The 72,089-nt window shown below is 35.5% G+C and overlaps 3 protein-coding genes across 3 annotated transcripts; all 3 read right to left on the bottom strand.

Moving 5' to 3' along the window:
* Positions 1–29,750: 29,750 nt before the first annotated feature.
* Positions 29,751–30,431, bottom strand: LOC132301732 (uncharacterized). Its single transcript, XM_059798961.1, has one exon. The coding sequence runs from the start codon at positions 30,429–30,431 to the stop codon at positions 29,751–29,753; it is 681 nt and encodes a 226-aa protein (XP_059654944.1).
* Positions 30,432–31,868: 1,437 nt separating this feature from the next.
* On the bottom strand, positions 31,869–38,214 carry LOC132300760 (WD-40 repeat-containing protein MSI2-like). The gene is made up of 6 exons (XM_059797992.1): positions 37,849–38,214; positions 36,889–37,212; positions 36,618–36,761; positions 34,434–34,558; positions 33,501–33,596; positions 31,869–32,234 (listed from the first exon to the last, which is right to left on the bottom strand). Exons 1-6 carry the CDS (start codon positions 38,158–38,160, stop codon positions 32,027–32,029), a joined length of 1,209 nt encoding a protein of 402 aa, XP_059653975.1. The 5' UTR covers positions 38,161–38,214; the 3' UTR covers positions 31,869–32,026.
* An 11,935-nt stretch (positions 38,215–50,149) lies between these two features.
* LOC132300759 (heavy metal-associated isoprenylated plant protein 26-like) lies at positions 50,150–53,539 on the bottom strand. The gene is made up of 2 exons (XM_059797991.1): positions 53,299–53,539; positions 50,150–50,736 (listed from the first exon to the last, which is right to left on the bottom strand). The coding sequence occupies exons 1-2, from the start codon at positions 53,383–53,385 to the stop codon at positions 50,353–50,355; spliced, it is 471 nt and encodes a 156-aa protein (XP_059653974.1). The 5' UTR covers positions 53,386–53,539; the 3' UTR covers positions 50,150–50,352.
* Between the last annotated feature and the right edge of the window lie 18,550 nt (positions 53,540–72,089).

Genomic DNA, 72,089 nt, shown 5'->3' with positions numbered 1-72,089 from the left:
TTTTTTTTTTTAAGTGGATAAAAGGGTCGTTTTACATGGCCTATATTTATAATTATTAATTTATTTAACTGAAGTGAGGGTATTATCATCATTTTGTACCACACAGGAACCTATTTGCACCAAATTGATAGTATAGGGGGGTTTTTTACCACACACGGACCGTTTTGCACTATATCGATAGTAGATGAGGTTTTTTGCACTTAACCTGAAAAAATATTTTGTTTCTTGTACATCATCTCCGCGCAAAATTTTCCAATGATGACCATCTCCCGAGAGATTTTGCTCAAGAGTATCACAATCAACTACTTGTGTTATCTTCACGGATTCTAAAGAAATCAATTTCAGTGACGGTTAATAGTTTCAGGCTTATGTGCTAGATATATCTTTATATTAATGTTGCAATTTGTGGAACATATTTGTTTTGATGACACAATATCCATGTGTGGACAATTAGCTAGAGCAATTGGTGCTATAGCAAAATTGATTGTAAAAGAGAAGAAATTCGCTACACGTGTATTTTAAATTATAATATTATATTAATTTTATTTCTTAAATACAATTTTAAAAGTAATTTTTGAAATAATAGTGTTGCATTTCTAATGTGTCCTTGTATCATTGTTTCTGCAAATACGTAACTTTGTTAATGGCCATAATTCAGTTGTCTTCACTTAGTCCCATTTGTATCAACCATCTACTATGAGAACATATATATCACACATCACATTGAACATTTTCAAAAAGTAAAAAAAGCAAAATGAGCATTAAAATATTATTTAACATTAAAACTTGTAAAATTAATTTAAGAGATATTTTTGCACATTTTTAAAATTTTAAAGAAAATAATACCACACATGAACGCGGTATGAGGACCTCACTACTATAACCAAACTGTGACGACCCTGGATTTTTTAACCTAGTGTGTCCTGTGATGACCCGAACTGGATCTATAATGCGAAAGCAAAAAATGAAACAATGGTCTCTAGAGATACAACATGTCTCTAAGACACCAATGTGACCCTCAATGAGGTCACGGAACCCAAAAGGAACAAATGCGGAAGCGGCGTTTAAAAAACGGACAAGAATGAACCTAGGGGAAAAATGGCCATTTCCAACATAAAAGTGGGTTCCACTGAGTAGACCATTTGAAAGACAATGAAAAATTAATTAAATTCAAAAAAAAGTTCACTTGATTTGGAGTCCGGATGAAGAAGATATGGCTAAATGAAGAAGAAGGGGCAAAAAGGTCAAAAGGAGCCAACCCCAGAACATCTAACCGGTTACCACACCCTTCTAACCGGTTAGAAGGCCAAAAATCACGACCACAACACTGGCCAAGCACATCTAACCATTTAGATGACCCCATCTAACCGGTTAGATAAGCAAAATCAGTAGGTTCAGCAAGGAAAACTGGCAGCAATGGGTTTTTCGTCAAAAATTGGATTTTTGAGGGCCAAGATGACATTGTTTGAAAAAACACAAAGAAGAAACCCCCCTCAAAATTGATTTTCTTATGTGAAACTATGAAAGGAATCAAAAAATACTCACTGTAAGATGCCCAAAATGCCCCTCTATGAAACAGGTCATAAGGGTCCAAAACGCTGCTAAATGCAAAATTTAAAAGCTGAACTTCGTGAACGATTTCCGGTACCAAGACGACATTTTCTGGAAACACACGAAGAAGAAACCCCCCCTAAAATCATGTTTTCTATTCAACCATATTGAAAGAAGAAAATAAAACCACTGTAAAAAGTCAAGAATGCCCCTAGATCAGATTATGCAATAAAGATGCGAAATGAGTCCATAAGAAGCTCATTTCACCAAAGAAGAAGTTTTTCTTGAAAACAATCATGCACGCAAACGTAACTTACCTATTTGGACACGCTACAATGATCCATGGCTTAAAAATATAGCTGATGCAAAATCCAACCCCCCTAACGGCTAAAATGATAAAAATGGAACTTAGAATGAAAACTCGGAATTCAAAACTATGAAATGGTTTCAAAATACCATTTGGCCCTTGGCCACACTTTATACATGAGTAATGAGACCATATGGAAGAATCAAAATAGAATTCCCACACCCGATGCAAACATGGTGAAACAATAATTCAACATTTTTCAATATATTCAAAATATTCCATGAAGTCAAAAACTTACATAGGATACAAATTACATGTCATTGGCCTCCGGCCTCATCTCATACATGTCAAATATATTGTAAAGAGTGTACTCATGTACACATTATATATATGGAATCAAATATGCACATGTTGACATATAAGGCTACAAGTGGCATTTCAAGCCAACCTTTACAAGAACTAAAAACCTTCAAGTCTACAATCATCCAAGCAATGATGAATATCACGAACCAAGTCTTCGTACCTGAAACAGCCCCCCAGTAACTTTGGGGTGAGTAAACAAGTTTACTCGTAGAGAATGAGCATGCATGACTCGATTTCTTTAGAGATTTTTTCATTGACTTAAAAAAATTCAAAAGGGTCATGCCACCTAACGTCTATGTCAAAGGTTAGACTCAGGGCACATCCTAAGCTACCTTAGAATATTTCTAGCATACATCACATCCTTCATGCAATTCCCACGACATAAGAGCATGCTATACAAGCAACAAGATAAAGATTCTCAAAGTTATCAACTTGAAATCTAAAATGCGAAAACAACTAAATATAACAATTTAGCATAGATGTACTTAACAACATCAAAATCGCCAATAACCAAAACCACAAGTCACAATTAAACATGATTGTCAACTTGAAATTGAATGTGAAATCAAATAGTGGAAGACTTGGACATCATGCCTTGGATAAAGCCAAGACCTAAATGGTTATTCCGGGCATTAACCCGCAAGGAAGACCACTCTAAGTGCGCACTATCTCAATTGGGGAGAACTCATACCTCCCGCACTAAAGCCAAACTCTAGCCATGTCATTTGTAACAACAATGTCCCAAGACTCCAAAATAAACCAAATAAGTTCACACCTGATACATAATTTATATCATGCATGACAACACCTTCCATTCGCAAGTAGGTTGAAACCACACAATCCATGCCTTAGAGTTTTAATTCTAAAATGGCATACATAATGTCAACTACAAAGTGTGCAATTCATTACACAAGACAACAATATATTCCATAAAGAAAACATATTCTCATAAATATAAATATAACAACAATGTTATCAATTGCTCAACACAAAACCAAGTGAATACACAACAAGTCCAAGTCCATAATTTGAATATAGAAACGACTTCTAAAACACAAATAGATCCATGAAGCCACTAGATAGAATTTAATTAAACAAAATAATTAAATTCTCTAAATTTCAAATCAAATTCAAACAACCTCTAATTAATATATGTTAAACAATATAGCATGCTCATTACATATATCAAATCAAAAGTGTAAAATGAGCAAGATATCATCAAATAGAATTTAATTAATTTAAATCAATTAAATCTCTAGATTTCAAAAGTTGTTCAAATGATCTCAAATTAATATATATCAAGCACTAAGTCATGGTCATACCATATATCAAGTCAAAAATAGAAAACAAGCAAAACACAATTAACTAGAATTTAAATCAAATTAAATTCATTTAATCTCTAGATTTGAAAACTTATTTAAATCATCCCAATTTAATATATAACAAAGATCATGTCATGGCCATGCCATATACCAAGACTAAAGTAAGTTATATGCAAGTTATGATACATCATTAATTTCTCAATTTAACAAAAGATATGCATACAACTTATATATCACTACAAAAGCAAAGAATACCCTTAGGTAATAAATTATAACACCCCCTACCTCACAAGAGGATTGTTCCTCTTGAATCCAAGGCAAATCAACACAAAATGGCAAACCCTTCAAGGGTTATGAAGAGGAGGATGAGGGGAACAAAAAGTATTCCCAAGGTTAAGCTTGGAAATCAATGGAAGGCTCTCAAAAATCAATGTCAAAGCTTAAGGCTTTAAGCTTCATCCATGAAGGCTAGGGTTTTTGGTGAAGAAGATAATGAAACAATGTGAAAAAGTGTGAGTGGAGGAAATAGAAATCCTCCACTCACTATGTGATACTACACTATGGTCAACACACACATCTATGGTCAATTGCACAAAAACCCTCCTTTAAAACCATAATCCCAAAGTAGCCCAAAAATAATATGCAAGACTTAATTGTGAACCTACACTTGTCACAAATCTAAGGCTCCTTCCTAGACTTAATCTCAAGCCTACACTTGTCAACCATCTAAGCCAACAAGTGCACCAATCCTAGGCCAACAAGTGGGAGAATCTCCACCTCCAAATGTCACAAGATGATGCATCCAAGTCATTCCACCTCAATGCCAACAAGTGGCAGCATGAAAATGTGACACTTATCATATTTTTCAAAAATTGCAAAAAAGTCCTTTTTAAAAATATCTTCCAAATTAAATTACAAAATGGTCCCCAAGATGAAAAATAATTACTTTATTTAATTACACTAAAACCCCACAAGTTAAGAATAATTACAATAAAGTTATGCATCCATACCCTTTACAAGAAAAATAAACACTTAACATACTTTTCTAAGAAAGTAAAAATACACATGATATGGAATTTAAATATCATGGATGCATACAAAACCAAAATCAAATTCAAACATAAAAAGTGAGATTGTGCAAGGAAAAATAATAAACGAGAAAAAGACGAAAAGTGAATAGTGTCTAGAAAAGGAAAAAATGTTGAAATGACACGATCCTCAAAACAAGTTATCAATCCAAGAAAAAGAGTCTCGGAAATCATTCCAGAGCACTCGTGACGACATCAAACGATGAGAAACCGAACACAGAAAAGAAAAGACAACGAAAAAAATATATCCATAAAAATCCGAGAAAAGGAAAGGAAAAAAATGACCGGGTCATTACACAATCTAACTCTACAAGTCAAAATTAGTTAAAAATCTTAATTCATTGTCTTAATTGAAATCTCTCTAAATTTTTATTTATTTTTTTTTTTTTGAGTATAAAATTTGAAATATATATATATTTCCCTCATAAACACTACAATTAGTTAGAATACCCATTTTCATATCAGATTCATAATGTATAGAGAATTGATATACATCATGAATTGAATTTCACTATCTTTATCTTAAAGGGCTATGTTTCTATATTTTATTTTGATTTTTATTTCCTTAAGTTGTATGGAAATTACTTATTTCCTATTTTATTCCATATGTATTCCACGAAGTTACACCATGGTATGACAACAACCCGACACTTGTTTGAGGAATGCTTTTTTACTACAATTTTGGATTTAAACCCATGTAAGTCCCGTGGACCCATCTCATTCCAAAGACAAAGCACATCTCTTATTAAATAGCTCTTCATAAGGTCATTTTAAGGAGCAAGTGTCATGTTGCTCGAGTGGTTGAGTTATTTCCGTGTTCGGGAGCCCGTGCTCGAGTTTTGCACTTTCTCTTCTCTAACCCCTAACATGTATTTTTATCATGAAAAAAAAAATAATAAATAAATAAATTATTTTAAGGACGAAAAGTCAATGTAACCAGCCATTAATTTCATGGGACGCATTGATGTCAATAGCTTAACCTCGGGATCAAGGCAGGATTATAAAAGTATTTCATTATTATTTGGAGGTCACAAATTAGAAATAAGAAATACTTTGCATGTCGACTACATACATTTAACACTCTTTAAATCCTAGTAACAAAAGCATCATGCACTAGGCTAGTCCTTTTTAGAAATAAAAAATATAAATATGCATAAGGAAGTGTAATGAGGATTGTAAAAATGATATGAAAGGATGGATATGATTTTCATCCAATACAAATCATAGTAGAATAAATATATATATATATATATATATATATATATATATATTGGATGTTAAAAGCAAACTCACAAATACGTACTTTCACTAAGGTTGGAACTCCTAACTTCTTCTTTGGAAAGACCAAGTTTATACACTATTACCCATTTGATGCATAACAAATATTGTTGTCAACAAGCTTGAGTACTACCAATAGAATTGAAATAAGTTAAATACAGATTCTTGACTCAAATAATTAACTTAAAGATACACTCATAGCTGTTAATAATGATAATATGATATTTTAGTTTATTTATTTTTCTTTTTTTTTTAGGACACCAATGGTTATTGAAGAAGGTGAGGATTTGGTAAAGAACACCACCTTAATTATATACTGTAACATAGAATTATTGAGTACAAAAGGGTCAGCAAGTTTTTTTTTTTAGAGCGCATGTATCAGCCCCATAACATATACACCATTTAAGTCAAGAATGTGATTCGAAAGCGAGACCTCAAGGACTTCTCTCCCGGATCCTTGCCAACACCGTTATGCGCATGCCCCTGGGGGCAAAAGGTCGGCAAGTTTAATTTTCAATTTTTGTGTGTGTGAAATTATAATAGAGCATGCAATCATGCTGAATTTAATTTTGTTTTACTAAATAAATAATAGCAATAAAAGGGGCTAACTTTATGTTACACAAATAGATTTGAAGAATTGATTTTAAAATTAATTTTTGTAGCTTTAATAATAGTAATGATTTTCATCTATGAAGCACGGACACGTGTGGTAGAGGTGACGTACCAATGTCGGACACGTGTCTGACACGGACACGCGTGTCCCAACCTCAGACACGTGTCCGACACCCTTCTACCGGTGTCCTATTTTCTTATTCATTTTTTCAAGTCAGACACGCCATAAGATATGGCCGGGACACACCGATGGACACGGCTGGTACATCGGAGGACACCGCAGTTAACCAAAAGCAACTCTAAAAAAAAAAAAAAATGGAGGGGATAAGAGAGAAACCGGAAGAGAGAGGGAAAATAACAAAGAGATGATGAAGAACCTCATGATCATGCTCTAGTTTGTGTGGATCAATCAAAGACAAAATGAAAGAAAAAATCTCTTTTAATTGTTTGAGGAAAATTTGTTTTCATATTCTCTAAAAATAAATCAATAGATGGAGAAGAAGGAAGATAGAGACTTAAAAGACGGAGGAGATGGCGTCTAGCCAAGAATTCCGGTTCTGCTAGGGTCTCTCTCGTCTCGGTGAGAAAAAAACTCAACCAAAGGCTTGATCGCCTTTTTCTTCCTCTGTCAGTGGTTAATAAAAGAGGAATTTTATCTTGAAGAGAAAGAATATGGTCAGTCAAAGATGGGAAGACCGAGGAGATAAGATTGTAATCTTATGTCTTATCTCTTGTCTCCTTTTCAATGTCGTATCGTACCCGTGTCCTATGTCGGTGTCCGTGCTTCATAACATCACTTTAATTTTGATTTTGATCCATTCTAAATCATTTTTGATAACTTTAATAATAGAGATGTACAATTTGTTCCGTAACTTTAATGATAGTGATGTACTTTCTGTACAATTTTGATGTTAACCTTTTAGAATTATACCGGTAAGATTGCTATAACAATTAAGTTCAGGGTAAAGTACAGACACACCCTCGAAGTTTGGCAAAAGGACAGATAGATGAAAGTTACTCATTTTTTAGACAATGACACACCCTCTTCTGAAATTTCATCCAAAGAAGGCCTTAAGTCATATGAAAAGACAAAATTACCCCTCAATATTAAATTCAAATATATTACAAAATATCAGACCTTGCAAAATGACGCTATAGCCCCTTATATATACATACATTCATACATACATAAAAAGAGAGAGGGAGAAATCGTTGGTACTCGGTGACTGTGAAAACGTTCTCGCCACTGACGACGGCGATGGTGGTGTACCCATAACCTGATAGTAACGGAGAATCGGCATTGAAACGTATGGCGACGAAACGTTCCAAGAATTGAATGGAAGGGGAAGCCTGGTAAAGCCGTGATATTGGTTATCGCTGCCGTTGTTAGTGGCGGCTGCGGTGGAGAAAGGTGGTTGGAGGTTGAGTTTCGTGGAGGTGGGTTATTGTTCTTGGAGAGACGACAATGCCTCACACATCCCACACAACGAAGAGATCCAGTCAGAGAGGGTTAGAAGGTGAATCGAAGAGATCGGGTGTTGGGAAGCGAATCGGAGAAGGTTGGGAGGTAGGCGAGTTGTGTGTCACCGCCTGCACCTCGTCGACTGAGTTGGTGTCGCCCCGTAGACACCATTGGGCTTCCATATGACAGCGGATAGACCACCATCCGTGAAGAGAGGGTTTGTGGGTCCTCCAACACGGACTGGGTCGTTGTCGACGGACTCGTTGGCGAAGGTTCTCCATTTAGACCGCACTCAGAGCTGACAATGTCTCCAGCTGAGTGATCGATTGACAGAAATGGCGAGAAAGAAGGTGGGTTGTGACCTTGCAACGCGGCACCGACGGGAAAAAAGAAGCTTGATTGTGAGCTTCTCGGTAGTTCGCAGCGTGATGACAGCAATGGCGATAGCGGACTCGGCTGTGATGAGGAACTGCGACAGTGAGCTCGGTTGTGAAGAAGACCATGTTTGTCTCCCCTGTTTTGTATGTGTGTGTATATATCTATATATATATATATGTGTGTGTAATTTTATGCGTATATATCTATACATATATATATATATATGCATGTGTGTGTGCATATCTATATATGTTTGGTTGTTTTATATATCTATATAGATATATATGGGTGTAATTTTAAGGAGTTGGGTATTGTGTGGTGGTGGTCGGTGAATTAATGGGGATGATTGATTAGCGCTGAAAAGTGCGTATTTAAACCCCTTAAGCTTAGGCATTCTAGTACCTTTATCTATCTTACTTTACCGTTTTAGATTGATTTCGTATTATTTCCATTTTCAGGCACTTATCCCGAAAATAAGATAACTTAGCCAAATAAGAGCTTAATTGAAGCAATTCTGGGATTAAACAAAGAAATGAGCAAACTGGAGAAAGAAGAAAGCAAATGAACCCAAAGGTGGGAAGCAGCAAAGTTCGATTAATCTAACTTCAAGGTTCAATCGATCGAACACTGATTGATCTCAGCACTTTAAGATAGATCTAAGCCTTGACCCAAAGCAAAAAGTCCAAAGTTTGATCGATCCAACACCACCCTTCGATCGATCAAACACTTTTGTCATTATTCAAATGATTGATCTTATCCACAGCTGTACCACCCACTAACCACTTTTGTCTTTTTCCCAAAAATATCTCCCAAAATATCTCGCATTTGTCTTTTCCCAAAAAGCTTAACCAGTTGGATCGATCCAGCCTCAGTTCGATGGATCTCAGCAAGTTCGATCAATCCAAGTCCAAGGTTTAATTGATCGAACTTCCTCCAGTGCGAAAAAGTTAAATTTCCAGCTTGTTCAATCCGTCCTCTATCCAATCATTAAAGAATATTCTTTGCACGACCCCAGCTCATTTTGTGTGCCACTTGACCTACCTATAAAAGGAATATGATGCACTTTTTGATACATATACAATTCTAGGGTTTATTCTCTTAGAGGGAAAGTTTAGAGGAGGAGGAGGCTAGAGACACCATTGAAGACTCTTCATCAACCAAGGAGCAAATCTCTTCCATGGAGTTAGCCCTTGAGGGTTGGAGCAACATCACCATGAGTGGCTAGACATCCTCTTGGGGCTAGAGTTAGCCCCAAGCATGTTTTCTATATCTTAATATTGTGTATTACTGAGGGATTAGTGTAATCATTAATGTTTTGACACTTTGATATGTATAGATCTTATTTATTCAATGATTTATGTGGTTTAATGCTTCCAATTGATCATTTCATTCTATCCATATGTCTATGTATGCTAGAATAGATGTTCATGTGCTTGTCTCTAGATTTTGTGTTATTGATGCATGTCTATGTGCATTAATGCTATAGATTTGGAGATTGTCAAAACATAGTGCTTAAAGGAATGTGATTCTCTTGATGGTTCATACTTATTCCTTGATGGATTGTGCCTCTCCCTTAGTTTATTTTCATGCTAGTAGTGTAGATGTAGTGTAGTTATAATGTACTGTTAAATGGGAGGACAATCCATGCTTGTTGTTTGATGATCCAAGCTTTTGAATGCAAGTAGCATATGTCTCTAACCTTGTGTTATATTTGGATTGTGAGCTTAATGAAATGATTAATGACTTGTTTTGATCTATTGTGCCTTTCACATGTTGTTTAGACAATATATGCTTCATTGCTTAGATATATTGTGCCTTTCACATGATGTTTAGACAATACATACTTAACTAGTCATCCTTACTTGTTGAATCAACCAAACACACACACACACCAATATTGCAACACACTATTTGCCCTCATTAGTCACTTGTCAATGGTATAGAAATGCATTGTTTGGTGGTGATCTCTAAACCCCAAGACTCTTCTCTCTCTTACTTACTCTTAATTGCATTCTTTTGTTATTACTTAATTCAATCTAGTTGCTCTCTAATCAATCAACCAACCAATTGTTTGATCACTCGACCTACTAGCCCTAATAGTGATTCCATGACATTGTTTGATCCTCACAATCCCTTGGGACGATCCCTACTCGCCCTAGCTATATTTTTAGTGAAGGTAGTAGTGGCTTCTATAAATGTAAAACTCTTAGCCCTCGCCTTAATGCACACTCTTAAGCTTAACGGTAGTGCAGCAGACCGGTCAGTTTTTGGCGCCGTTGCTGGGGATTGATTGATTTGATTAGGCAACGTCAGATTTGTGGAATCAATTAGGATTAGTACTCTTTTGATCGTGTCTTTACTTTATTTTTATTTTTCTTTTTGGTTACTTATTGTGTTGTGCTTACTTAACTAGGTGCATTGTTGGAGATGAAGCAAACAAAGGAGCATTCAAGCAAGCAAAGAAAGTAAAAAGCTAAAAATTCTAAAAAATTTGCTAAGCTAAGTTTTAAATTTGGAGTTGAAGTGGTAAAGGACCTTTGTGAAACTTTCTTTACTCAATCCCTTAGTTAAATCGTCGGTCCGCGTGGAGGCTTTTTTCTAATTGTTCTTCACATCATTGTTGTTAAAGCATGGGAGTATGAGTTAAGTGTTTGTGGAAGAAGTCTAATTGCATTATTGTGAAGGCATAGTGTTTGTCATTCTTTGTGCTTGTTGTGTTTTGTATTGTGTATGCATGGACGTCGTTCATTGAGACCCACTCTTGTCCCTCTTGATTTGAATCTTGAATCCATCGTTAGAAATCCTAGGGTAAGAGGAAGTTCAAATAGAACCAATCTATCAATGGATGACCATAATGATGATCATGTTGAGGACCTTGGTCACATAGACCAACGAGGTATTCTTCATCCAAATGTGCACAATGAGAACATACAAGTACCATTAGGCATGCCTAGGCCATACATTCACCAACCACTACAACAACAAGGCCAAGTTCCATATGGAATACCAAGGCCAATGTATACTCCACAACCTCCCATCATTAATCAAGGAATTCAAAACCAAAGTGTTCATGTTGCACCTCAAGTAGCTAATCCACCTCTTGTTTTAAGAGACCATTATGTGCCTAACGAATATAATGCAGCTACATGCATCCAATTGCCTCCATTTAGAGCATATCATTATGAAATTAAGCCACAAACCATTCAAATGCTGCCTAACTATCATGGACTTCCAAGTGAAGAACCTTACAAGCATTTGGATGAGTTTCTTGAAGTATGTTCCACTGTAAAATATACAGACATGCCGGAAGAGGTTTTAAGACTCAAACTTTTTCCATTCACCTTAAAAGATAAGGCAAAGTATTGGTTTAACAATCTTAGGCCTTTTTCAATCACTTCTTGGGTAGAAATGCAACAAGAGTTCTTGAAGAAGTATTATCCGGTTTCAAAGACCAATGCCATGAGAACCTCAATTCGAGAATTTTCACATGGGGATGCAGAAATGTTTCATGAGGCATGGGAACGCTTCAATGAATTGCTTAGGAAGTGTCCACGTCATGACATGTCCAAATGGCAATTAGTTCAATATTTCTTTGAGAGCTTATTAGACAATTATAAGGGTATGGTTGATGCTTCCATGGGTGGCTCATACATTGATAGGCATGAGGATGACGTGTGGCGTCTTTATGAGAGCATGAGTGAAAATTCTTTGCATAGAACATTATCATCCAAGAATGGTAGAAATTCACAAGGTAGGAAGAGTGTTGGCTTACATCAAGTCAACCATTTAAATGAAATAGACGCCGAAATGAAGTCTTTATCTCAAAGGTTTGATCAATTTTTGATTAACCAAAACTCAGCGAATCAAGTATCTTCCTTCCCTAACCATTCTCATCATGCATCATGACTTGTTCTAGTGTTCTTCATTCTACTTCTCATTGTCCTCACGGACAAGTGCAAAATGAACCTAATGAACAAGTAAATGCAGCTTTTGTGAACCAATGGAACAATCCTTATGGTACTCACTATAATCCAAGTTGGAGGAATCATCCGAATTTCTCTTGGAAAAACCAAGGAGAGGGCTCAAATCCTTCCCAAGGCGGTTTTCAAAGGAAGCACATTCCACCTCTACTTCAAAACCAAGGATCCCAAGGCTATAGACCTTATCAATCACAAGGGAATCAATTTGCTAATTCTCATTTTCCCAACCAATCTTATTCCCAAGGAAATACTAGAAGTCCCGCCTTTGAAGAAAAAGTTTTGAATGCTTTGGGCACTTTAGAGGCTAACACTCAACTGTTTCATTCTCACTCTCAATCTATTGCGAAGCTAGAAACCCAAGTAGGGCAAATAGGAAGCACTCTCAATGCAAGACAGAAGGGAAAGATGCCTATTAATGCCCCATCTAAGCAACAATGTGTTGTGGAAACCCATTCCTCATCGGAAGGCTACACCATTGAACATGTTAATGCGGTGACTACCTTACGGAGTGGTAAGATTGTGGACAATCAAGTTGGAATGTCCAATGAAGAGAGTGAACCAGTGCAACCTCAAGTTGTCACCCGTCTCGTTTCATATCCCATTCCTCTTTCATTGCATATACATGATCTTGTGAATGAGAAAGTTTTGAAAAATGTGTTTGAAAAAGAAGTTTTGAAAAATAATGTTGAAAAAGTTTTGTTAAAAATTGATTTGAAACAAAATGATTTAAAAACTTCTTGTGTTGAAGAGAGTTCAAAAGAAAATTCTGAAAAAGTGTTTGAACCAAAAGTTCCATTTACAGATGCCTTAAAAGGATCCATTTCAAAAGACAAGCAAAAGGCAAAAGCCAATGAAATTATGGAAATGTTTAAGCAAGTGAAAGTTAATCTTCCACTATTGGATGCAATCAAGCAAATTCCGGCTTATACCAAATTCTTGAAAGACTTGTGCACCTAAAAGCGGAATAACAAGAGCCAAGCACCAAGAAAAGTGGTCTTGACCGAGCAAGTAAGCTCAATTTTGTAACATAACACTCTTCTAAAGTTTAAAGACCCCGGTTCACCCACTACATCATGCATTATTGGTGATCATATCATTAATCGGGCGTTTCTTGACTTAGGAGCAAGTGTTAACCTTCTTCCATACTCGGTTTATATCAAATTGGGCCTAGGTGAATTGAAACAGACGTCGGTAGTTTTGCAACTTGCCAATCGATCCATTAAGAAGCCTAGGGGTATAATTGAGGATGTTTTGATTAAGATTGACAAATTCTTCTTTCCCATTGATTTTGTTGTCATAGACATGGAACCGGTCCCCAACACTAAGAGCCAAATTCCCGTTATCCTTGGCCTTCCCTTCTTGGCAACCGCTAGTGCCAACATCAATTGTAGGATGGGGATAATGAAGATCTCATTTGGCCACATGAAGGTGAAGTTGAATATCTTTAATCCCACACCCAATTCATTTGACAAATATGAAGGAGAGGTTAATGTTGTAGATAAATGTCATGATCTTGAATGTCAAGGAAATGAGCTTTTGTGTAAGACTAAATCTTCAAAAGAATCATCTTCAACCTTGCATTCTCAAAGTCTTGTTTCAAATTCTTGCTTTGAAAGGGCATGGAAGCCCAAAGGTTGTGATTGCATAGACAAGGGATCAAAAGTTTCTTTTGAGCTTAATCTAACAAGTTCTTCAAAGAACCATTTGTTGGGTGGAGTTCAAAGCATCTATCACCCCAACAAGGAGGGGATGCATTATAAGATCTTTGATCCGGGCTAAAAGAGCCCAATGTCTTACTAGAGACGTTAAAGACTAGCAAAAGCATTCGTAGGGTGTCAAAACCCTATTCCTCCCCCATTTCTATCTTAAATTTCATTTCTTGCGAAGTCTAGATACTTGTTTTTGGTTCGTATGCATTGATAGGAACTTTGATGAGGATTGCATGAGCTTTCATGTCATTATTGAGCATTCTGCATAGTTTGATCGATCTCAAACCTGAGTTCGATCGATCGAACTCCATTCTGCATCCAACACTTAGAAAAATTTTCGACCTGCATCAACCTGCATCCAAATCACCTCTCTGTCCCATCATTCGAACTTATTCTTAGATCGATCAGAGGACCTTCGATTGATCCAACTTCCAAGTTTGATCGATCTCATGATTCAACACTTAGAAAAATTTTGAGCCTGCATAAACCTACATATTTCACCTCTCTGTCTCATCAATCGAAACATTCCAAGATCGATCTGAAGTTCTTCGATCAATCCAACTTCCAAGTTCGATCGATCTTCAAGTTCCAACACTTAGCCAAATTCTTGAGCCAAAAACCTGCATATTTTTGCTCTCTGTCTGATCGATCGAACTCTTGTTTCGATTGATCTCAGTTCTTCATTTCATTATTTTGACTTTATTTTGACTTTTAGAATTTAAAAAAAAAAAACTCCAAAATATTTTCATTTTTATTTTTATTTTGTTTAATTTTTATTTCATTCTATTTTATTTTATTTTTTAAAAAGTTTTCAAAAATTCAAAAATATTTTAATTAGTTTTTAATTATTATTGTTTATTCAAACAAAAAATTTCAACCAAAAATATTTTATTCTATTTTATTTTACAATTTTTAATTTTAATTCTAATTTTTAATTTTAGCTTTGCATTTTTCAAAAATTTCAAAAATCCAAAAATACTTTGAAGAGAGTTCATCGAAGTTTGATCGATCTTAGTTGAAGTTCGATCGATCGAACTCTGTCGGAAATGTTTTTTTTAAATAGACATGGAGGGTCTCAAGATCGATCATTTAGATCAATCCAACCCTCCAAACCCCAACCCCTCTTCATCGCCACTGTGCACTCTCATCTCCCTCATCTCCGGTGAGTTCTCCGGCGAGATCTAAGTGCCAATCTCTCTCTCCCTTCTCAGATTCATCTTCACTCGTTCATATCTCCACTTCTCTCATCGATTTAGGTAAGATTCGAATCCATCCTCTATGATTCAAGCTTCAACCTCGTATATACATGACTTAGATGTTGCATCCATGCTTTACTTGTTGCATCCATGATATTGAGATGATGAAACCACCATTTTTGAAGCTTTGAAACACTGTGTACATATATATATATATGTGTGTGTGTGTGTGTTTTTATGTATTTGTGTATTCCAATTTAAATTGGGAGTTTGGGCTTTGAAAAGTGATGATATTTTTTGTTTTGTTGTGTTGAAGGGTGTAATACCCCTGATTTCAAAAGGATAGTCCTAGTATTTATTAAATTGTTTAAATTGCATTTATTTTTATTTAATTGTTTTTTTTTTTTTTTAAAGTGACCTTTTGTTTCTATTTGTATTAATTATTGACGTGATCATATGTTAATTGTAATTGTTTTCATTGTGGTGATTTAATAGTCTTTAATTATTTGCTTGTTTTAATTGAATTGATTTAATTATAGATAATTATTTGACTGATGTAATTTAGTTGTTTTAATTGAATTAAGTTAATTGAATTTAATTGTTTTTAACGTGACAGTAGGGAGGCACACATATAGTTATATTAGGGTTTTATTTACACGGATGTAGCCGACTTAAGGTTGGTTTTGTATTAGAATTAAGGTTGTGTTGAAGCCCATAAATACAGTATTATACGTTGGTTTAAGGTTACAAAACAAAACCCTATTCACTGATACTTTTACCGTGAGATAGAGAGATACAGAGAGTGGAAACTAGGACGTTATCGGAGAGGTTCAAGGATACACTGGACGGAGTGCTTCTGGGTTGAACCAAGAGCACCTGAGGTGTAGAACAGGAATCTCAGACGTGGACAGAACTTTAGAGACAGTGGATTATAGTTTCAAAATCTGAAACTACAGGCAAGTCACTATTCTTCTCCTTCCCTTTAATTCGTGATCTGTGCATGTTTAGGATGACTCCAAGGATTAAACCAACGTTAAAATGGATTAAATAAATATCATAATTCATCTTGAAATTATGTTTGTATCAATTTTTAAATCGTTGCATAATTCTGTCGTTGGTTGGAGGTAGTTCTCACTTGAAAATCTGTTTGCGTTAATGTTTAAACCTGAAAATCTTTCATGTATGTGGGATGTGATCATGCTTATAATTAACTCTGGAACATCAATTGAACTTAGAATAAGTTATAAAAATTGTACAGAGCCTCTGAACTTCACCGGAGGCGAAGAAGATGATCAGATTACGCGCAACGGCTCATAGTGGAGTAGAGCCGGCTCACCCCAAGGGTGGAGCCGCCTCTACAAGAGGTTGACCCGGCTCCACATGCAATGGAGGTGGCTTCAATGTGGAAGGAGGCGGCTCCACATGTTGGTTCCTACGTGGTTTTGGGTTCGGTTTGGCCTGTAGGAAGGTTTCTGAGTGGTTCTAAGGACTATGGATGGTTTATAAAATTATTCTAGAGATGTAAAAGATTGGGAAGCATGTAAGTATTAATTTTTAAAGCATGAAATAATCTACAGTTAATTAATACACTGCATGTGGAAGGTTGTAGTATATTTTGTTATTGCTTGCAATTTCCATAAAGCAACTTGGTTCCTTAGCATGATTGTAAACTGTTATTTGTGCTTTAACTGGTTATAAGCATCTATTATATATTCTGGGAAAATATATAGGTATGCTTAAATGGAAATTAATTGATGTTTAACTATACTAGTTATTGCATTAAGTTATGGTGCTGTTTTAGAGGAGTTAGTTGCTGTGTTTTACTCTAACATTTTAAAGGACTAGAATGTGACTTCTAGATCATATACTGGATATATATTTGAATCATACACAGATTAGATTGGTTGTATGTTGAAACTGGAGTATAGTTAATAAATGTATATGGTGCTATTTTTGTTAACCGTGTTGGATGAAAGATTGTATGCACCGGTATGGGATGGTGGCGTACTGGGTATGGACTGTTTTCAAATACTGTGTTCTACCTAATCTGGATTTAATGATGGATTAACCAAAAAGGTTAAGTTCATCTCATATTTGTGTCATATCAATAAAACGATTGAATGACCTATGGTGGTTTTTGGATGGATTGGTGATACATATATCAAACCACAATACAGATGGTTGATATTTTGTATTAAGAGTACAAGGATTTATATATTTACTATATGGTACCATGGTATGAGCTTGAGTCTCAAGACCATGGCTAGGGCGTGTATATCGCCTAGGATGGATAACTGGACATAGGTGTTGTTCCCTGGTAGGTCGAGGTACACATGACCACATTATTGTGCGATTTGCATGGTCTTTCTACTCATACTGAGACAGACCTACTGGACTAGTGAGCATCCTATAGTGTGTACTATATATGTACATATGGACTACTCTAGATATTGTTAAGTCTTCCTAGGATGTATCTGCGTATCGGATTACTATTTGGATCGTAGTAGAATAGGACTTGCATGTGGGCCTGACCCACTCCCTTATTTTTCAGGTGTTCGTCAGTTCTAGGGTTAGAGCTTGGACATGCAGAGCAAATACAGACATTCGTTCCTCCGACTACGTAGGAATCTTTTCTATGTTTACCTTAAGTTTCTATTTTAGTTATTTTAGTTTCAATTGGGATTTTTAATAATAAGGGGTCCACTAGATGGATTCCCGAGTTGTAACTTATGGAGTTTTGGAGTTTGGTTTTAACAGATTTCATTGATTATATATTGAGGATTTCAATTAGTATCCTTCCAGCTTATTGTTATTATTTATTTCATCTTGTATTCTGTGTTCGGTTATATATTAATTGTTTGATATTTCCCTCGGGTTTGGGCCTGGGCCTGATCAACCAGTGTCTCGGATCCGAGGGGTATCACAAAAGGCCCATGTACACGTTCGTGTGGGCCCCATGCTTCCAAAGTCACAGATCTGTGACTATTTACATTTGTCGCACAGTTCGATTGATCGAACTTGTATCTCAAATCGATCTTGAGAGATCGATCGAACTCATGTCTCAGATCGATCGAAGTTGTGAGATCAATTTCACTTATTTTCGATCGTTCCAACTTTTGTGATCGATCTCACTTCTTTTTCTGATCGATCGAACTTCACAGATCTCACACACACACACTTCATTCATCATGCCTTATGTTCATGCTATCTCATATATGCCCAATGCCTTTGATATTCCACATTGGATGCATTTCATACTTACATTGTTTAGCATGTTTCATATCCTGCCACTTGCATAGATTCATGTCATATCTGTTTTGTCTATTTTTATTTGACATACATGTTTCTATATTGTGCTTAAAATTTCTTATTCTGGCACTAACTCCCATTGCAAGTTTTTCTTTTTCTTTTTGTAGGCCATGGTTAAGAGGAAAACCGTTGCCAACAGGCAACACGGGCCCCACCAACATATTAGACCACGTACAGAGGAGCCAGCAGAGCCTTCTCATGCACAGGAGGAGCCAGCACAGGCTACCCCACCTCAGTTACCATCCCATGAGGCTGAGGATGACCATATGCCATCCACCTCTACGGCTCATCCTTCATTTACTCCATCACCATCTCCACCACGTGCTGGAGCTGAGCATTCACTCGTACCAGCTCAGCCAGCTCAGGAGCGTGATAGGCCCGTGCCTAGATATGCGCATATGACGGTCGACCATAAGTCAGTGTTCGACACGGCATTTTTCTCCAGATCGGTGCTGACCTGATCTGCTTACCATGACATCATTCAGAGGGGCCTGGCAGCTATTCTTGCCCTAGTCACAGAGCCAGTCTACCCGTGACTGGTACGGTTGTTCTACCAGAACCTCCGACCATCCCCGCGTACCACAGCAGAGCTGGTCACTTCTGTAGATGGCCATCAAATCACCATCACAATGGACTCACTAGCCCGCTCTTGCCACTGCCCACACCGCTGTCCTCCAGATCTTCAGGACACATATCCAAGGCTATACAGGCCTTCTTACACCGATATGACGATCTTTCTTATAGGTCACCATGCCACTGGCGAGACCTTCGCCACCCAGACATTCCTTCCAAATGACCTGTGGTTCACTGATTTCGTGCTCTTCCAGAACATTTATATGGCAAGGCACAAGATTCAGAGGAGAGGGGATTATTTGACAGCCCTCTACGCCTTCTACACCGGGCACTGGGTGTCCATTCCCGCGCTCATCTAGGCGTGATGAGGAAGCTATATGACAAGTACATTAGCAAGGAGATGCCCGAACAGGCTAAGTCTCTTCCATTCAGCCACCTCATCACCCAAATTTTGATAGTCCAGTGCTACCCCATCCATCCTCGGGAGCACCCCGAAAGAGGTTCCTGTCACTTTCTGAAAAAGGACTGGACCAAGAGCTACAACACCATTATTACTAGACTGCAGGACCATGCAGTAGTGGCTGCAGAGGAGCTAGAGGCTGAGGAGGAGGCACAGGCAGAAGTAGAGGCTGCAGCAGCAGATCTCGCAGCGGACGACACACCAGTCGATCCAGCTACCGAGCATATAGATATTGACTTAGAGCGCCCTGCAGATGACACAGAGCAGTACTCTCCAGCTGGGTCGCCCATTCACGAGCAGGAGCAGACTCAGGAGTTTTCTTCTGACTCTTCTATGCCTAAGGCTCCAGATCTGACCCCTGGCTTTAGAGTACGCCTGCAGACTCTTGAGGATGTTGTTGTTGCCATACGAGCTAATCTTACAGTCCACAAAGCTGATTTTGCTGCCTTCCGCACGGATATCACGACTATGTTCCGAGATCTATCTAGAGATATCCGCGGAGCCTGACCTGCCCGTCCTACCTCATCCTCCTGAGTTCCCAGTTCCTTCTATCTCATGATCCCTCTTTCCTATTGATACTTTACTTTTATCACTGTACATTATTGTTTTTGTAGCCGGTCTGTCAGCTTAGATCTTTTAATGTACCAGTACTTTATTTTATATATATATATCTATTTTTATTATGGATGTAATATATTATATTCTCATATCTGTGTGTTTGACTTCATTAGGTGCATCACAGTGATTTCAGTGAGAGAGTGCTATCCGATTTTTAGGACCACCCTTATACATCTCTCATCTATTTATCTGTTTATCCCATTTACACTTGCATGTCCACTGTGCACTAATTATCCCATTTTGTTATCTGATGAGTTTATATAAGTGCCAATTTTCAGGACCACAGTTCATCCCAAGTTTGGGGGGGCCATGCCACCCACTTCGGATACTTCAGTCCCGATCATTCTATGCCTTAGTTGCACTGGTATACTCTTTCCTTTGTTCTCTTGCACATTAAGGACATTGTGCCATTTAAGTTCGGGGGGATTGATGCTTTACAGTATTAGTTTTAAAATTCAAAATTTTGAGCATGACTTGTGTATTTGAGGGATATTTCTATGATTGGTCCATATCTAGCTATGATTTTGATCTTTTGAGGACTATATTGCTTAAAATTTAAAAATTACTTGACTTGAGAGTCCAATACTCCTTGTATGCCTTATGGATGCCATTTAGGAGTAAATTTTTCGAAAGATTGATATCTTGCTTGCATTTGTGGTCCACATCATCTTGATTTTGTGATTGTTTTGAGATTCACTTTAGAATTCTACGCTAGCACAGACGCACACTAGCATTCATTTGTAGATACATGCTTTATTGATTATTGAATTGGTTATATCCCAATTGAGCTAGTAGTGCATTGAAAGCTTTCATTCTTGATAAAGGTGGATAACAACCCCTTTTCACTAAATAACCGGGATTCTAGCCTCATCAAGCACTGAACTTCTCGCACCAAAAGGTGGAGGGCCCAAACTCTAGGTTAATAATTGACAAAAAAAAAAAAAAAAAAAAAAAAAAAAAAAAAAAAAAAAAGAGCAAAAACAAGTGAGGACTTCTCCCAAAAGGTGAGAAGTGGGAAATGATTAGATGGAGGTTGTCTTGATTTGTAGCCTAGTTGATTTGAGCTTGTAAGTTCGTAGGAGTATTTGAATGCCTAATGCCCTAAAGCCGTCTGGTTTGGGAGTCATTGACCTAACGCTCGACCTCATGAATCACTAGAAAGCTTAATAGATCAACACATTACACCATGCTTCCATTTTTGAACCTATAAAAAAAAAAATTAAAAAAAAAAAAAATGAAATCGAGTGAAAAGAATAAGCGCACCTAGAACAATAAAGCTTTAATAAAAGGTCCACTTTTTGTCTTGATGATCGGTACTAGATTTGTGTGCTAATTTGAGGGTAAGGATGTGATTAATTCTTTAGTTGGCTAAGATAGCAACATATTTTATGCCGGTCCATTCAAAAAGGATTCTAGAGTTGTTTTGATTTTCATGATCATTTTCTTGATATGTGGAGGACCATATTTGCTTGCTTGATGTTGAGATTTTGAGAGATTATTTGGAAATGTTTGAAAAATTGCATACTTGAGGTAGTTTTCTCCCAATGCTTGTTTGCAATATTGATGCCTCTTTTGAAAGAATGAGCTTAATGTTTGTGGATACCATTTCTGGAAACCCTCACGAGACTTCACTCGTCCACTAGGGGTAACCTAGGGGTTTAAAAGGCTTGTTGCATATGCTAAGTGCAATCGTATTCCCTACGAAAGTGGCATTATCCATTTATTGTTTTCTAGTTCATAGTTGTATAGTTGTTCATTTCATTCCTTTACTTTCTAGTTCATTGCTAGGGACTAGCAATATTTAAGTTTGGGGGTGTGATGAGCGCTGAAAAGTGCGTATTTAAACCCCTTAAGCTTAGGCATTCTAGTACCTTTATCTATCTTACTTTACCATTTTAGATTGATTTCGTATTATTTCCATTTTCAGGCACTTATCCCAAAAATAGGCTAACTCAACCAAATAAGAGCTTAATTGAAGCAATTCTGGGATTAAACAAAGAAATGAGCAAAGTGGAGAAAGAAGAAAGCAAATGAAGCCAAAGGTGGGAAGCAACAAAGTTCCATTGATCCAAGTTTAAGGTTCGATCGATCGAACACTGATCGATCTCAGCACTTCAAGATAGATCCAAGCCTTGACCCAAAGCAAGAAGTCCAAAGTTCGATCGATCCAACACCACCCTTCGATCGATCGAACACTTTTATCCTTATTCAAATGATTAATCTTATCCACAGCTATACCACCCACTAACCACTTTTGTCCTTTTCCCAAAAATATCTCCCAAAATATCTCGGATTTGTCTTTTCCTAAAAAGCTTAACCAGTTGGATCGATCCAGCCTCAGTTTGATGGATCTCAGTAAGTTCGATTAATCCAAGTCCAAGGTTCGATCGATCGAACTTCTTTCAGTGCGAAAAAGTTAAATTTACAGCTTGTTCAATCCGTCCTCTATCCAATCATTAGAGAATATTCTTTGCACGACCCCAGCTCATTTTGTGTGCCACTTAACCTACCTATAAAAGGATTATGAAGCACTTTTTGAGACATATACAATTCTAGGGTTTATTCTCTTGGAGGGCAAGTTTAGAGAAGGAGGAGGCTAAAGACACCATTGGAGACTCTTCATCAACCAAGGAGCAAATCTCTTCCTTGGAGTTAGCCCTTGAGGGTTGGAGCAACATCACCATGAGTGGCTAGACATCCTCTTGGGGCTAGAGTTAGCCCCAAGCATGCTTTCTATATCTTAATCTTGTGTATTATTGAGGGATTAGTATTATAATTAATGTTTTGACACTTTAATATATATAGATCTTGTTTATTCAATGATTTATGTGGTTTAATGCTTCCAATTGATCATTTCATTCTATCCATATGTCTATGTATGCTAGAATAGATATTCATGTGCTTCTCTCTAGATTTTGTGTTATTGATGCATGTCTATGTGTATTGATGCTATAGATTTAGAGATTGTCAAAACATAGTGCTTAAAGGAATACTCTTGTGATTCTCTTGATGGTTCATACTTATTCCTTGATGGATTATGCCTCTCCCCTAGTTTATTTTCATGCTAGTAGTGTAGATGTAGTGTAGTTGTAGTGTAGTGTTAAATGGGAGGACAATCCATGCTTGTTGTTTGATGATCCAAGCTTTTGAATGCAAGTAGCATATGTCTCTAACATTGTATTATATTTGGATTGTGAGCTTAATGAAAGGATTAATGACTTGTTTTGATCTATTGTGTTTTTCACATGTTGTTTAGACAATATATGCTTCATTGCTTAGATATATTATTCCTTTCACATGATGTTTAGACAATACATACTTAACTAGTCATCCTTGCTTGTTGAATCAACCATACACACACACACACACACACACACACCAATATTGCAACACACCATTTGCCCTCATTAGTCACTTGTCAATGGTACAGAAATGCATTGCTTGGTGGTGATCTCTAAACCCCAAGACTCTTCTCTCTCTTACTTACTCTTAATTGCATTCTTTTGTTATTACTTAATTCAATCTAGTTGTTCTCTAATCAACCAACCAACCAATTGTTTAATCACTCGACCTACTAGCCCTAATAGAAATTCCACGACATTGTTCGATCCTCACAATCCCTTGGGACGATCCCCACTCGCCCTAACTATATTTTTAGTAAAGGTAATAGTGGCTTCTATAAATGTAAAACTCTTGGCCCTCACCTTAATACACACTCTTAAGCTTGACGGTAGTGCAGCAGACCGGTCAATGATGATAGCGGCGATGGCTGAGGGGTTCATCCGGCAGCGATTATGTATGTGTGTGTATATATACATACATATAGAGAGAAAGGGAGAAAGGTTTGGGTTTGATCTAAGGGTATTTAAGTCAATTAAAATATCAATTTTATATCAAAGGGTAATAAAGTCAATTCACCATTATTAGGGTCTCTTTGTCCATTTTTCAAACTTGAAGGGGTGTCATTGTCCAAAAAATGGGTAACTTTCATCTGTGTGTCATTTTGCCAAACCTCATGGAGTATGGTTGCACATTACCCTTAAGTTTATGTGTGGCACTTTCAGGACTAAGCCAAGATTTTTGTAAGTACATGGACCGTGAAACTAGAACTGAATGAGACTGCAACTCTAGCAATTTGCGCATTCTCTTGCTTGTCACAGTTGCTCTAAAACATAAGAGTAGAAAATCATCTCTATTCTATAATAATAGATGTCACGGTGGTAGTTCACCGTTAGGGTTTGTTGAAAAGGAAAGATTTGGTAGTAATACTACCAAATATTATTAGCTGTAAATATAATATTTGGAGAATATTTTCTGTAAATAAAATATTGGTCAAATGCTGTAAAATAGGAAATTATTAAATAGGCCAGCTAGGTATGTACGTGTATTCTTTCCTATAAAAAGAACCTGTGTAAACTCGTGAATTGTGTGCTAATATAGAGAAAAAGGTTTTTCTATTTTTCTTTCCTTTATAGTTTATATGGTATCAGAGCCACCCTAAGAAAAAACAAAAAAAAAAAAAAAAAAAAAAAAAAAAAAAAAAAAACACCCTAATTTTCTTTTCTGCACAATTTCTTCACTGATCAGCCATGTCAGATGGTTCCTCCATGTCATCCTCGCCTATCACAACCCAGTCAACAAATCCGACAAACCAAGCCCCCAGTATCGATTCTCACTCAGTTCAGATCACCAATATTCGCCTTAATGGTGACAATTATTGACGGTGGTCCCAGTCCGTTCGGATGTACATCAGAGGGCGAGGAAAGATCGGGTACCTGACGGGAGACAAGAAGGCACTAGCATCGGAGGACCCAACGTACGTGACCTGGGATGCAGAAAATTCAATGGTGATGACTTGGCTTGTGAACTCCATGGATGAGGATATTAGCTCCAACTATATGTGCTACTCAATCACCAAGTATTTCAATTCATTAAAGCGCATTTGGCTGGACATGGATCTATTCAATGATTATGAATGGAAATCCACTGAAGATGCCAATCACTACAAACGAACCGTGGAGGCTCTTCGTATTTACAAATTTCTTACTGGGCTCAACGTGGAATTTGATGAAGTACGAGGACGGATCATTGGCATGACTCCACTTCCTCCAATTGGTGAAGTGTTTGTTGAGGTTCGAAGAGAAGAGAGCCACAGACATGTAATGTTGGGGAAGAAGACTACCAGCGGACCTGTTGAAAGTTCTGCCCTTATTATTGTCGAGACTGCTGCTAATAAAGCAGTCAATTTTTAGCGAAAACCTGAAGAAAAGCCACGGGTTTGGTGCGACTTTTGCAACAAACCACGCCATACTTGAGAGAACTACCGGAAAATCCACGGAAAACCAGCGAATTGGAAGAGTAGCAAGCCTGGTGACAGAAATAGGCGTGCGGTTCCTACTGCCAATGAAGCTAAGACAAGTCCCTTAAGCAAGGAGCAGATGGATCACCTTCTGAAACTGCTGAAATTTAATTCATCGTCTGGTATTCCTAATGTTTTTCTTGCATAAACAGGTAGTGCACTTAATGCCCTTTCTTGTTGTTTAAATTATACTCCATGGATCATCGATTCTGGAGCCTCTGATCATATGACCAGCCTTTCCAATCTTTTTAGCACTTACTCACCATGTTCTGGTCTTGAAAAAATTAGAATTGCAGATGGTAGTTTCTCACCTCTTGCAGGAAAAGGTTTGATAAAATTATCTGAGAATTTAAATCTTAAAAATTTTCTCCATGTCCCTAAACTAGCCTGTAACCTTTTGTCTGTGAGAAAACAAACTAAAGAATCTAATTGTCGTGTAATTTTCTGTGATTCTTACTGTGAATTTCAGGACCGGAGCTCAAGGAAGAAAATTGGCAGTGCTAAGATAATAGATGGACTTTACTACTTTGATAGGGACTTTTCCAGTAATAAAAAGGCTCAGGGCCTTAGTAGTGTTAGTTCTAACTCTATTTATGAACAAATAATGTTTTGGCATTTAAGACTAGGACATCCTAGCTTTCCATATCTTAAACATTTGTTTCCTACTTTATTTAAAGGTTTGGATTGTTCATCATTCTATTATGAAAGTTGTTGCTTATCTAAGAGTCATCGTACTACTTATTTACCAAAACCTTATACTTCTTCAAAACCATTTTATTTAATACATAGTGATGTTTGGGGACCTTCAAGAGTCACTACTATCTCTAGGAAAAAATGGTTTGTTACTTTTATAGATGATCATACCCGTTTATGTTGGGTTTATTTGATGAATGAAAAGTCTAAGGTTGGAAAAAATTTTAAGAATTTTTACACAATGGTTGAAACTCAGTTTCAAGCAAAAATTAGTATTTTTCACACCGATAATGGAACCGAGTATTTTAATGAAATTTTGGGGAGTTTTTTTAAAGAAAAGGGTATTCATCATCGGTCTACGTGTGTGGATACCCTTCAACAAAATGAAATTGCTGAAAGAAAAAATAAACATTTACTTGAAGTGGCTTGTGTTATAATGTTTTCAATGAATGTTCCAAAATATCTTTGGGGGGAAGCTGTTTTAACAGCTTCGTATTTGATTAATAGAATGCCTTCATGTGTTTTAAAATATAGCACGCCATTAGAATGTTTCAAAAGAACGTTTCCATTATCAAGGATATACTCGGATTTACCTCTAAAGGTTTTTGGCTGCATAGCTTTTGTTCATATACCCAATAATACTCAGTCCAAACTTGATCCTTGAGCTGAAAATTGTGTTTTCATAGGGTATGCTTCTAATCAAAAGGGATATAAGTGCTACAATCCCCAAACAAGAAATTTTTATGTAAGTATGGATGTCTCTTTCTTTGAAAATAAATCGTACTTTCCCAAAAATTCTCTTCTGGGGGAGAATGAGGTGATAGAAGAAAATTTTTGGGATTTATCTCCTACTCTTTACCAAATGTGATTTTGACTCCTTCACCACCTCATCCTACTGTTATTCCCAAAATTCAAAGTCAAGAACAATGTGATAAAACCAATGAAAACAATGAAGAGAATCCTAGTCATATAGTGCTAAACATTATTGTATCTGAAACAGGGGAAGAATCACTACAACCGGGCACAAAAGTTCCCACTACTGAGCCTCTGGTTTATACTCGGAGAATACTTCATCAAAAGAGTCAAAGTCAGCCTATTCCTCTTGGAATTGATTAATCTCAATCTTCGGGAACTGAACTTCCAGATATCATCGGTAATTCTGATCCTAACTTATCTTCAGTTCCTATTGCTTTTCCTACTCAAGAACCATTAGACCTTGATATTCCTATAGCTGTTAGGAAAGGTATTCAAATCAAATTTCCAAATCCAAAATATCCCATTGCCAAATACCTTTCTTATGAAAAACTCTCTCATACTCATAGGGCTTTTGCCTCAAAAATCTCACACTTGTTTGTCCCGAGAAACATTTAGGAAGCTCTTGATGATACGAATTGGAAGTTAGCAGTGATGGAAGAGATGAATGCTCTTAGAAGAAGTGGTATTTGGGAGATAGTTGATTTACCTAAGGAGAAAAGAACAGTAGGCTGCAAGTGGGTCTTTACGGTGAAATGTAAAGCTGATGGTAGCATAGAGAGGTACAAGGCAAGATTAGTAGCAAAAGGATTCACCCAGACCTATGGAATTGATTATCAAGAAACTTTTGCTCCTGTAGCCAAGATAAACTTAATCAGAATTTTGTTATCTTTGGCTGTGAATTTTAGCTGGCCATTACACCAGTTAGATGTAAAAAATGCCTTTTTAAATGGAGATCTTGAGGAGGAGGTCTTTATGAATCTACCACCTGAGTTTGAGGGAAAATTGGGACCTAATAAAGTCTGTAAACTGAAGAAATCTTTATATGGTCTCAAACAGTCCCCGAGAGCTTGGTTTGAGAGATTTGGGAGAGTTATGAAGAATTGTGGCTACTGTCAGAGCCAAGCTGACCATACCATGTTCTACAAACACAGTAGAGAAGGTAAGGTTGCAGTGTTAATTGTCTATGTGAATGATATAGTCTTGACAGGTAATGACAATGAAGAATTGGAGAGACTAAAAAAGAGACTTGCAGCTGACTTTGAGATCAAGGATTTGGGTGCATTAAAATACTTTCTTGGAATGGAGTTTGCTAGATCCAAAGAAGGTATATTTGTGAATCAACGTAAATATGTTCATGATTTACTTAGTGAGATAGGTCTGCTAAGATATAAACCAGCCGAGACACCCATTGAGCCCAACCTTAAACTGCAGCATTCTAAAGATGAAGAAGTCCTGAATAGAAAGCAGTATCAAAGACTTGTTGGAAGACTTATTTACTTGTCACATACACGTCTAGATATAGCTTTTGCAGTCAGCATGGTTAGCCAGTTCATGCATTCACCTGGACGAGAACACTTTGATGCAGTCTACAGAATTCTTAGATACCTAAAGGGGACCCCTGGAAGAGGTCTATTGTTAAAAAACCGTGGGCATTTGCAAGTTGAAGCCTACACTAACGTTGATTGGGTTGGGTGTGCTATAGATAGACGGTCAACTTCTGGCTACTGCACCTTTGTTGGAGGTAACCTTGTCACCTGGCGGAGTAAAAAACAGAATGTAGTAGCGAGAAGCAGCGCAGAGGCCGAGTTTAGATCAGTTGCTCATGGAATTTGTGAGGTGTTATGAATTAAGAGACTATTGGATGAATTAAAGGTCTTTAATCCATTGCCTATGAAATTGTACTGTGACAATAAAGCTGCTATTTCGATCGCTCACAATCCAGTGCTTCATGACAGAACAAAGCACGTGGAGGTAGACAAACACTTCATCAAGGAAAAGCTCGAAAATGGATTAATCTGTATGACATACATTCCTACTACCGAGCAAGTTGCAGATGTGCTTACAAAGGGACTTCCTACAAGATAGTTCGACCGACTAATTGGCAAGCTGGCTATGGAGGATATCTTCAAACCAGTTTAAGGGGGAGTGTTGAAAAGGAAAGATTTGGTAGTAATACTACCAAATATTATTAGCTGTAAATATAATATTTGGAGAATATTTTCTGTAAATAGAATATTGGTCAAATGCTGTAAAATAAGAAATTATTAAATAGGTCAGCTAGGTATGTATGTATGTGTATTCTCTCCTATAAAGAGAACCTGTATAAACTCGTGAATTGTGTGCTAATACAGAGTAAAATGTTTTTCTATTTTTCTTTCCTTTATAGTTTATAGGGTTTTAAGTGGACTGGTTTTGTACTTCACCGCTGCATATATTGTACTCCGGTAAAACACTATTGTTTCTGTCAAGACATAGGTAAATGATGGAAGTAGGATGGTCTCAGATGCCGAACATCATTCTTTGGAAAACTTCTGTTGTAAATCATATAGCTAACAAGGACATACCAAGTATTGGGGGTAACAAGATTAATTGGAATGTCATTTCAATGAAAAGAATTTTATTGAAAAAATAATATACTTACAATACAATCAATCAATCACATATAATAGGAATACAAATACAAAGTAATTTGTTAACAATCAATCTTCTTCAAAAAAAACAGTTTCTTTCTGGCAATTAAGTTGGCGGCATCTCATAGCGGCACAGGGGGCAGCAATTCCTCTTCTTCAACCATTGAAGAATGCAATCTACATGATACATGTGCAAACAGGGCAAACGAGCAACGTCCATCTCAAATTCGAATTTCTCCAAACATATGGCACACATGGGTATCTCTTCTGTGCAATTCATCGAACACGTAGAGGGTGGACACAAGTGCTGAAATCTCAGTTTTTCCAAGCCCTTAACATCGACCTCCTCCATTGACTGGTACGTCTCCACTAGAACACGAACCACAATCACCGGTACGGCACCACAGGTGGTACAAACTTGACATGCCGGCATAGTTCCACAAGCACGACATCCATCTGTGCCTAACGTCCGGCGAGCGAAAGACATGATGTCGTCGATCATATGGTTGTTGCTGTCATCTATGGAGATATCCATGAGAGAGACCAAACGACATATGTATTGACGCATTATGTCTTGCACGTGATCCTCCGATGACATTAGGTGCAAAGTCGACGCCGTGAAATATTCTTTGGTCTCGATCTGATACCCTCCTCCGCCGACGGAATCAGCGTTGAATACACGTTCATCAACGCAAAATTTGATGAGAAGCAAATTAGGGTGCGATTTCTTGCCAAGTTTTGCAGCGTCTCGATCAACCTGCCATGCGTAACTGGTTCGGCTTGACATGTTAATTCAATGATCGGTGAGTTCAATTTGCAGCGATTGGGGGGAGATATATAGAGAGATATTAGGGTTTCTTGCAGCGATTGAGGGTGATATATAGAAAGAGAGACCTGCGTTTGCTCTTAGATGACCGTTCACTTGAAAAAGATTGGGGCTGTAGACTCTGTAAATGCCACCCACAACGGTTATATTAGGGAGGATTTTAGAGAAAAACAAACGGTTATGGGTTTTGGGTGGTTTTTGAATTTGGAAGATAAGTACTTCAGTTGCATATTGACATATATAATATTAATTATATGAATTTAGGACTCTGAGAAAAATATATATATATATGAATTTAGGACATAAAAATATGAAAATTATGTGGTGACTAAATTTTCTTATTTAATTAATTGCAGTATTCTTAAATTCTACGCATTAATTATTTTATTGAAACCCAACACTTCTGTATAGATACAACCATGGCTTCACAAAAATTTGAATCATAATAAGTAAATAAATAAATTTCAACCTAATAAAAATTAAAATTACATGTATGTATTTCAAGACTCCGTCTATGTTGAAAACTAGATCCGGAATTATAATTAAAAAACATTCGTTGATAAGAATTTGAGAGCGGTACTCATTAAGAAAAATTTAAGTCATACAAAATGAGAATCGGAGCGAGAGCGCATGCGGAACATAAGAAATAGAGCGCATAGAAACTTTTACTTGGAATATATAAGTCATTCACACAAATAAGATCAGACTTGGTTCATCCAAAATTTGGATTATGTCGGCGAGATTTCTCTATGTCCAGAAAAATGGCACATAATGCAAGAAGTTTAGAATGCTCTAGTATAATATAACAACTGTAGAATATATTAAAATACCATTCAAAAAATTCAGGTCTAAGACATACATTATTTATTTAGTTTCACACTACCCATCAACTGAATGAAATTGGTTAGTATCAAAATGTTTTTTTTTTATTTTATTTTGAGATTTTCTTCGAGGAAATAATAGATTATTGGCTAATACTCAATTTCATCTAAATGAACGTGTGGTGAAACAGAAACACTCCATGGTTTGAAAGCAGCCATTGGAAGTAAGAGAATTTCATGGCTCAAAAATGTACAATTCCAAAATGGAGATAGAAGATCCTTGATATTTATCCAAGATTTTTGGTGGAATGGCTCCTCTTCTACAACCCTATGGTTATAGGATCAGAAGACAGTTTGAGAATGGGTCCTCTTCTACAATCCTATAGTTACATGATCAAATTATGGAAAAGGAGACTCGAGTATAGGCACAGTTCTGCTCAGGTAGATGGACGCTCTATAACTAGGCCACCGGGTAATGCCTGATCGCAAGACAATTTGACATTTCCAAAAGACGCTAATATTAGTGAGGTTCATCAGCTTATAATAATCTCACCTGAGTTTGCACTAACTTTGAACATTTTAATTAATTGTGTTTAAAGGAAAAATAACTATCATTTAATAAGTAAAAATTTCTTCTAAGTCACAGAATTTTGGTGCATACATAATGCTATCATCAATAATAAATCTCATCTTGAAGAAGAGATTGCCTTCAAGCTCGTGACCAGTACTAGAAGTTTAGCATTGCATTTCATAATCATCCCGATAAATACTTTCAGCCATTTGCCAGACTTGAAGAGCATTGTCTTCAGCGACACTCGAGATGACCCATGGCTCATTCTTGTTCCAGGAGAAATCAGATATCTTCGCTTTGTGACCACCATGAGAAAAGAGAAGCTCGGGTGGACCATCTTCGGCTTCTCCTTCCAGCTGCTCATCTCCAATCCTAAAGGCATTAACACATCAGTTAGATGAGGGAAACTTACGATATCATGTCAAATGAACAATTAAATTCAAATACTCAAGGATGGCAGGAGATGAAGATTAGCATGAAGTATGTAAATTAAACAACACAAAATGCAAATCAATAGCCCGGATTTACGAATTTGTCCCCTATAATATAACACCCACTTTATCTCTTTCATCCCAACAGTCAACTTCCAATGGCTCCAAAATAGACCATAATGCCTCAGTAGCTAACAGTAGAAAAAAGAAACTTTCGGAATCTAATAAGAAGCATTCCGGCCCTGAAAAATAATCCAATTTTTTTTTTTATTTTCTCACTCATCTATTAAAACTAAGGGCTACTGGTTAGTGCACTAGCAAAATGCACGGTTCGATTCGTGGTAGCAGCCACTTTGCGCAAATAATGTGTTATGAAAAAAAAATCGAATAGGAGTTTATGAGAATAAAGAGAAAATTAATGACAAGAAAATAAATAGCATACGCACAAACGAGACAAGGATTTATACGTGGTTCACCCTCGCAAATAGGGTTACGTCCACAGGCGATGATGATTCGTATCAGTATAAAGAAGAAGATTACAAACTGAAGAACGTTTTGGTTCTTTCTCACAATAATCTCTCTTCTCACTCCACTCACTCACCAACAAAGAAGACTCACTCAACACTCAAGAAATACCCTAAATAGTATATGGTTTACACAAAGAGAAAAACCCACGCAAATACAAACTTCAACTCTCTTTTGAAGATTGTACACACAAAAAAATTTTCTCACACACACAAAACCAATATACTCTCCTGATCCGAATATTGTCTTACTCTTGGATGCCTCTCAAATGTCTTTCATCAAATGTGTGCAAGGCTATATAGAGCCCAAAAAATACTTGGTGTCCAAGTATATTTCACAGCTTCCTTTGGAAGCCAAATGACACTTGCTGCCCAAGAATTTCGAAGCTTCCTTTGGAAGCTACACCATCACACTTTTGTAGCCATTAAGATTTTTGCCATGTCATAAATAAATTTTAGACAAATTTCTAACATAATGCCAAAAATTAGGTCTCTCTCTACTCCACCCCTTCCGGAACCCTCTACCCTCTATCAATGGGACTGGATAAGGAACCTTTCTACTCATCTTTTTAACACTTGAATGGAGCATAAAGCAATATATGATTTTAACACGAGAAATGAAAGAAGAGCAAATAGATCAAATGATGAACAAATTCTAGCAGCCATTTCTTGGTGTGAAATACCTGCTAAGGTCCCAAACCATCAATCTTCTGTCATCAGCGGACGAGGCCAACACAGTTTCATGATTAGGATCCCATTCTACCTGGAATACCTCCTCCCTGTCAACAAAAAATTTATAACAAATAAAAATAAAAATAATAATCCCAGTAGGCAATGCAATTAGTAAGTCAATAGATCTGCAGTCCTGATAGATTTTAAAACTTGACAACTTGTAGAATGCCAAAGGGGAAAAGAAATTTTGTTTCTTCCACGAAACTATATCCCAAAAGACCAAGAAAAGAGTAGTTACCATAACAAAAAAACTTACAAATTACAATTAGAATGAGCAAGTATATGGACCCAACACATTTCTTTCACAAGTCTTATCTTACATTTCTTAGCCTTCCTTCAGGCTTCAGGTTAGATCATGGTTTCATTTCAAAACACTTGGTTCACATGTTGATTCTGAAACCTAAATGAAAAAACGTCACTGCTGAGCATGTCTTTGCAGCAGAAGTCACAATCGAACCAGAGGGCTAGCTTCTCACATTTCAAACCAATTGAAGTCATTTCAGACTTATCATTTTGTTTACATATATATATATATATATATATATATATATATATATATATATATTGTGCATATAATATATACATATATAACCATATTATTTAACTTTGTAGATGAGTGCTGTACTTAATTTAGACAGTGCATATCTAAATATACAGATGCACAAAATATATAATTAAACAAGCAAATTTAATTTAGTTTGTCAAATGTTGAACTCAAATTAAATTAGTGCAAACTTAAGGTGGTGTAGTCAGAGCCTGAAGGCAATTCACTTTCAAAACCCCAAATTTATTCTCTGTTTTTTTTTTTTTTTTACCTTCCAAAAAAAAGTCATAATTTCTCATGGTATTAGTTTTAAAATCTACTTGAAGAGCAAAGGGCATACATGTGACTGCTCAAAGCATGCAGTGGAGATGCTAACTTCCGCATATCGAACAGACCAACAGTAGTATCTGAAGATGCCGTGGCCAGAATCCATTCATTAAATGGATTAAATGACAGATAGTTCACCTGGGATTGGCAAAGAGAAAAGTTATTAGTAACATAAGGCATAACAAGACCATAGAAGTTTCCCACACAGAAATTGGAAACAACTTGAACGGCAGGGACTAGAGAGGCTTTAAAAGGCTTGACAATGGACTTCGTTTCACTTTGCTAGTAAATATTTTAGACATAAAATAAATAAAAGAAGAAGAAACGGAGCAGGGCTTCTTAAACCAAATTACAAATTCCTGTTTTTGTTTCTAAAGTTACAAACGGCAGCTCCCTTCTATTTAGGTAATTCCAAGTGGAAAACACCACAATATATTTAAAAATTAAACAGATGAAAATGACCATTAGTCAAGTTCCCATAAACCATAAATATATAGAGGAAAACGAATTAGCCATACAAATTATCTTTCCCAAAACTTTCACTATGCAACATACATATAATGGTATATCTATTACTTTCAAAGTTAGCATCCGAAGATGTATCTTTGAGCTACTTGTCTCTTGCTTATGAACCAAATTTTACATAACTAGCAATAAAAAAAGGCTAGCCCATTGCAGGGACCATGCGGCAGCACAAGTACAGTGGCATAGCTATGTTGAGACCAGTGGGAGCAATTTCCCCCACTAGAATTTTCAGTTATTTATATTTTATATATACAAAATTTGAAAATTCCTAAATTGCCACCACTGAACTTTTAAAAATTTCACAGAAGACCTTAAAAAAACTGTCAAAATTCAAAAAGACTCTTCATTTTCTAACTCATTTGTCTAACAAAATTTTCAAGGTTAAAAAACCCATGTCTTTTCCTCCTTCATGGATCTCACAAAATTTTTAAGAATCAAAAAAAAAAAAAACCCATCATTTACAATTTATTTTTTTTTTTGGTTCAAAATTTCTTATCACATTATTGTTAATGTTTGCCCCCACTCAAGTAGATTTCTGGCTCCGCCACTGCCCAAGTAGGCGACTTTTAAAAGCATGAAACATGAGAAGAATTCTTATTAAATTTAAACCAAAAACTGTAGCAGAGGTTAACATGCTTGTGTTAGAAATTGGTTTGGGCCCATGGGTGCCCAACAAAACACAAATATGGTACAATCAGACAAATCCTATAAAACATTAGCGGAAAACTAGGTAAACAAAGATTAGTATAAGTCTTTATTTTAATGGCTAGCTACACAAAACATAAGGAAAACCTGTTTAATTTCTCAGAGAAACTGGCTTATGATAAAGAATAAAGAATTTCTTGATTTTGGCAAATTTAAAGCTATGTTTTAATTTTCTTTCCCTACAAATAAGGGATATTGCACAACTGACTACATCAAGATAGCAACACAATAAAGGGGCTAATAATGAATACCCTATCCATTGATTGTGTGGTTGAAAATAGAAATCTTCAAACAACTTCTTTTTCAAGCCATCTTGTCAGGCAATAACATAGTCCTATTTGAAGTGTTACAATCAATTGAAGCAACTAAAAGGGACTAAACTCATCCAAAAATGATCAGTAGAAAATCAAACTTCATACCTCTTTATTGACACTGAACTTAATTCGAGTTTTTAATGGACAGTAAAGGTGTAATAATTTTTTTTCTTTAGTTTAAGTGTGCTGTTAGTCAATGATGTATATAGGTTGTCGTCACACCATTCCAATAATTATTATTTTCTATTTAGGGTTTTCTATAATAAGTTTAATCTCATCCACTTAAGCAAAAAAGGAAAAGGAGTTTAATCTGATTCCCTTGATGCTCATTCATCTCATCATCCTAACATACTTATATTATGTGAAAATGAATTACATAAAGTTGAAGACAGAAAGATGATATCTACAATATCCAGTTAGAAACATCATGTTTACTGCTTATAAATTCTATGACACATAAATCATTGCTGTTAGTACATCAACTAACAAGGAAATTTTAATCAAATGAACTTTAGAACAAAACAAGTTAGATCATAATAAAGAAGCTTATACATAACTTAGCATCAAAAAATATTTGGATGCAAAAAAAAATTGATTTGATGCATGAAAGTGACACAATCATACAAATGAAATAATGCTGAAAATTACTTCACCTCTTTCTCATGAGCTTGGACTGAATGTTGGGGTTTGTTTGTCCGCAAGTCCCAAATCATTAGCCAACAATCATCACCCACGGACCCAAATAAATTTTCATTCTTTAAATGCCACGAAACATCCTCAACCACACTTTTATGATCCTGAAGTCAAAATCTTGAGTAATCAATTTAAGTGTACAATGATTACAGAGACTCACTCTTCCATATAAAAAGTTAGCTCCAAAACAATTATGACTAACACAAAATGAAAACTTAACTATCAAATTACCTCATAAACATGCATGGAATCAAGAACTTTATCTTGGGGCATTGTAGACACATCCCACAAACATATTTTGCAATCATTTGAACCACTCAAAAGGTAGCCCTCTTTAAAGGGGCTCCACGACAACCCATACCCTTCTTTTTCGTGACCCCTCAATTTCAAATCAGGAGCGCAAGATCCCCCTTGGTGCTTCATTGGCTGTTTGTTACAGTCAAATACATACACTTCACAACCACTAGTCTTTGCCGCAACAACAGATGGCTTCTGAGGCATACATCGTGCTCTATTCAATTCTCCATCAATATAAATCTTTTGCATTATCTCCACCTATTCAAAATATTAAGAAAAAACTAAAAGTTTCACTTTGTAATCACACACAAACATATACATATATGTATACATACATGCTTACGCATACAATCAAGTTCATACATATAGAGGTACATATGACACACTCATCCATCAATGTGTATATTTTGTGTTGCCTCTGTTACTTGATGTGTACTTCCAAGTGTATTAATTTCAAAAAGATATACACACACATATAACCATAAGCACACACTTCTCTTTACAATTTACAAACGATATATATATATATATGTTTGCCATGAATTTATAACTTATTTGGTTTGTAATTTTGTCAAGCATATGGTGTTTATACACACCTAGAGAGTGAGATGTAAACAAAAGATACACAGAACGTATATACATAAATATATATATATATGTATCTATGCACAAGCATAAGCAATCACATCTTTTAAAAGTTATCGCTTGTGTTTATTTCCTCTACCCACAAATGTACAAGTATAACGAATTCACTTTGTAATTTCATCGATCAGATGGTGTTCATACACGCCCAAAGAGTGAAACCCACAAAACATATATATATATATATATACACACACACAAACAAAGATACACAGATATAAATAAACACATATATAAATGCAGCTTACGGACCTTGGGAATTTTAGGGTTTGTTTCAGGTGCCATGAGCTGGTGAGAGATGGGAAGGTGAGCATCGGCTACCATGAGGAAGTTGGGGAAATCGTCGGATGTATGGGTCCCAAGTATCAGCTTGTGAACGGAGAAGCAATCGTCGCCGTCGGATTGTTGTGGAGGCGATGGAAGCCACTGGACGGTGAGGGATGGCCACTCGAGGGCGTGAGAAATGATGAGATCGTACAAGAATGGGCTGTTCTTCTTCCACACCGTGAACTCCTCCTCCACCACCTGATCTCCAGCACCCCCAGCCTCTTCTTCCCCTCCCATCTCTCTCTGTCTCTCTCTCTCTTCTGGTTTCCCGCCAAAAAACACTTCTCTAGGCGGGCGACTGGGGTGATTGATTATATATATACCGCGAAAGGAAGACAGACGGGTAGGTATTGTCTGCTAGCCCAAAGTATGGACTTGGGCCTATAGAAATCTAGTCTGATAGGTTCAGAAAGGTAGGCTCTTAAAGCCCGGAGGATCAGGGCTTTATGGGCCAACCCCTCCCAATGAAACCCAGTGCAATATAGAGCATAAAACTAAAGCCCAGAGTATTTGGCAATGTATTGCATGTACTAAAACCCAGTGCAATAGTATATTACTAAAGCCCAGAGTAATATATATTGCCAAATGTCAAGTACATGGTTACCTGTGTAATTTATGAGAAATTATTGGATGGTCCTGATCCATTTAATACTTTGTGGATTAATCAAATAAAAGCTTGTGTCAAGATTTCTTTGTAATATATTAATATTATCTTGGGAGGTCATTTTTTCAATCTGAGAATCTAGATTTAACTGATCCATCAAATGTCAATAGACCATGTCCATCTAATTTTATCATAATTTACCCTTTTATGTTACAATGGTTTCCCTTTTAAATTGGTTATAAAAGCATGTTATAAAGCCCAGTGCAATATATATTTCTAAAATCTTTCAATATATATATATATATATTTCTAAAGGCATGTATTAAGAAAGTACACAATATTTTGGGGTATTTTGACATTTGATACCGCTCCCAATAAAAACTCTATGTTTTTCTTAATAACAGAGAAGTGTGGAGGTTTCAAGAGAATGGAGAGTTTTAATTAGGAAAGGTACCACATATCAAATATATAGAGGTGTTGTATACTGGTCTCCAAAATAGGTATTGGGTATCTCAGGGTACCAATAATATAATACCATGTACCCGGCAAATGATAAATTGCCCTTTCCAATTCTCACACTGGGGAAAGGAGTCTTTCGTTGGTTGGGTACCAATTAGCTATTATCCCCAAGATATTAAAAATTAAAAATAAAAAATCCACGATAGCATACTCATTGAGCGGTTAGAATCTGTTTGGCAACCGCTTCTGCTTTGTAGTTTTGTTTTGACCTAAAATCAAAAGCAATGTTTCTCCTTTTGAGTGTTTTGAATATTGTTCCGAAACTTGTTTGATAATCACTATTTGTTATAAAATTTTTGGAAGCAAAAACATATAAACATGTTTAGTAACGTTTTGAAATTCAGAAGCAAAAATATGAAAACATGTTCGGTAACGTCCATACTTCGAAAGCAAAAATATGAAAACATGTTTGGTAACCGTGTTGAAAATATTAGAAGCCAAAAAAAAAAACATGTGTGGTAATGACTGTTTCTATTTTTGTATTTTATTACTTATTTATTTAAAAATAATAATAAATAATACAATTTAAAAAATTTCTGTCATTGGCTGGAAAAAATTGTAGAATTTTTTTTTCTTTATTTCAATAACACTTTTTTTGCATATGGTATATTATTTGAACAACCAACAAAAATTTGTATCATATCTTTCATTGAGTACAAATTCACTTACAAGTGTAAATGTAAAGGTACTGGACTTTAGTACAAATGCACTTTCAAGTATTTATATATGTAAAGGTGGATTTCTTTCCAATGAAGTTTGAAACTTATAAAAAAAAAATTATAAGTAGACAAAGTGTGCATTGTTTTCCAATTTAAAAGTTTATAATGATCTTTGTATCATTGGTATTATACATAAAACTGTAAATATGAAATAAAAGTTTGAATAATCATCTTTTAAAAAACTGAAAACTAGAATGCTGCAAATAACATGTAAAAATAAGACAATGCTGATAAAATATTTAAAACCAACCAAAATTGACAACTTGCAGTCCCATAACACAGCTTCTACAACTTGGAACTTCATATGCAAATCACAAGTACATAATAGATACAAGTTGAAGTTCAAATTACAAGTACATATATAGGGCGTATTTAGGAGGTGTGCTGGAGCCCATCCCAAAATAAAATAAATTTTTTTTTTTTTTTTTATTATAGTCAATTTTAGCCCAGTCATAAAATTAAAAAAATATATATATATTATTATTATTATTATTATTATTATTATTATTAGCCCACCCAGTCCACCCCATTAACAATTCCTGAATCTGCCCCAGGTAACTTTAAGTCTGAAGAGTGACATGAAATCTCAAGAAAATGTGCAGATACACTAACTGAACACAACCATGACATTTTGCCTGAAGTCATCAATCTGTAGGCCCACAAAATGAACACCACCATGTCGAACTCATTTCAAGTAGCATTACCCACAACAAAGGATGGACATTAGCATAAACTGAGTTAAATGTAACAAGAGATGGCAAAATTGAAGAACTAACCTTTTTTCATACTTGTTTGAAACACACAAGCAACCAATGACTAAACACCACCATGTTCAGCTCATTTCAAGTACCATTACCCACAACAACAACAAGAAGATGATAGGCATTAACATAGACTGAGTTAAATGTAACAAGTGAAGGGAAATTTGAATAACATATACCTTTTTTTCAGACTTGTTTGAAACATCAGCAACCAATGACTCAACACCGTCATGTTCAGCTCATTTCAAGTCCCATTACCCACAACAACAAGAAGATGATAGGCATTAGCATTGTAACGACCCGAAATTAGGGGTTATGACAAAACAAGTTTTGAAAAAACCATGCAAATAAAATCAGTTGATTCATGGTCCTAAATCAACCCAAATAATCTCAAACAACTCCCATTGTGCTATTCTAATATTCACCAAGCAAAATAGATCACAGCTACCTCAAAATCTACATAGTGGGTACTCAAAAATTCGTTGAAAAATTCATCAGGATAAGAGTGCTGAGTTAAGAGTAAAATCTACACAGCAGTGAATAGAAAATTCATTTGAAATCGAAACAAAGCAAACAAAAATGATTTGAAAACTAGATTCAAAGTGAAACACAGTTGAGCAACTCACGGAGGCTGAAGATTTTCCAATTAAATTAGATTTGAGAAGTAATTAACCAGTACTTAGTTCGAAGAAAATCTAAGCAACGAATACTTCAAAAATTTTAGAAAATTCGCTTTACCTCCGAATTGGGCAAAGTAAATTTATTTTGACAGTAGACTTATGAAAGAATAAATCCACAAATTTTTATAATGATCCGGTCTCAAGAAGTTGGTCAAATAATTCATGTAAAATCTGTTTTCCAGCAGCAATTTAAAGATGGACAGCAGGTACTCTCGAAATTTTAGAAAAATATCTGTTGATCTAAATATTACAAAATTTTATGGAGAAATACTAGATGCATAAAGGAAGCTATGGTAAAAATTTGAAAGTATTTGGATGAATACAACTCCTTAGAGAAATTTTCGAATTTCAGCACAGGTTCTCATTACCCTTGAAAGTGTTGTAGTTATTGATTTCATTTACTTGGAGACTATCTATTGTTGTCCTTTTATGTGTTTGATAAAATGCTTGATTTAATTGTAATTTTGGGAATTGATGTAAATTGAGGATTTCATGTGGTTATGCGTGTATTTTAGGGTATAGGAATCACCACTAAACTCTTCCTCTAAACAACTAGTCTTTGACAAATTTGGGGAAATTCAATGTTGTAAACCAAGTGTGTGCTAGCAATTGAAACAATAAGCATGTAGGACTAAACAAGTGTGAATTGTCTACTTATGCTAATGTGTAGCACAACTCATCAAGTAAAGATATTAACCATTCAATAAACCCACAATTGTAGCCCACAACAATATAGAGAAATGCACATCATGTGACAACAAGCATGAGTCATCAAATACAAGCATGGATTGTCTACCTATCTAGGGAATCAAATGCAATTACACTACAATTACACTAATGACAAGAAAATTAAATTAATTAACTAAAGTTAGAAAACAATCCATCAAGCATAAGTATAACCCATCAAATCAATCACAAGTGTAACCATTAAGCACTATACATGATGTCACAGGGGTAAATTCTGAACACGAATCTAGTGCCCTGTAATGGCACTAAGCCAGAAATATGAACAACTTTTATTTGAATTTCTAACTTAGCTCAGCCAACTCACACTTGCTGCCTAGAACACGCAACAAGTAAAACACTCTCACACACAAGTATAGTTGCAAGAATGTAAAGACAATAACACCCACGATTTTACAGAAGTACAAGGCTTCCAACCTTTTACTATTATTCACAAAACAGTACAAGGAAAGGCCTCAACCTGCAGAAGCATACAAGAGTCTCTCACAACACAACTTTGTGTCTCACTCTCAATCTCTCCTCTCTACAAAACCCACATTAGCAATATATAGGCAAACTCTCAAAACCGTCCACAACTACCCACCAAAGTGGTGGATGACACCCCCATCCACTTAGGATCATGTTGGCACCCACTAAGTGTGCCAACATTACATATGTAGTTGACAAGCCCAACTACTAGCTTGTTGGCACGCTCTGCTTATGCCACTTGTCCACAGGAAGTTACACATTATTTGCCACTTTCTATATACCAGCATAGTGGAAAAAAACCGACTCTAACCACTTGTGTGTTGTCCTCTCAGATCTGTGCCACATGCATGGGAAGTTACTCAGCACACCCCCACTCCCTATAATATATGCACACGAGTGGGAAGTATTAGTAACTTCCCCTAACCAACTAAGCCCACTTAGTGGGAAGTGTAACTTCCCCCAACCAACTGAGCCCACTTAGTGGGAAGTGTTAGTAACTTCCCCCAACTAACTAAGTCCACTTAGTGGGAAGTGTAACTTCCCTTAACCACCTGAGCCCACTTAGCTATATTCTGTAACCATAAGCCATGTCTGAGTCCCCTGAGCCAACCTTGCACGCTGAGCCTTGCCTACGCCCACTTCCTTGTGCCCATGTCCCTGACTTGACTATGTCACACGTCCATGACTTATGTGGTCCATGCTTTAAGCAACATCTAAGCCAACCTTGTGAACTTAGCCCGTGCCAAGCCCACTAATCTGCACCCACATATAAATGTCTCAGAGTGCACGACATCAAAATCGAGTGCCTTCTGCGCCAACCATCTTCTATAGACTCAAGGTATCTCCCATAAAGATCCCGAGCCAAAACTCCAAGCTTCATTTTTTCGCCATATTTACGAAAATGCCACTGGGCACCCCCAGTGCATGCTGACAGCATCCCATAGCTGTCAAGGGGCTTGTCAAAGTCCCAACCCTGTAACACATGACCATCACTAGATTCATAATTCCAATGCACATAGACATGCATCAAATTTGTAGAATCTAATATAGAGACATAACCATCCATTTCATCACACATAGACATGTAAAATAAAATTTGGAAGATTAATTAGAAGAATTGAATCATGAAAATCACAAGATTTATTTAATCACAAGGTCAATACATTATTTATAACAAAAATTCCCAAATAGGTTAAAGAACTAGTGTTTAGAGTGCAAGCATAGGGTTTCTCTTAGCCCCAAGAAGATGATTTAGCCACTTATGGATGTGGTCTTGCAACCCTCAAAAGGCTATTTTCATGGTTGAATTCATCTCATTTTTCTTGGTCTTGTTGGTAGAAACTCCAGAGAGAGGGAGTCTTTCCCAAAGTGTCTAATCTTCTCTAATCTCTTGCCATGCCAATAATGTCCAACTAACCCCCTTTTTCCCCAAAATAGTTAATTTCTTTATATAGGTAGCTCAAATGATACCCCAAATGGTCAGACCTTGTGCACTAGGACCTCAAATGATTGCACCACGAGCACACCTTCAATTAGGCTTGAATTTTGTTCTGAACGATTTTTGAGGCAGTTCGGTGATCACATTGTTGCTTCAATCAATCGAAGTATGGCGGTGCATTTATTTAGATAAGGTCAAAGGCTGAGATATTTATGAGGAAAAGGACAAAAATGGTTATGAGGATAAGATCAAAATGTTCGATCGATCGAAGAAAGGTTGGATCAATCGAAGAGGAAATTTTCCTGAGGATCAGGACAAAGGTTCAATCCATCATGGCAGGTTTGGAACGATCATAGTGTGATCAATCACAACAAGATTTGATCAATCGAACAGAGACAATTTCTATCTTTTTGCTTCCACTTTGCTCCATCTTTCCACTAGACTTTGGATTGCCTTCTCCAATGCTCTAATTCAGCTGATTTAGTTCATTTTGGGATTAAGGACCTGAAAAAGGGGAAAATGTAAAATAAAACTAAAGCAAAAAAATAAGATAGAATAAGGTCCTAATATACTCAAGATTAAGGGTTTAAATGCGTACTTTTCAGTACTTATCAATACTAATTTGTGAGTTGTACGCAGCAGAATATTTAGAAAGTTTTGTATTTTTATAAATAGATTTTGTGTCTTTCCAACTTTACTTATTTTAACAATTAAATAATTAATCTTATGCAAGATAAAGTAAAGCAAAATAAAAGTTAGAAATGACACCAGGATTTTTAGCGAGTAAACCCTAGTTGATAAAATAAGTCAACTGTTTACACAGGAAAAATCTTGTGGACTGTGCAGTCTAAAATAAACCAATCCAATATGTTTGAAACAAATTAATTACACTGAACTTTGACTCTAGCTCACATCCTATCATAGCTGACAATCCTCTGACTTTACGACTTCCCGTCCAACAACAACTTGACCTCTAGTTTATGTTTGATCTTTGTAGAAAAGTAGCAGGTAGATCAAACAACACTCCTCGAATGCTTTGACCCTTTCAAAGTGTGATCGCTTTTACTTTTATTCTTCAATATATGAATTCGATGTAGAAGTAGATCTGCTTTTCTCTGATCAATGTAGATGCAACTGTATGATCACGATCAAGATTTGAACAACAACACTCTTAAACTCACTATGTGTTTATGTGTGTGTTCTAGAAAGACTGAAAGAGAAATCTCTTGAATTTTCTGCAAAATAATCTTCCTAAGGCTTTTAAGAATAATGAAGTTATAGTGCAAAAGCCGCCAATAAACCTAGATGACTATCAGGGTTTATACAGAATTTAGAATTACCTAATCCCTCTGAAAATATAGAAAATTTCGTGCATTGCACTTGATACACTTCTAAACCAACTAAGAAAGTAATCAGAACAGGATTGCAAGTTTCCAAAAACCTGTAACAGACCTTTGAACCGGTTCAAGAAAGGCTGAACCGGTTCAAGTATGGCAGATTGATTTCGAAGCCAAACTTGAAGGCCTTGAATCGGTTCAGCTGAACCAGTTCAAGTCTATCAGACTTGAATTCTAAGGCTGAACTTGGTAAAAAACACTTTTTTTTGAAATTTTTTGAAAATATACCAAGTATGGAACGTGCCCTAACCTTTTTAGTTTTCTTCCTAAAGTGTTGTTCATTCCTTTTTCGATGATCTCATTTATGGTATCTTTGAACAACCTTCCAATTCCACAGTCGCTGTCGATCCCGATATAGTAACTTGAAATTACAACTCGACTAGGAATTGTTTTGTTACCGATAATTACCAATTATAAAATTTACATCTCACACCCCTGAGCATTTCCCCTTCTATGCCAACACCAAAATGTAAGAGGATAATGGCCTAAAGGGAGAAAGAGAGCACACAAAAAAAAAAAAAAAAAAAAAAAAAAAAAAAATGATGATGATGTTGGAGGAAAAAAGGAGAGAGAGGAGAAGAAGAAAGAGATAGTATGATATTTGTCATCTGCATATATCTTGAAGAATCCTAAAATTGCAAAGCAACCCCTATAAAATTCAAGAATCACACAAAAATCCCAAAATAGAATTATCTTCAAAACGTAATTGCACTTTTGCCCCAAATACAATATCTATAAAAGATAATTACACAAATACCCCCAAGAATGAAAATGTAAATCAACCATAATCGCACAATTACCCTTACGTAATAAAAGTTAAAAACATATGAAGAAGCATACAAGTGCAATACATATCAATGATGATATGAGGGCAAAACATGCAAGTATGGAATGAATAAAGTGTCAGGAAACAACTTCAAGCACTTAACTCGGTCTTGGGCCCACATGACCCGAGGAAGAAAAAGAAATAAAATAAAAATAAATATGAAAAAAACGAAAAATTTGATACGGTCAGCACACTTTTAAAGTAAGGATAAAAATGTGTCAATGAACTTTGTTGGACCACACGTAAGTTGTTCAAACTCAATATTAAAAATCATTAGAGGCATATAAACAAGGTATTTTAAATTTGGGGAGGGACGCGTCTAGCTCACCTAACATCTTCTCCTCGATCTTCACCCACCCACACCACCACCCCTCTCTCTCTCCCCACCCAACATCCATTCTATAATAGCTATCCACCATAGAAAAGCAAAAAAAATCCACATAAGAAGAACTGATACTCAACCAAAAGTGAAGAATTCACTATAAGCCATAAAGACAAGCCAGAATCCATTGCTAACAAATCTCAAGCAAGAAAAAATGAGAAACTAAACACCAACAACATCGTTAACTTACAAGGCTAATAGAGGTTCATAATTTCAAGTTCTGGAATAGCCAAACACAAAGGAACCTAAGAAATGAATACCAAACATCTTCAAAAGCAAAATACCGAGGCCTAAAGAATGTAGTTAATATGAATGAAGATGTTATTGAAAAAATAAAACCTTTTACTACGATAAGATGTAAATAGGGCCTAAAGAATGGAGTCGTTATCTCACATTTTTTATATGCTAAGTTAGCTAAGTTATGTTATATGAGTTATATGTAACAGCCCTATGAGATGACGTCCATATGGTCTAACGATAGATAAACAGATTTGAATGTCTGATTATACGTGAGGGAAGGTGTTACACGTAACATGTATTCATACATATGCATGGTTGCCAAGATTTCATGTGATTTTCTGAGGGTGTGTAGTGTAGTTTATGTAGAACCTTATGAATTCTTTGTTGCTTTAGTCTTTTTTAGAAGGGATTAGATTGAAGACCTAAAATTATACTCCCACTATTCCATAATAATAAGTGTCCCTCTTTGGAAATTTAACTTTCTAAAATGATGGCTTTCAGTATTTTTTATTGAATTAGTGAATGAGTTATCAAATTTACCCATAATGGGTCCCCCTTTTATAAGTTCAATGCAAGAATGTTATATTGGTAATGTTATAAAATATAATAGATTGAGGTTTCAATTGGGACAACTATTTTGGGACATATAAAAATAAAAAGGTGGGCATTTTTTTTGGGACAGAGAGAGTATGTGTTTAGGTACAATGCTTGTGACTTGTTAGCCAGCGACCTAGCACCAAAAGGGTAACAACATGAACTAATCTACTCCAAAATGACTTAGTTATCACATGAAATAGACACAAAATACAACTAATCCTAAATAAAAAAATAAAAATAAAAATAAAAAGGGAATATTTTATTAGTGGAATCAAACCCAAGGGTCGCCTTAAATTGCCTACGTATCCTTCCTCCGAAGGAAAAAAAAAAAAAAAAAACAAAATCAGATTCAATGTAGTTCAAAAAAATAGACATGTTTTGACTTAGGGGTACCTATCTTAATGTCCAAGAGTTTTGTTTGAGAAAAAAATGAGCGATTGAGTATCTTGAAAAAGATTGATTTTGAATGTAAAATTGAAGTGAGAACATTTATGGACCTTGGAAAAAATTAAGAAAATTTCAAAAGTTGTAAAGAAATTGAATACGATGAAATTACTATTTTTTTTTTTTTTTGTAATTTTTAAAAATATAAATGAATCAACAGTAATTGATTGAGATGCAATATAGTATCATACTATTACACCAAGTAGTTGGTATAACCTAAAACAAGGGACAAGCAAAAGCATTGAATGAAAATTCCAAAAGGAAACTACCATCCTCAAGATATTAATTGAATTGGATGGGCCACTAGAGGTTGTTTAATTTGTGTTTTCCAACCATAAATCCCACCCATAAAATCATAGTCTTACAATGAATCATACTAGTCTTTTCTCCAAGCAACAAAGTTTAGTCCTTTTCACAACCAACCGGCTGGTTGATGACAAATTGAAACGTCCCCATCTTTGATTATAAATTCAATGGCCCTCATGATTTTGTTTGAAATAAAATCAAATGTGAAGAAGATTAGCACTCAATCAGGTCCAAGACTTTAACCTAAAAAAAATATCTAAGCTACTACTATTTACTTAAAGCAGTTGACTAGTGGTGATTACTAAATATTTTCCAGGGCTATTTTTGTAATTATAGTATGAAACAGAAACACAATATTGTTTTGTATATGATAATAGTAGGCTAGCTCTTCATATATATGAAGAGCTAGCCTACTATTATCATATACAAAACAATATTATATATGAAGAGCTAGCCTACTATTATCATATACAAAACAATATTGTGTTTCTGTTTCATACTATAATTACAAAAATAGCCCTGTATATATATATATATATATGTATATGCGAAGTCTTTGTCTCTTTCTTCAATTTTACTTTGTTAGATTCACTGTATTTCTGTTATCTTAGTACTGTGTTTGGAACCAAGAATAGAATGAAACATAAATGAAATGGAAGTGAAAATGAGATGGGAGTAGCACGTATAAGTATAAAATGATTATTATCATTTTAGTATTTTTTTATAAATAAAAAATGATGAAAGAATAGAATGTGAAAATGAAATGGGAATAGTACATGTGAGAATAAAATGATCATTGTCGTCAAGTGATCAATGATAAAGAATATAATAACTATTATCAACTATTTTTTTTTTTTTCAAGGAAGCTCTGGAATTTTAACTTTTTATCTGGAAAAAATAAAAATTACGACTTCGATCAACTACATTCCACAAGAAAAACTATTGGGTTTTAAACCAAATTGATATTGTGGTTGATGGATTATGATTTGATTAAAGTGTTGATTCACATTTCTCCAAAAAAATTTTAACATTTTGCATGCATGTTTTTATCATTTCAAATCCCTTCCTCGTTTGCTTTTTATTAAGTTTGTAAAAAAAATAAAGAAATTGACCCTCCATTTTCTCAACAGTGAAAATATAATAACGAAAACTTATATATAGGGTTAAGTGCAAAAAATATTTTTATAATATGTTTACGTATCACACTTCTCGTGTGCAAAAAACATCCTTAAAGTTTTGATTTGGTACACATAATATTCTTATACTATGAGATTATTAACATACATACCCTCCTTGAACATTTTTGAGAGAATAAAATGACAAAACGAGAATTATAACATTACTTTATGTTACAATGATATTTGATTGATGGGTGTTTTTGCACAATTTTAGAAGAATTGTGTGTTTTTCGCACATTTTTTCAAATTAAGGTAAAAGTGCTACGCAAAAAATATCTTTATAATATGTTTATGTATCACACTTCTCTTGTGCAAAAAACAGCCTTACAGTTTTAATTTGGTACACATAATATTCCTATACTATGAGATTATTAACATACATACACTCCTTGAACATTTTCGAGAGAATAAAATGACAAAACGAGTATTATAACATTATTTTATGATTCAATGATATTTGATTAATGGGTGTTTTTGCACAATTTTAAAAGAATTGTGTGTTTTTCGCACATTTTTTTAAATTAAAAAAAAGTGCTACGCAAAGTATACATTAATAAAATTTTCTGCAATTGACCCAACTTATGTACCATTCAAAAATAATGTCATTAATCGCCTTCTATTGAGTAGAGGCTCCAGGGATGGAGCCAAAAATTCGTGTGAGTTAAAAGGACAAAAATGAATTTAGTGTATTTTTTTTATAATTTTAGGAGAATAAAGTGAAAATTTTATAGGTATTTATAAAATAGTAAAAAAAAATAATCATTGGCTACGTCCCTGAGCAGAGGGGTGAGTCTTTGGAGTAGGGGCCGAATGTTCAATTATTCCAGTGTTTGAATTCTTGTCATATAAAATAAATGTTTATTTTTTTATCAAATATTGTTGTACATAAGATGAAATATGATACTTGTTATGATACCGGAACAAGATTCAAAACTATAAATTTTCAATTACCCATTAAAAAAAAAAAAAAAAAACTACATAAATTTTTTAAAAAGAAAAAAATCAACAGTCTCAAGTCTCAACACACAATCTACAAATAGAGATAAGAAGAACGAGAGATCAAGTCCGAAGAAAAGCACTACATAATGATAGTATAATATATGATATATATATATATATACACACATCACATGACGACACATGCATTAGTATTTTCATCACTGAAGGCAGTGGTGTAGCGCACTTCGGTGGAGCTGGCACGCCCGAGCTGATAGTTATGTCCGTCCTCAGAATTTCGCACGTACCCAGAAGGGGCTTTCTTGTCATAGACGCCAGCAGCGTAGGGATGCGCAACGACGTCGTACGGGACGTAGGGCCAGATCTCCGCCTTCTTGCCCGTCCGATGAGCCACGCGGGACACCACCTTGTGGGGCTCCACATATCCGACGACCGTGAGTTTGTTCTGCTTCGGGGTAATCTCCACCGACTGCACACCTTTCATTCCCTCCACGGCTCTTCTCACCTTCCTCTCGCATCCTTCACAGTCAATCCTCACCTTTATGTCCACCGTCTGATCTCACATCACACATGATCAGATTAATCAAGGATTAGTTCAAAATTCAAATCACACGCAGTAGTGGGAAAGCTACATAATAGAATACTGTTCATGGATAGATCTAATTATGACAAGAAGGCCCTATAATTATGGTGTATGGTCCACCATAGAGGTGAGTCCCACCAAAGGCCAAGGCATGCCTGCACTTTACTTATTAGGAAATAGACATGTAGGACACAAAAATAAATACTTTTCACATGAGAAACAACCTTCTTCAATCATGGAGCTTTCATATTTTGAATTTTCTATATTTTTATTTTTATTTTTATTTTTATTTTTTAAATTACAAGCAAAGTAAAATTTAATAAAAAATATTAATTAGTAAATCACATTAACTGGCCTAAAAATTATTTTTCTTAAAAGATAAACATTTAAAGATAGAAAGACAACAAATGCAAGTTAGAATTTCTGTTCATTGGAATGACGACCAAAATCGATTGATTTTATTTTTATTTTTTATCATTACTCAAAAAAAAATAATACCTAAATTTTTATTAGTATTTGATAAAAAATAGCATCTGGTGTTAAATTTAATATATACATATATTATATATTTATTTAACAAACATGAATGCAAATTATTTAAGTATTTATTTTTCCCCAGGGACAAAACTTCATGGCTGACTAGTGACGACTGTGGCAACGAAACATAGAATGAGGGCATAAATTGGTAGACTTGTCAGCATGTGCAAACAGAGATAAGCCTAAAGAGCCATAGATGTGTTGGGCCCACCTGGAAGATCCTGCCACGTGGACGCTCTTGAATCCAAGATAAGGAATATTCTAACGATATATCAATTATTGAATACTAATGATTTTTTTCTTTTTCTTTTTCTTTTTTTTTTTTTTTTTTTTTTGCATTAAATAAGCCAAAATATCTACACTTAATTAGATGACGGAGTTCATGTTTATGACTCAAATTTGGTTTTGTTTGGATGGGTTGGTGGATAAATTATTAAATAGTTCTAAAGGATAAGTCACTTGATTATCTAATCAAATTAAATCAAAATATATATGATCAATTTTCTTTAAATAGCCTTATTAAATTTTAATAGGTTTAATTTTCTTTATTAAATTTTTTTTTTTTAAAACTGAACCAGATAAGCTAAGATATATATATATATATATATAGAATTTGAAATTCAGATGTATTATGTGAGTAAAAATTATATTATATATAAATACAGTAGAATATGTCTACTCATATAAACCAGTTTTTTTTTTTTAAATAGAGTTATTATTATATGTTATTAATTTCTTTACTAGCGTACAGCTAGAACTCACTGAAAAAAGGTATATAGATTAAGTAAACACATATAACATAAATTACATAATATTATGTGTGGACAAAAATTATTATTTGTGAACTTTTTTTTTTTTTTTCCCTGGATTATTCATGATTAAACAAACCAACTATCATCCTAGTTTATTCAATGCTAAAATTCTTTTACTGAGCTTCGATTGGGATTTGAAATTACTCAAAAGGGTCGAGATATAACACGTACCATGGTCGTTCGGTAGGGATTAAGACAAATCACTACTTCCCATGTCAACACTACAATAGAGAAGAGGGCAGTTTGGTCCTTTCAAATACTATTTTAGCTCCATGACCACTGTCTATATATAGTGTTCGTTACATTCTATATGGATTGGCCGGTCTGTAATGAGGGTTTTCTCAGACCGCCCGGTTCGTTTCCAACTCGGCCGAATCATGAAATCAAAGATTAGCTAAGAAGAGAAGGGTTTAGCTTCTTAAAAAAATATATGCCTACTTTAAAAAAACAGTTCTCTAAAATTATTGCTAGCTTTGTAATTATAGAAATAGAAATAAAAAATTATAAAAATAAAAAAATAAAATTCTTTATTGATTCAACTTTTTAAAAATTATTTTTTTTAAATTTAAGTATAAAAATATCTGTTTTATAATTTTTATAAAAACTCAATTAAAAAAATTATAAAACAAAAAAATTCTTTATTGATTCAATTTTTTGAAAATTATTTGATAAAAACTCAATTAAAAAATCTTGTCTTTAAAGAATGATGTAAAAAAAAATAGTTTTATGCTTTAGGAGTTCTTAAAAAATGTGTGTTTTTTTTTAAGTGACATAGCAAGCTCATATATTTTTGACTGATTTTTCACAAAACAAGGAGTTTCTAGGAAACAATTACCAGAAACTGTGAACCTAAAACATTTTTATACAATAATTTTTTAATTTTCAATTTTTAAAAAATTAAAAACTGTTTTTCAAAAACTGAAACAAGTATGCCCTATATGTTTTAGCAGATTCAACCCAGATCTCTTTCTTTTCTTTTTTTTCTTTTTTTTTTTACCGTTAAATTTAAAAAAGAAAAAACACAAAGAAAGAGTTGATCTCCAACTAGTTTGTAGATCAGCTAGCTCGCAAGATAGAATATACTGTGTGTGTGTGTGCATATACATATATTTGTATATATAAGAGTTATAATGGATCAAAGAGAGAGAAAATGATGAACCCTTTTGTTTGAGAGAGTACGTACCTGCAATTGCTTGCGTTTCCTGTGGTGGGCGTGGGAACCGCCATCAGAGCAATCAAATACGTTAGAGATATGATCCAGAACACCCATTACTCCGCTCTCTCTGCGTGTGTGTGTGTGTGAGAGAGAGAGAGATATTAAAAGATGATATAGCACCAACAATCGACAGAAGAAAAGTATATCCCAACAAAACTTTATTTCTTCGATTCAACTTGAAAGTGATGCACCCTTTTCCTTGTCGCTGTGAGCCCCCCGTATATAAAGGCAAAACAGCTCCCCGTCACACACACACTGTGTCTATCTCTGTGTGTATATAGATATATAACGTATATATCTGTATAGCATTTGTTTTAAAATATCTAGAAGATTGGCTGGTCATTGTATGCCAGGTGTCCCTGTTAGCTGGATATCACAAGTTCAAAGGACGTGATTGGCCTATGTAAATATATATATATATATATATACTGTATTAAAATAAAAATGGGTAAATTTTTAAATATACTAGTAATTAATTATTTGACTTAAAGGTATAATATGTCACTTTTTATCAATTCGACGGACCAAGTTCTTTCGGTTTCAGTATGTACCTAATGCAATAAATTTTAAATGATGTCGACCAGGACCGACCTACAGTTCAATTTAGGACAATTACCTCCCAAATTATTTTTTTTTCAATTATATAATTGTAAAATCTTACTCGTACTATTATTTTCTCTAAAATTATTATTGCCCTCCCTCACTTAAATGGTATGTGGCCCAAACATTACGAATTAATTATTGAGTAGATGATATCACGTGACACGTGCTAATGCATGTGTATAAGTTTTACCTTACTGACTTGAACAATTAATAATTAAAGTTGGCTTACCAAATGTCACTCTTAATCTGGTGAAATATGATGAGTAATGATTCCCTACTAGGCTTCCCTACCATTCCATCCTAAATTAATTGAATGCTAATTTATTTTTTTTACTTAAATGTGATGTTTAAAAGTATTGAATAAATTACACTTTAAAATTGAAATAGAAGAAAACTTAAATTTAAAATTTCCCAAACATAGTTGAAGTGTGATTATATGATGTTGGTTTTAGTGGGATAGATAGGAAATGGTACTTTAAACTACTATAAAGATTTAGCTAGAAAATGATACTTAAAACGATTATAGAGGTAAAAAGTTTTAGCCAAATAAAGTGGACAAGAGAAAAAATAAGATATGAATTTATTTACCCAAAAAATATATATATGAATTAGAATACAATGTTTGATCTTCCTTTTTTTTCTATTTTTTATTTAAATACATAATTATATATATTTTACATGTTTTGAGTCACTTTGACCATGAAAAATGAATGATATTGGCACTTCACTCTTGAGAAGATCGATAATTTTTTTACTTGTAATGGCCAAAGTAATATAAATATAAATTTTAAAATTAATAAAGTGTAATATTTTTCTTTGAGATAAAAATTTTGGAATCTAAGAAATTTAGTTTTAGATTAAAATATAACAGGATAAAATAAAATAAAAAATAATAAGAATATGGGTTATACTTGGAATCTTTTGCATTCCCTCAAATTGTGGTCTAAAAAATAAAACCTAAAAGGACTCCGGTAGGGTTATGAATTTTTGGGGGTCAAATATTAATTTTTTTTATTATTTGAAACTCAATATTCAAAGGTTAATAATTATCACATTACATGAATACAATAGGTAAAAGTGAAAAATAATAATAATAATAATCAATCTATGTACCATCAAAAAAGTAAAAAAATAGACACCTAGTGCAAGGTTTAAATATATGAAATAAATTCATTGGACTTTACATGAATATAATATACTCCTTCCGTTCCATTATAGATGTTCACATTCAAAATTTACACATTTTAAGACACTAGTTTTTATTATATTGGTTTTCAAATTTATCCTTTTTAAATGTTATTCTTTGATGGGGTCTATTATTTTGACACTTCAATGTGTTTTATCTTTTAGGTGTAAATTGAAAATATTAATAAAAATAGTGCATTGACTTTTGAAATGGGACAATTATTATGAGACAATCAAAAATAAAAAAATGAATTACTAAAAGACGGAGGGACTATGATTTATATTTATACCTTGCACTATAAGCATATGAACTTCAGCGTATTTCAAAATTATTCAAAGCATATTCTCGCATATCTAAACGTATCCCAACTGTATTTAAAAAGTAAAAATTTATTTTAAAAAATAAAATACTTCTATGGAGTATATGACATACATATATATATATATATATATATATGTGATCACATGATAACACATGCATTCTTCGGTAGAACTGGCACGTGCGAGCTGATAGTTATGTCCGTCCTCAGCATTTCGCACGTACGCAAGGGCTTTTGTCATAGACGCCAGCAGCGTATGGATGCGCGACGACGTCGTATGGGAAGTAGGGCAAAATCTCAGCCTTCTTGCCCGTCCGATGAGCCATCCGGGACACCACCTTGGCGGGCTCCACATATCCAATGACGGCTATTTTGTTCTGCTTTGGGGTCACCTCCACCGACTGCACACCTTTCATTCCCTCCACGGCTCTTCTCACCTTCCTCTCACCTTCACAGTCAATCCTCACCTTTATCTCCACCGTCTGATCTCACATCATAACACGATCAGATTAATCAAGGTAACATGATCAGATTAATCAAGGATTACTTCAAATCACACAGTAGTGGGAACACTATAGAATAGAATGGTGTATCTCGATAGATCTAATTATGACAAGTAGGCCCTATAATTATGGTGCATGGACCACCGCAGAGGCGAGTCCCACCAAGTGCGTGCTTATTAGGATAGACATGTTGGAGAAACAGTCACAAATTCCATTAATAATAGATGTCATTTCAACAACAAAAAAAAAAATCATGCAGCTTTTTTATTTTGAAATTTCTTGATTTTTATTTTTTATTTTTTTAGAGTACAATATATTTCCTTCCTTTTAATTTTGGGTGACAAAATTTGCATCTCAACTTTGATCCAAACAAGTTATATGTTAATGAAGATGAAAGGTTTAAAATTGAAGAAAAATAATAAAATAAACAAATTCAATTTAATTTTACATCAAAGAAAATTTATGTTTATACTCATCGTGTTCATGTCGTATTAGTATATTACTTTTTAAAAATTTGACTTATTCATGTTTTTGCATGTCTTTGTATCCCGTGTCCATATGTCTTACTTAGACAAAAATCAATGCCAAATTTATTTATTTACTTTACTTTAGGCCCGATTTGGTTGGAGGTATTGGAAAGAAAATAAAAGAAAGATAATGAAAATATTGCATTTGATATGAATTTTTAATAAAAGAAAGGAAATGGAGAGATTTTGAAAGAAACAAATTATATATAATGTTTTGGTTTTGTTATCCTTCCAACAATGGGAGGAAATTGAAGGAAATGAAAAGAAATACTAGCTTTTTTAATAAAAATTTGTTAATACAAAATCTACCTTTATTTTTATAAAAGACAAAATCTATATATATATATATATAAAGGTATGATAATAAATTCACTATAATACTTTCATTTATTTCCCCAACCATAATTACTATCATTTTATTTATTTTAGTTAACTATATCTATCATTTCTTTTCTTTTTTTCTTTTCTAACTAATCTTATCCTTTTTTTTATTTTTCATTGTACCAAACATAGCCTTAAGGACGAAGTTGTAAAAGTGGCATGAGGTTATTGCATTACTGGGTAAATATGCCGAGGGACTTAACAAGAGGGCTAAAATCATAAAACTGCCCTTTCATTTTCAAAAATCATTAACTAACCTCTTAAATAAAAACAACTATCATATTATTCCTTATTGTTTTAGAAAGTGGATCTATCATATCACTCCTTCTCTGCTAATTTCCTATCTAAAATTTACGGGATCGTATCACGTGGTCTCACGTGCAACAGTTATATCATTTTACTAATCAAAATAATTTTATAATTTGTAATAATGATATTGCCTCTCTCACACTATAATTTTAGTTTAATTAAATATTAATATACTATTAAAGATATTACTATCATTTTGCAACAACTTAACAGTTCCATTACAAAAATGAAATAACACTATAGTTTTTACTAGTTCAAAGAATTGTTTAATAATAAAATAAAGAATTAAAAAAAAAAAGAAAAAAAAAAGGGGGATTTTATGATTTTTGTTAGAACGAGGACATGATTTAGTAGACTTGTCTGAAAGCGCAAAAAGAGTTGACTAGTTGAGCATAAGGCGATACACGCAGGATGTGTTGGGCCCACAAAACAAGAGGAAATCACATCAAAACGGCTGATGGATGTTCACACTGCAAGATCCTGCCACGTGGACGCTCTTGAATCCAAGATAAGGGATACTCTAAAGATCTACATCAATTATTGAATAATTGGCCCCCAATAATAAACAAATGATATTTTTCCATTAAATAAACAAAGTTGAGGAGTTCACGATGACTCAAATTTGGTTTATTTTTTAGTGCGTTGGTGGATAAAATTATTAGAGAGTTCTCAGGGATAAGTCACTTGATCATCTTATTTAATCAATACCTTATTGAATTCTCTTATATTTTAATTAAACTAAACCACATAATTAAAGACATATATAAAAAAAAATGATATAAAGTTGTTATATTTCACTATTTTATTACGTGGGTGGAGACGAAGTGATCGCTAAGATTATCTTTTATTTACATAAATTGGGAATGCGTCCAACTTTTAAACCTTCTATTATGATTCGTGAGATACTTCAAACTTTGTATTGTATTAAGTAAGAAAAATGATTCTTGCACCGATTTGTTATAGTGAATTGGGTTCATATATATAACAAATAAAAGAGTAGAGTTATCCACTTACTTGTATTGTGCATAAATAACTAATTATAAATTTTCGATTAAATAATTCATTACGGTGCAATTGTCACTACTCATTAAATAAATCTATTTTTTTTATTTGTTTGTTTGTTTTAAAATGGTTATTATATGTTATTAATTTCTGTATGCATGCAGTCACGTACAAGTGGAAGACATTTTAAAAGGAGCAAAGAATAAGTAAAAGCATACAAAACTGCACAAACTACATAAAGAAAATCATTAGAGATCTTGAAACCCAGTTTATGCTGTGCTAAAATTTTTTTACCGACCGTATTATTAATCAGTGAACAACCCCCTTAAACGACACATTGTGTGCGAATGTGAAATTCAAGAAATTATTATATAATCTTGAAATTATTAATCCTAACTAATTAAATTGACACACAAACCAAACTTGAAATAAAAGACATAAAACTTAAGCGTCAATAATTAATTCGAACCATGTAAGTATTTATGGTGAAATTCACTCAAAAGGTCAAAGATATAACATGGTAGAAATGTAACACTTTAGTAGTAGAATTTTAGAACTCCAATATCACGTCCCTGTAGTCAGGGGCGGAGCCAGAAATTTATTTCAGGGCGGCGCCATATTAAAGATGATAAATTATATTTTTTTCAAACAACTAGTGATGCAAGACAATAAGTTAAAAAATAAAACTGTAATAATGGTGGAATAATAGCATTTAATAATTTGAAAAATAATTATTTTTTAAAAATGAAAACATAAAATACCGGCCTTAGGAGTCCTTTTAGCAACAAATTTAATTACTAAACTTTGAAAAGAAAAAGAAAAAAAAAAAAAATTGAATAAAGGAATGCAAATTTTGTTTTAAGAGAATATAAAACAGAAGAAGAAGAAGAAGAAGAAGAAGAAAAAAAGGAAGGAAGGAAAAATTAAAGATATTTTTTAAAAATTATTATTTTACTGGGCATTTTTGTAAAATTTTATAAATTATAAATTTATTTGCAATAAAACTTAATTGGCCCAAGGGTAAATAATTATTTTAGGGGGCATTTTTCACTTTTTTTTTATTTATAAATTATTGACTTATGTGTAATAAAAATTAATGACTATTTTCTAAAAAAAAATTATTTTAGAGGGGACATTTTGAAAACTTTTATAAATTATAAATTAATTTGTAATTAAAACTAAACTAGTATTAGTATTTTGGAACTCCAATATCACGTCCTTGTGTGTATAAATAAAAATTAAGGATAAAATTTCTTAGTTGGTAGTAACTCACCAACAGACCTGTCACACACACTCTGTGTGTAACTGTGTGTGTATATATATATATATATTTATGTATAACATTTGTTTCAAAATATCTACAAGATTAGCTGGCAAATATATGCCACGTGTCCTTGTTAGCTGGATATCGCAAAGAACCTGATTAGTCTATGAGCGGTGCTACACAACCCGACCAATTTGCACCCGACACTCACCGACTGTAATTTGCACCCGACACTCACCGACTGTCATACGTGGCTGTCCGACGTGGCAAATGTTTAACCTTTTTTTTGTTGAACCGATGCCCCTTCTCTCTCCCTTACTCTCTTTCTCTCTCTAACAATCGGCAACGAACCCATCTTTCCGGCGAACATCCGCGACCACCATCTTCTTCGTCAAACATGTCGCCGCCACCTCCCCTACCACCATGAACACTACCCATCCACCACCCAATTCCATCATCCATCGCCCACTGCCCAGCTCCACCCCAGTTCATAACCAAATCGCTCTCAACCCTTCGTCGAATGGAAAAGAAAATAAAGAGATCCACGCCTCTAGTGCACACCATCGGAAATCCTTGCAATTGCATGATCGGCGTTATAAACAACAACCGCTGTTCCAGTTCGCCCGCAAACTACAAAGTCTACAAGAATAAAAAAATTCAGCAAGAATCAACAACAACCATTGTCCTCTCTCTCTTTGCAATTGCAAACTACAAACTCTACAAGAATAAAAAAATTCAAAACCCATATCTTTCAGTTTCCATAGCCCGCTGTCTCTCAACTCTCAAGCTTCAGATGCCGGCCACGGGTTCGCGATCTCAATCGGATTCTTTAATCGTCGCCGAGCAGATCGTTGTCTATCTCAAGCTTTAGCCGCCGGCCCGCTCTCTCTCATCAGAATGGATTCGCGATCTCAACCGGATTCTTCAACTGTCGCTGAACGAATCTCAACCGGTTTCTTCACCACAATTGCTGCTGCCTCCAGCCTCCAGCCTCTGCCTTGGCTCCCCAAACAAAGATGAGCCGCAAGAGAGATAAACCCTACCTCTCCTGCCATGCCCCCTAATCTTTCCCAAAACGGCGTCGCCCTCTGCCCACTCAGCAGCCCGACTCCGCCGCTGTCGACAACGATCGGCTGAGGAATTCCACCGCCAAGTCACTCACGACCGTCATCGCCGGCGCCGCGGCGATCCACGACCGACCACCAACCACCAACCATCAACGAACTGGGGTGGAGTTGGGCAGTGGGTGGCGGGGGATGGAGCTGGGAGATGAGAGGATTGAAAGAGATAGATGAAAGAGTAAAGCTGAGACGAAGGGGAACCACCTGTGCGCCAGTTGGACCAATCCAGTATTGACACGTAAGGTCGGTTTTTGTCGGGTGAACAGTAGTTGAGTTTTTTTTTAGCATTTCTCTTAATCTATGTAAAAAGAGTGGATGATATATATATATATATATATATATATATATTTATAAATTAATGATAAAATTTCTTTGTACAAGATGTTTTCATTGAAATTTAAATTTGAATTCTTTTTGAAAAATAAGAGACAGTTATCGCTAAACTACTAATTTGTTTATATTACGAATAAAATTAAAATGTGATTGTGACTCAAAATTGTAAATATGACACTTTTTATAATCCATCAGTTAAAAGAACTCATTTTATGAACACAATTCAAATTTTATTGTGTTTCTATGCGACAAAATAAAATTCAATATATAAATATATAAATTGTACAAGAAACCGCTTGAGGTGGGTTTGGTGCAACAATGGAGGAGAAGAAACTAGAGAGAGAAAGGAGAGGAAAAACGCGTGGGAGAGAGTGTGAAATCTGATTGTGTGGCTCCAACAATTTGATTATACCCACATGTAAAAGACTTCAGTCAAAAGTGGCCCTACAACCCCTAAAACACCCGATTTACATCTTTGATCCACATATCTACACGCATGTGCACTTGGACAAATAATGCACCTTAGCAAAATAAAATGGCAATGACACAAAATAAATAAAATCGGAAAATTTCCCGGAACCAGACCATGGGCCCACCCGAGACCACTCAAACCCAAAAATAAAAAATATTCAAAATGATCTCAAATGAGTTTTTAATGATTCTAAACCAGAACAAGCACTCCAAATAATTCCTGAAACGTTATTGCACGTATCCCTATACACAAACCGAATAAAATCAAATATACAAAAAATAAAATAAAAGAAAAATCCAGGATATCACACCTGTTAACTCCCTTATGTCAATAGTCAGTACATATTAGAGTAAACGTTTAGTTAAAACAATAAGAAAATATATAATTAACTTTTAAAAGAGACTAATGCAAAATGTATACAAAATTTTGGTACTCACATTTTTTTCATTCTTTTTACTTCAAATAAAAAAATCATTTGAAAGTATGAATTTAAATAGCTTCAATAAATTAAATTCTAGATTTTCAAATAACATGATGGCACGGTAGAAGAATAAAATCAATAATTAATAGTAACTAGAAATAAGTATATTGAACTTTAAGAATGGAAATTCCGTTTAAGATTCTAAACAATAAGAAACCCTTATCTTGACATTGCTTTCTCAAGCTAGGTTCCGAATTTCGTGAGTATTCTTGCATTTTGCTACATTTATTTTATTATGTTAAATATCTTTAACATATCAATCACTATGTAATTCTATTAATTTAAGATTTTTTGATACTTAACATGCTCTATGAATATATTTTAGTGGTAATGACTAAACTAAACAATATGAAATTTATTGTGTGTGTTTATATATTATTCAGTTTCTTCAAACTTCTTGATTCGTCTTAACAAACTACATGTTTGCTTTCCTATTTTTTCCTTCCTATTCCCATCGCTATTTATTGGTATGAGTCAAATTTTATCTAAGAAATTGTTATTATCTCTTATTTGCATTTTCATTAAGTCCTAGATTCGTTTCAGCGGACTAGAAGTTTGCAATTTATAGGTATGAGTCAAATTTTATCCAAGAAATTGTTGAATATATTCGAAAGAAATTGAATAGCACAATATTAAGTGTTTGTTCAAACCCAGTTGGATTAGATTTTCGTATAAATAACATTAATTTGTGGTTGCAAGATGGATCAAATGAAGTTGGGACAGTGGCAATATGTGGGATAGGGAAGACTACTATTGCCAAAACAGTGTATATATAACTTGAACTTTGATAGATTTGAGTGTAATTGTTTTCTTGCCAAGGTAAGAAATACATCAGAAGAACAAAGGGGTCTAGTTCGTCTACAGAGACAACTTCTTTAAGATATTTTAAGGGTAAAAGAAGTAAAAATTACCAGCATTGATGAAGGGATCTCAAAGATAATAGATGTTATTTGTAGCAAAAGAATTTTACTTCTTGTTGATGACGTGGATCAACTAGACCAATTAAATGCAGTACTCATGATGAAAGGTTATTTTGGGCAAGGAAGTGAAATTATCATAACAACTTCAAATGAGCAATTGCTGAAGGTACATAAACTACACAAGGTGCACAAAGTTAAAGAATTAACTTATGGTGAATCATTTTGGCTCTTCAATTGGCATGCCTTTAGACAAGACCACCCCATCGAAGGATATATTGAGCACACAAATTGGGCATCTTTTAGCTTTTCAAATTTTGGGTTTCTCTTTATTTGGGAGAAGCGTAGATCTGTGGGAAAGTGCAGTAAAGAAACTGGAAGCAATTCCTGACAGTCAGATCCTAGAAAAGCTCAAAATAAGCTTTGATTCCTTACAAGATGGCCATGACAAAGATTTATTTCTTAACCTTTCTTATTTCTTTATTAGAAAGGACTTAGATTTCATAATTATAATACTAGAGGAATGTGGTTTTCGCACAAGGGTTTGGATTCAGAATCTCATAGATAAATGTCTCTTAACAATCAATGAAAATAACAAGTTAATAGTTCATTAGTTGATTCAAGAGATGGGAAAAGAGATTGTATGATAAGAATCACCCAAAGAACCTGGGAAGCGCAGTAGAGTGTGGCATCACAAGGATGCTTTCAATCTATTGAAGGAAAAATCGGTAAGAAACACACCTCTAATGTCTATTTATTTATTTTTTGGTTTGTTATTTATTAACCTCGCTTATCAGGGCACGAAAATAATCGAAGGCCTTATCCAAAATTTTCATGTGTACGAGTAAGATCGGCTTGCTAAGAATTTCTTTGCTATATATAATTCAAAAAGGCATCGTTCTGAAGATTTTCTTGACAAATTAGCATCTCTTTTTCGAAACAAATCATCAAAGCGCCGTTATATAGGCTTCTCATAGGCCCCCACAAACTTTGCCTTAACATAATCATTTTCCACATAAAATGAGGTAGGCTTAGAAATTGATGCATTTTCAAGGATGTACAAATTAAATCAACCCTTACAATAGCACAAATCATTGTAAAATAGGGCTACCGTAGGGGTAAGTTGCACCACAAGGACTGCTAGTTTTTGGCAACCAAGGTCTTTAAAATCACTTTTAGCTTGATGAAAGAGGTGTAAGGTTTTGTTTGGCTTGTCACTTGGTACTTGTAATTAAAGATTGCATAAAACAATAAATTGAAGGAAAGTAAGAGGAAAGGAACTTAGGTAGAGAGGACTAGGGAAGTGAATCAACTACCAACCCTATAAACATGCTAGCTTATTATTAACTTGGGAAACAAATTAGATATATATAGCAATGATATATAGCAATTCAAGATTACTACACTACCTTCAAGAATTTCATAAAATCAAGAATTAAGCATAATCCTTCAAAGTTCCACATGCTTGACTACCTAAATTAGAGTGTAGCTTCACATATTCACTAAGCTAGGGACTATCAAACCCCTCAATAACTATGGTGATAGCACATGGAGCCAAGAATCAAGAAAAGTCCATCGAAGGGGGACTCTAAGCCATGGACTAACAAGGTTCTCAAATACATGCCAATAAAAACATTTTCACAATCTAATTTCCATAGTCACTATGAAAATGAAAGCAATATAATCATGAGAGGAAACAATCTAAGACAAGATAGTCAACTCAAAATTATCATTTATAGACATTTAGGTCCATTACATCAAATGCAAAGCTCTAAATCATGAAAATACCATATACACACTTTATTTCCCAAATTTAAACCAAAACTAGGACATGCTTACAAGGAAGGGCTTCATCATCTCCCTAGGAAGGGAGTTAGTTACCCATGGATGCAAAGGAGGAAGGAGAAGAGATGGCCACACCTTCCATTTTCGCACCTAGAGGCCAAGAATGACACAAACCCTCAAGAACTCAGTATTTCTCTCTCTAGAACCCCTTACAATATGAGATATATCTTTTTCATGATACAAGCCACCAAATATATCCTAAAAATATTATCTATCTCCCCCAATTCGTGGCTCAGAAATCCCTAGAAGGAAGCCTAGCCATTTATTCAGTTAAAGGGAACAACTTGAGCAAAACCATGAAGTGGGTGGCCTGCTTTCTGCAAATTGGCGGGCTCCCGCAGCACAGGGCGAGCGCCCGTGCTGTGTCAAGAGGGAGTGCTGCAGCACACGGTAGGGGCCCGTAATGCTTGGCGGCCCCCCCTATTTTTGCAAAGATTCTGCCTCAATCGACGGGTGCCCGCAGGTGCATGGCGGGCGCCCACCATATTTTTGGGCACTTCATTTTATCTTAAACTGCTTTTGGTTCGGTCCGTTGACGAGCTCATCGTGGCTAGTGCCTTTTGCAGGGATAACTAGGAGTTCAATGGGTTACTGGCTTGCCAAAATGAAGGTCCCCGTCAACAGCGTGCTTTGATTCTTTAAGAACTCAATAAAGCTGCACTTTTAACTATCTTTGGGGAACCAATCTGAAAGCAAACAAAAATATGCAAATGAAGCTAATATATACAATATGATTAACTAATGGACTTGACTAATGCAAATAAGGGCGTTTGAATACGCAATATTCGGCGCTTATCACACCCCCAAACTTACATTTTGCTAGTTCCATAGCAAAATAAAAAATGGAGATCTTAACAAAATAACAACATTTGTAATGCTATCAACATACATCAACTATGGTGCAAGAAAATACACAGCTCACTTGCAACTTGGAATAGACAGAGTATTGGAGACGGAATCATTTTGCAGACTACTTTGTGTATATGAAGCCTTGATATAACACAATGGCTAAACACATTTTAATTCTCATGCATCAACATCATAGTTTATATAAATACTTCAATTGTCATCTCTTTAATAGAAATCAACTCTAACTCCAATGAAAATGAATTGGATTCCCAATATGTGGCTTCTACCTTATTTTCCCAATTTCAAAACACAAGTCTTCAAATCATTGAATTTCCCTTTTAAGTGAGGTCTCCAAGGCATGATTTATTCAAAATACACATTTTTATTGCTTTTTTTTTTTTTTTTTTACATACATATTATGGTCGTGCAATGCCGAAATTCCTTAAGCTTTCTAACCAACCCATGTAGCAAGTGATAAGCCAACAACTCCCAAACCGGATGGCTTTAGAGTGCTAAGTGTAAGGACACTCCAAGGGCTTAATAACTTGAGTTAGCAAGGCTACGAACTCCAACGAACCATATTTATTTATTTTTATTTTTGTGAATGACCGTGCAATGCCTAAGTCCCTTAAGCTTTCTAACTAACCCATGTAGCAAGTATTAGGCTAGCAACTCCCAAACCGGATGGCTTTAGGGTGCTAAGTGTAAGGACACTCCAAGAGTTTAATAACTTGAGTTAGCAAGGTTACGAACTTAAACTAGTTATTGTCCTTATTCAATTTTTTTTTTTTTTTAGACCAATGCCAAAAATATCCATTCATTAGGGTCATCAATTCAAATCAATTGAGTCATGGTCAAGGTAAATTAGGTTACATACCTCACAATTAAGTTTCTGGTGTGCACCTGTGCAATGTGAAGCATAAAAGAGTATGAAATCTAACGAAAATCTAATTGAAACATTTATACAAACCGATATGAATCAACATGATCATTTCACATTTTTCTTTATTTTCAAAACTATCATTTGCCTTTATACACAAAGTATTAAACATATGCTTCAATCTCCAATAAGTTCCAAGGTTACAAGATCATCGCTTTCCAAAAAATGATTTTATTAATTTACATGAACAATTTAGCGCATGCAATCAAAAATGTAATACCAAAAATGCAATAATGTACCCCCAAACTTGAATGTCACATTGTCCTCAATGTGAGAAGACAAATAATGGAAATGGAATTGAAAAAGGAGGGCACAAAGAGTAATAATATCAAGTGGAGGAAAAATCAGTGGCGGTATAAACAAACCACCATGCATATTCCAAAAGTAACGCCCCCAAACTTGATTCTAAAAACCTGTCAAAACACATCTATGCATAACAAACATCATATAAATCTAGACAGAGAGAAAAATAAACAACTGCAATCTTATTTAACTAACAACCGAGTAGTTATGCATAATAGCAAAAAGGGTTGCAGTTAGAAGTTCAAAATAGGAGCTGAAAGTGAATGCCAAACGCGGCCCAACATAAAGCAAAAGAGTACTACTGGAAATGAAAATGAGTACTGAAAACACAAAATCACTCCATTATCGGAGTGGAGGATGAGCCATCGGCGCCGCCTGACGGTTGGTTAATTAAGGACTGCAGCATGGCCTGCAACACCTGCTGGCCCTCCCGAGTCTCCTTACGAAGGTCCGTAAGGGTGCCCTCCATGGTATCAACTCGCAGCTGAATGGTATCAAGATGGGTGCTGAGAGAGTTATAATTGGCATGGGACATAGCAGGTGGTGATGGCGCAACAGGTGCGGGAGTAGCCGACGTAGGAGGAATAGGGACAGCGGGACCTCTCTAATCAAACACACCACCAATGTGTGCTTGACGAGAAGTCTTAAGCTGGACAGTGCTCAACTTCCATGCACCAATGTCAAAAAGGAATATCTCAGTGTTCTTCTCTTCTCTTTGGGGGACCTTGAACCTTTTATTCTTGAGGAGCTTGGTGACCAAGTACGGAAAAGGAAGTGCCCAAGTGAGGGCATTATCCGTCTGCATCACAAAAAGATCATTATAGACCTTGAAAAGTTGGTCCCAGATGAGCTGTAGGACGCAAAACCAATGTCCTTTCTCAGCGGCATAAAGGGTATGCAAAAAAACCCCTTTACGCTCAGAATGCTTGGGAATGAGCAGGACATTTTTGGCAAGGATGGAGTTCAAGAACCATAGCTGGCACGGGAGGAATGACTTATTCGTGCTTGATCTGCGACTGCCAGTATACATGTGGCAAATTTCCTTGACAATTTCAGACAATCTCAGCTCAGCTAGAGGGTCATCGTACACAGGCTGGTCCAGTTCATTCACCGGAGATTCCAATGGACACTCCAAGGCCGTGGCAAGGTCATGAATGGTGAATTCAAAAGCTGTGCCATCAATGGTGGTCTTAATGACCTTCGGCTCTGTACATGTATAAAACATGTTGGAATAGAACTGGTGGATGATGCACGGATAAAAAGAGCTAGCGCGTGGTTTGAATAGAGCTTTTAGGCCACGGTACTCTTGGACTGCCCACGCCGTTTCCGAATTTTCTTCGAAGTCATCTTTGATGACAAATTTGGCTCGGTTTTAATGGGCCACTCAGCCCAATTTGGCGTGGGAGCTTCCTCGGATGGTCCCTCAGAGGAGCGAGCGTGCTTGGAGGAGGTTTTGGGCACCATTTGGAAGAAGAAGTTGGCTTTGGCAATTCATCGAACACCTGGTGTGCAAGACAAATGGGAAGAGATACAAAATAGGATTAGAGATGAGAAATCCCAAAATTTTTGTCCTGCAATCAACAATTCACAACCCCAAACAAATACTAAACCTCAACATCATCAATCCCATCCTCTATTAATTCAAAATTTGAAAGAAAGAGAGAGAGAGAGACTTACCCAACAATGGAGAACAAAATGCTCCTTTGCTTGGTGGTGAGTGATGGAATGATGAGGAAGAAGGAAGGATGTTGGAGATGAGGGTTTGTGATGGAAATAGGGTTAGGAGGGGGAAGAGATGGAAGAAGAGGAAGAAGAGAAATAGAGAGGTTGGGGTCGGCTAGGAGGGTGAGAGGGAAGTGATATAATGTAAAATGGCCTTGGAAGTGGGTTTAAAATGCAAACGGAGGCATGGGTGGGCACCTGCAGTTTTTCAAACTTGCTGCCTCTTTTGGCGGGCTCCCGCAAGGGCTTGGCTCCATATTAACTTCCTGAATTGGAAAATTGGCCAAACGGAGGCCGGGCCGAGGTCAAAAAATTGCTCAATTAGAATACTAAGCTCATATGGACCCTAGACACCTTGTAAAACATTCGGAACGAGAATCAGAGCTCATTTGCAAAAGCGCTATTTTTGAGGCCCGAATTTCCTGTGAATTTTTTGGATTTTTGAGAAAATTGCCGAAATGACCTTGAAAAATTCTGAAAATGGTTTCGAGACCTTAACATGACTAAGGAAGCCTAAAGTGACTTTTGGAAAGCAATTTGAGACAGTTCTGGAAAAGTTCACATTTTGGCTACACATAGCTAATTTCTGAAAAGTCTTGGCTAAGGCAACTTGAAAGAGGGAAGCTTGGAAGTTGAAAGAATTACTTCCCATGAGCGCTAAATTTAATGTCGATAGCTAGACGAACCATGATGTCGCATTAGTCCTTGTAAATTGGGTCCATCAATAGGACTTTTTCTATTTTGCGGATCGGGACTATGCCATCAACATAAGGCTTGAGCCCTTGGCCATTAACCTTAAAGAGAGATCCATTTATGGGATCATGAAATTCAACGGCACCATGAGGAAAGACGGATGAGATAACATATAGACCATCCCACTGCGAACGGAGTTTACCGGGAAAAAGTCGCAACCTAGAATTGAAAAGCTAAACTTTCTGTCTAGGGGCAAAAGACTTGCTGATAATGTGCTTGTCATGAAATAATTTATTTTTTACCTTATAGATTTTGGCGCTTTCATACGCATCATTTTGAATTTTCTTAAGTTTATTGAGTTGCAATTTGCGGGTAGAGCCGGCTTGTTTAAGATCAAAGTTGAACCGTTTTATGGCCCAAAAAGCACGGTGCTCTAACTCGACTGGGAGATGACAAACTTTGCCAAAAATAAGTCGATATGGTGACATGCCAATGGGCGTCTTATACGCTGTCTGGTAGGCCCAAAGCGCATTGTTTAGTCTCAATGACCAATCTTTGCGGTCCAGTCGAACCTTTTTTTCCAGAATATGCTTGATCTCACGATTAGATACTTCCACTTGATCACTCGTTTGAGGGTGGTAAGGTGTGGCAACCTTATGAGTGATAGAGTACTTAAGAAGGACGGATTTAAGGTAGTGGTTACAGAAATGAGAACCTCCGTCACTGATGATGGCCCTAGGTGTTCTAAACTGATTGAAGATGTTTGATTTAATGAACTTGACCACAACTTTATGATCATTGGTTTTGGTAGCCTTTGCCTCAACCCATTTAGACACGTAATCCACTGTTACAAGAATGTACTTATAGCCATAAGAGGATGGAAACAGTCCCATGAAGTCAATTCCCCAAACATCGAAGATTTCTATGATTAAGATGGGAGTCAGGGGCATCATGTCTCTCCTGGACATGGATCCGAGCTTTTGGCAACGCTCACATGACTTGCAGAAATTGTAAGCATCCCGAAACAAGGAGGGCCAATAAAATCCGCTTTGAAGGACTTTGTCAGCAGTTTTCTTCGCATTGAAGTGTCCTCCACATGCAAGAGTGTAGCAGAACTTTAGGACACTTAAGAATTCAGTTTCAGGGATGCATCGCCGGATGATTTGGTCCGGGCAATACTTGAATAACTCCAGATTTTCCCAAAAGAAATTCTTAACTTGGGAAAAGAACCGGTCCTTCTCTTGATTGGACCAATTGGACATAGTTTTTCCTACCGCAAGGTAGTTGACAATATCCGCAAACCATGGAATATTTGAATGAGAAATTTGAAACAGTTGCTTATCCGGAAAGGAATCATGAACGACAGCAAATTCAGAAGATTTCTCGATGAGCAAACGAGAGAGATGGTCAGCGATAACATTGTCTGTCCTGGATTTCAATGTCAAACTCTTGGAGTAAGAGTATCTATCGAATTAGATGGGGTTTGGTCTCTTTTTTAGCAAGCAAATGCCTTAAAGCGGCATGGTCTGAAAAGACAATGACCCTGGATCCAAGAAGGTAAGAACGGAATTTATCCAAGGCATACACCACCGCTAGTAACTCTTTTTTAGTGGTGGTGTAATTTAATTGAGCATCAGATAGAGTTTTGCTAGCATAATAAATAGCATGTGGTAACTTGTCCATACGCTGGCCCAAAATCGCACCCAATGCATATTCGGATACATCACACATGATCTCAAATGGAACAGACCAGTTAGGCGGTTTCATGATTGGGGCTGAAGAGAGAAGAGTACGAAGCTTCTTAAAAAGCTTCCAAATAGGCTTCATCAAAATTGAAGGGAATATCCTTGGTAAGAAGATTACACAAGAGCCGGGATATTTTACTAAAATCTTTGATGAAACGTCGATAAAAGCCGGCATAACCAAGGAAGGAACGGATTTGTCAGACAAAATTTGGAGGAGGAAGGTTAGAGATTAATTTGACTTTTGCCTTATTGACCTCAATTCCCCTTTTTGAAATAACATGTCCCAAAACAATGCCTTCTTGGACCATGAAATAACTCTTTTCCCAACTTAGAATAAGATTTGTCTCCTTGCATCTTTGAAGCACAAGGGATAAATTTTGGAGACATGAGTCAAAGGAAGATCCAAAGACGGAAAAATCATCCATGAATACTTCCAAAAACTTTTCAACCATATAAAAAAATATGGACATCATGAACCTTTGGAAAGTTGCTGGTGCATTGCATAGCCCATAGGGCATGTGTCTATAGGCAAAGGTTCCAAAGGGACATGTGAATGTGGTCTTCTCTTGATCTTACGGATCAATTGCCACTTGGTTATAGCCAGAATAACCATCAAGGAAATAGTAGTAGCTTTGGCCGGCTAGCCTTTCTAGGATTTGATCAATAAATGGAAGTGGATAAATGATCTTTCCTAGTGGTAGAATTGAGTTTCCGGTAGTCAATGCATATACACCACCTGGTGGTGGTGCGTTGTGGCACGAGCTCTCCCGCTGAATTTTCAACAACGGTGAGGCCGAATTTCTTGGGAACAACTTGAGTGGGGCTAACCCACTTGCTATCAGAGATGGGGTAGATGATTCCCGCATCTAGTAGCTTGATCACTTCTTTCATAACCACTTCTTTCATTACCACTTCCTTCATGTTTGGATTCAACCGGCGCTGTACCTCTCTAGAAGGTTTTGCATTGTCCTCCATATGAATGTGATGTATACAAATAAAAGGGTTGATTCCTTTCAAATCAGTGACTGCCCAGCCAATAGCTTCTTTGTGCTCTTGTAGCACCGCTAAAAGGCTATTTTCTTGGTCCTTTAAAAGGTCCGATGCAATGATGAGTAGAAGTGTTTTATTTATACCAAGAAACACATACTTGAGGTGGACCGGAAGCAGCTTTAACTCAAGTTGTGGTGGAGATTTCAAGGAAGGGACCGAAGGAGTAGTGGAAAATTAAGGAAGTGGTTCTCTT

The sequence above is a fragment of the Cornus florida genome, unplaced genomic scaffold, assembly GCF_030987335.1.
Source record: "Cornus florida cultivar Cherokee Brave unplaced genomic scaffold, ASM3098733v1 CherokeeBrave_3.0.0_Hap2_Chr03, whole genome shotgun sequence".
Classification (NCBI taxonomy): Eukaryota; Viridiplantae; Streptophyta; class Magnoliopsida; order Cornales; family Cornaceae; genus Cornus; species Cornus florida.
The sequence above is the reverse complement of the archived record's forward strand: the minus strand, read 5'-3'. Positions and strand labels throughout refer to the sequence as shown.

What these genes read in the sequence shown, in the direction of transcription:
- LOC132301732 (XM_059798961.1), bottom strand. Translation starts at nt 30,431, where the DNA reads ATGTCAAGCCGAACCAGTTACGCATGGCAGGTTGATCGAGACGCTGCA.
- LOC132300760 (XM_059797992.1), bottom strand. Translation starts at nt 38,160, where the DNA reads ATGGGAGGGGAAGAAGAGGCTGGGGGTGCTGGAGATCAGGTGGTGGAG. An exon ending in CAAACCCTAAAATTCCCAAG is followed by an intron (nt 37,213 to 37,848) that starts GTCCGTAAGCTG and finishes TATTTTGAATAG; the next exon opens with GTGGAGATAATGCAAAAGAT. An exon ending in ATGGTTTGGGACCTTAGCAG is followed by an intron (nt 32,235 to 33,500) that starts GTATTTCACACC and finishes TAATGCCTTTAG; the next exon opens with GATTGGAGATGAGCAGCTGG.
- LOC132300759 (XM_059797991.1), bottom strand. Translation starts at nt 53,385, where the DNA reads ATGGGTGTTCTGGATCATATCTCTAACGTATTTGATTGCTCTGATGGC. An exon ending in GGAAACGCAAGCAATTGCAG is followed by an intron (nt 50,737 to 53,298) that starts GTACGTACTCTC and finishes ATGTGAGATCAG; the next exon opens with ACGGTGGACATAAAGGTGAG.